Source organism: Pelobates fuscus, chromosome 4 (assembly GCF_036172605.1).
Source record: "Pelobates fuscus isolate aPelFus1 chromosome 4, aPelFus1.pri, whole genome shotgun sequence".
Lineage (NCBI taxonomy): Eukaryota > Metazoa > Chordata > Amphibia > Anura > Pelobatidae > Pelobates > Pelobates fuscus.
In genome coordinates, this window is record NC_086320.1 from 13457670 (window position 1) to 13529758 (window position 72089).

At 41.7% G+C, this 72089-nt stretch overlaps 3 protein-coding genes across 3 annotated transcripts in view; all 3 read left to right on the plus strand.

Annotated features, from left to right (window-relative positions):
• The first annotated feature begins 11256 nt into the window (after nucleotides 1-11256).
• On the plus strand, nucleotides 11257-17183 carry LOC134609292 (ly6/PLAUR domain-containing protein 2-like). The gene is made up of 4 exons (XM_063452972.1): nucleotides 11257-11344; nucleotides 12870-13023; nucleotides 13353-13384; nucleotides 16909-17183. Exons 1-4 carry the CDS (start codon nucleotides 11293-11295, stop codon nucleotides 17115-17117), a joined length of 447 nt encoding a protein of 148 aa, XP_063309042.1. The 5' UTR covers nucleotides 11257-11292; the 3' UTR covers nucleotides 17118-17183.
• A 2597-nt stretch (nucleotides 17184-19780) lies between these two features.
• On the plus strand, nucleotides 19781-35037 carry LOC134607692 (lymphocyte antigen 6E-like). The gene is made up of 3 exons (XM_063450234.1): nucleotides 19781-19877; nucleotides 33962-34084; nucleotides 34766-35037. Exons 1-3 carry the CDS (start codon nucleotides 19826-19828, stop codon nucleotides 34969-34971), a joined length of 381 nt encoding a protein of 126 aa, XP_063306304.1. The 5' UTR covers nucleotides 19781-19825; the 3' UTR covers nucleotides 34972-35037.
• A 33216-nt stretch (nucleotides 35038-68253) lies between these two features.
• Nucleotides 68254-72089, plus strand: part of LOC134609295 (ly6/PLAUR domain-containing protein 2-like) — a 45481-nt gene continuing 41645 nt past the window's right edge. Inside the window, exon 1 of the mRNA XM_063452973.1 lies at nucleotides 68254-68449. Coding sequence (XP_063309043.1) covers nucleotides 68398-68449 — 52 coding nt within the window. The 5' untranslated portion in view covers nucleotides 68254-68397. The remainder of the gene's footprint in view (nucleotides 68450-72089) is intronic.

The window sequence follows — 72089 nt, forward strand, 5'->3', positions numbered from 1 at the left end:
GAGGAGACCTAATGCGCATGCGCGGCAATGCCACACATGCGCATTAGCGCTCCCCATAGGAAGGCATTGAAAAAGATTTGTGTTTTTTACAGTTTTTGCAATAATAATGTGTGCACAATTAGTGCAGGTTAAAGAAAGTAATTAAAAATAACTTAATTTAGTTGTTCTTTAGTTTAAGTTTTTTTTGGTAGTTACAGGTCACAAAGCACAAGGTGTAAAATAAACTTTTAATATGGAGCGATTTTAGAATTTGGTATGTTTGTCTTGTAAGCTTAATAGCCATAAAAGAAAACAAAATTGCCACACAAAAGTATATATTTATATAAAGTAGACACCACAGGCTATTTACCTAAGGTTGTTTTGACACTTCTACATAGCCATTTCACCGCCATTCCCTGCTAAATATTGGAGTAAAATTGTGTGTGTGTTTTTTTGGCACACAAACTATGTGTGATGGGTGTGAGAGTGCTGTGTGTGATGGGTGTGAGAGTGCTGTGTGTTAGAGTGCTGTGTGTGATGGGTGTGAGAGTGCTTAGTGTGATGGGTGTGAGAGTGATGTGTGTGATGTGTGTGAGATTGCTGTGTGTGATGGGTGTGAGAGTGCTGTGTGTGATGGGTGTGAGAGTGCTATGTGTGATGGGTGTGAGAGTGCTGTGTGTGATGGGTGTGAGAGTGCTGTGTGTGATGGGTGTGAGAGTGCTTAGTGTGATGGGTGTGAGAGTGCTGTGTGTGATGGGTGTGAGAGTGCTATGTGTGATGGGTGTGAGAGTGCTGTGTGACCGGCATGGTGGTACCAAGGAGAGGCGGGGGGGGGGGGGGGGAACCGGCACTCGCAGTTGCACACTATCCCTGGTGGTCCAGTGGTGAGTGAACTCTAGCCTGCGGACTAGAGTTCACTCTCGCGAGATCCGGTCGTTGCCATGGCAATGCGCCGGATTTCGCGAGAGGAACCCGGCGGAGCTGCAAGATAGAGCTCCGCCGGGTCCTCTCCCTCCCCAGCCGCATGTGCCGCATGTCTGTCCAAGGGGGCCGGTGAGGGAGAGTTTTGATCTCCCCACCGGCCCCCCATGGCAAACAGGGGGGCCGGCGCTCGGATAGTGCCGGCCCTACATAGACCGGCAGGGGAGATCCTGGGACCTCCCCTGCCGGCCTAGGCCCATGGCCACCGTGGCCCACCGGGCATTTGCCCGGTGTGCCCGATGGCCAGTCCGGGCCTGCTTTCTACATAACCATTTCACCGCCAATCCCTGCTAAATATTGGAGTAAAATTGTGTTGTTGTTTTGGGTTTTTGGCACACAAACTTATAACAAAGAACTTCTCATGTGTATTTTGTAAAGTTGGTGTGTGCCATTCCTGTACAAAGTTTTATTTTGTGTTCATTTACATCTGCTGAGTAAAATGACACCCCCATTGTATGTCTTTGGCACTATTTCGTGAAGCTACAGTGCCATATAGGAGACCTGTCCTTTTCTGTACTCACAGTAGAATTTTGAGAGACGGATTTAATGAGCCTATGCTTCCATTTGGGGTATTATAACAGTTTAACTGTTCAAAAAAAAAAAAAAAACACAAAGGCCTACCATTTGTAAAAGTAGAATCTCCAGGGTATCTCATAAGGTGCATATTGTGCCTTAATATGCCCCCATTTTTTCACCAATATATGCCAAAATATGTGGTAAAAAATTATTTTGTGCGTTTTTTACATATGGATTGCATTTTTGCTGGGTATTTTGTATATTTCACATGTGCCACTAAGTTCAAACCCCCAAATTATGCTCAGCTAAGTCTTCTGAGTAAAAGGACACCCCCATTGTATGTCTTTGGCACTATTTTGTGAAGCTACAGTGCCATATAGGAGACCAAGCCATATCAGTTTTTACCGAACTTTGAATTTTGACGCTGGGCCTATGTGCAATTTCCAAGCATCTTAGCAGGTTTTAAATTCAAACCAACCCACAAAGGCCTATCATTTCTTAAAGTAGACACCCCAGGGTATATCAAAAGGTATATTTTGAACCTTAGTGTGGGATAATTTTTCCGCTAGCTTGTACCAAGTGTAGTGGTAATAAGCGTTTTTTCTGCCTTTATGACACACAAAGTGAGTTTGCACAGTATATTTTGCAAACCTTATGTGTGCTACGAATGTATAATACTTCAGATGTTGCTCAGCTATGTCGGCTGAGTGCAGCAATACCCCCGTATGTACCTTTGCCAGGTATATGTGGACATCGGAGGGGCACATTTGGGACACAGCCATTCCAGTTCTTTTCAAACTTAAAATTTTTACGCTGTGCACATGTCCCATTTTAGAGTATTTTACCAGGCTATATAATCCAAATACCCCATAAAGCCATACCATTTCTTAAAGAATACATCCAAGGGTATTTCAAAAGGCATATTTTGAACCTTAGCATGGGATCATTTTTCCGCTAGCTTATACCAAGTGTAGTGGTAATAAGCGTTTTTTCTGCCTTTTTGACACACAAAGTGAGTTTGCACAGTATATATTGCAAACCTTATGTGTGCTACGAATGTATAATACTTCAGATGTTGCTCAGCTATGTTGTCTGAGTACAGCAATACCCCCGTATGTACCTTTGCCAGGTATATGTGGATGTTGAAGGGGCACATTTGAGACGCAGCCATTCAGTTTTTTTCTTTGACGTTTTACGCTGTGTCCATGTTCCAATTTGGAGTAGTTTAGACAGTTGGTTATTGAAACTTCCCCACAAACACATACTATTTATTAAAGAATACACCCTGGGGTAATTCAAAAGGCATATTTTGAACCTTAGCGTGGGATCATTTTTTCTCTAGTTTGTTCCAGCTGTAGTGGTAATTTTACTTTTTAAAACTTTTTTAACTTTTTAAAACTAGTTTTTAAACTTTTGTTTTGCTTATTAATTTTTTTTTAACTTTCCTAATCTTTCTTAAAACTTTTTTTTACAGATTTAACATTTTTCTAAGCTTTTTTGTACCATTAACCCCTAACTAGCAGTAAGCAGCACTAACAGTAAATTCCCCATTTTCCCATAACTTCCACCCAGCTAGCAAAATATATCATTATAACATATTTAAATTAATTAATTAAATAAATTGAACCCCTGAGGGTTAAAAAATAAATAAAAGTTAATCCTCAAGCCTGTCAGAGCGAGCACCGAGGCAGACTGGAGCACCATTAACCCCGCGATCGCCGCGATGTGTGGTTATTTTACCGCGTGACGGATCTGGTCCGTCACTCGTCGTTAAGGGTCTCTCTCTGTGACGGACCAGATCCGTCACTCGTCGTTAAGGGGTTAATTAATTTGTCATTTATTTATAAATATAACTATTAATTAGAAGTATAAGCAGAATATAACATTGCTGAATACAGGTTGAAACGTTGCAGATCCATTAAAACAGCTTTAAACATATATACACTCAGTGTCAGATACACACATTGACTGACAGACACACATACACTAGCTGACAGACACACACTGACAGACATACATATTCACTGACTGACACACATTCTCAGTGACAGGCACGGATATACACACTGACACATGCAGAAAAACAAGCATACATACACTGACAGACACGCATTCACACACTGACACATGCATACACACAATGACAGACACACTCTCTCAGTGACAGATACACACACACTGACACACACACTCACTAACACACACACACACACACTCTAACATACACACACCAACTCTCACTAACATTCACTATCACACATACACACACTAACACTCACTAATAGACAGAGAAACACTCACTAACAGACTACATACTAACACTCACTAACAGACACACACACACACACTCTCTCACTAACAGACACACTAACACTCACTAACAGACACACACTAACACACATACTAACAGACCCACTAACAGACTTAAAAAAAAGAAATAAATATAAATTAAAGTTCAATCCACCCAGCCTCCCTTTTGGTCCAGTGCTGTTGCTGGCTGGGCTGGCAGGCACGGGCGTGGGCCGGTGGTCGGACAGACAGGCTCATATTGGAGGTGGTGAGGAAGCTCTGATCCTCCTGCTCAGCTCCCTCGCATGCCTCTCAGTGATGATGGGGCCGGAATTACTTCATATTCTGGCTCCAGGCATCACTGCGGGGCACGTGAGGGAGGTGAGCAGGGAGAGCTCCCTCGCCACCCACCTCCTACATTAGGAGATGCCAGCCTCGGGGGGCCCGGACAATTGGGGCGGCTTTTTTGCCTCCCCCCTGAAAGTGCCGCCCAAGGCAAATGCGTTGTCAGCCACGCGCTAAATACAGCGCTGGATACAGTTGATGTTACTGGCCTGGTCTGTACATGTGTAACACTGTAATGCAAAGCCTAGAAATAAACCATAAGCAGAGGTTATTTATTTTATTAAACAGGCCTTGTATATCCAGAGGAGTTAGTCTTACATTAAATGCTTTATCCTATTACCAATAACTCTCCAATGTATCAATGTATCATCCATGATCAGAGCCATCTCAGACAGGGTTGGAATAGAGAGTAGGGGGCAGCTTGTTTTAAACATTTAAATGGTTATGGTGCTTGGAGTATTCCTTTAAGTAGTGAGACTGAATGAATATTTGTTTTAATTATTATTGTATTATTTCTATAGTATCAACATATTCCGTAGCGCTGTAAAATGGTATGGCCGTGTGATAGGTTAGACTATGGTTGTATAAAATGTAAATAAAATAAAAACAAATATCCAGAAAGAGGTTACAGGATTGAGAAAGAGAAATTATTTGTCACAGAGAGAGTGGAATATAATTATTAAAATAAAACAGTAATGTGTCCTTTAGATAGGGATTGAATGGTCCCTCCACTTTTAGAGAGATTAAAGGGACCAAAACAACTTTTACTTTAATATTTATACAGCTCTAGTCACACCTCCCTGCATGTAACTTGCTCAGTCTTCCTAAACACTTCCTGTAAAGCATCATCTAATGTTTACACTTTCTTTATTGCAAGTTCTTTTTAATTTAGTATTTTTATTTTTGGTTTTATCTCTCCTGTTAATAGCTTGCTAGACCCTGTATGAACCTTCTGTGTGTGATTAAAGTTCAGGAGATAAAAACTTTTAAAGTAAGTTACATCTGATTGAAAATGAAACCATGTTTCCATTCAAGCTGTGTGAGTCACGGCCGGGGAGGTGTGGCAAGGGCTGTGTAAACAGACGCAAAAGTAATTTGCAGTTTATGATCTATACACAAAAACATTTTCATTAGGCTAAAGTTGTTTTGGTGACTATGATGTCCCTTTAAATTATCTCCTGACATCCAGTAATGGGTGATGTAGAGAGAGAAACAGGGGCTTTATACGAAATTTAAACATTTGGTTTAATCTCAATAAAAACAAGTCTGATTAATTGTCAGCCCGTGTTGGGTGAACGAGTGGACACCATGAAAGCCATAAGCTTTTTCTGTAGAGGTGTCAGTGTTTGGGACAGTTGGTTTCTACCAACACAATGGGATTCCCACCCAGAAACATGTCTCCTTTTCAGGAAAACCCGGCCTGCAGCTTCCTACCTGCCTATTCAGGTTGTCAAGATGTAATTGTATAGAGACAAGACCATCATCTTCCCTGGAGACAGAACAAGCATTGACTTCTCTTTGATCCCTGGGATAGAGACTTGATAGGGAGTGGGACATTAGATAACAATTCCTGCCGTGCAGTCGGGGCTTATCAACTAAACAATGCTCATCTGTCACAAAAAAGCAAGTTCAACCAAAATGTCAATTAAAAGGTGACAGGTAGCAAAAACTATGTATATGTAAATGAAATAAATTAAAAAAACGCTCAGGATTTGTTAGGTACATTTCAATATTAAAAAAAACACCTATTTAAAAAAACAATAAAAACAAAACAAACCAAGTTAAAGTCTAGATGTTGGCTGCCTTAAACTGGACCAATATGATCTCAGTAAATAATCCATAGAATAGTAACAATAGCCAAGTTATATAATGTATCATAAAATAACAATAATGTGAAGTAACAAAACAGGAACAGTTACAAAACCTATGAAGATGTTAAATAAATCAGCAACTTGATACTAAGCTGGTAATGTACCACATAGCTAATCCAGGGTATCTATCCAGGACACATGTCATATGTACTTTGGGGGTTTAATTAAGCATAGCCCCATAGCCCTCGAGTAGGCTGAAATTCTTCTGGAGTTTGCCCGCAATTGCCCGCCCTTATCCCCTGCTTACATGATTCTGTTCTGAAAAGCCAGAAACACATAAGGAATTTTTGTTAATTTTGCTTTTCCTTTGACCTTTCATTATATTTATATTTTAAAGAACAGAATAAAATGTGGACGTGGTGATAATGATAGTAAAGTGGTGGATCTTTCGACTTGAACTAACGTTTATCAAATAATGGCAAGATCAAATCCTTTTCACTCCTCCTGTTGATATTTGAGTCCCTATGTGAGACTTTTTACAAGGTTCTTATATTATCATAGTGTCCATTTAATAAATAGTGAAGGACAGCGCAGAGCAACATTAAAATACAGAGAGAGAGAGAGAGCACACGTCCCGCAACATATATAAACACAGACTTTCAATTCAATGTTATAAAAGCAGACTCTAAATATAACATTTTTAGAGTTTAACCCCTTAAGGACAGAGCTTCAGAAGCTTGTCTTTCACTTAAAGGAAAACCCCAGTGCCAGGAAAACAATCCCCGGTTGCTGAAGGGGTAAAAAACCCATCAGTTACTTACCTGAGGCATCAACGATGTCCCTCGTCGCTGCCCCCTCCTCCGCGCCGCTCCTCCTTCTGATTCCGTCGGCCGGTGGGCGAGACTGATCCCGTCCACCAGCCGAGGAGACCTAATGCGCAACAAAGAACTTCTCATGTGTATTTTGTAAAGTTGGTGTGTGCTATTCCTGTACAAAGTTTTATGGTGTGTTCAGTTACTTCTGCTGAGTTTTTTTCTGCCTTTTTGACACACAAAGTGAGTTTGCACAGTATATATTGCAAACCTTATGTGTGCTACGAATGTATAATACTTCAGATGTTGCTCAGCTATGTTGTCTGAGTACAGCAATACCCCCGTATGTACCTTTGCCAGGTATATGTGGATGTTGTAGGGGCACATTTGAGACGCAGCCATTCAGTTTTTTTCTTTGACGTTTTACGCTGTGTCCATGTTCCAATTTGGAGTAGTTTAGACAGTTGGTTATTGAAACTTCCCCACAAACACATACTATTTATTAAAGAATACACCCTGGGGTAATTCAAAAGGCATATTTTGAACCTTAGCGTGGGATCATTTTTTCTCTAGTTTGTTCCAGGTGTAGTGATAATGAGCCTTTTTAAATGTATTTTTTTACTTTTTAAAACTTTTTTTACTTTTTAAAACTAGTTTTTAAACTTTTGTTTTGCTTATTAATTTTTTTTTAAACTTTCCTAAACTTTCTTAAAACTTTTTTTTTACAGATTTAACATTTTTCTAAGCTTTTTTTTTTTTTTTAGCATTAACCCCCAACTAGCAGTAAGCAGCACTAACAGTAAATTCCCCATTTTCCCATAACTCCCACCCAGCTAGCAAAATATATCATTATAAAATATTTAAATTAAGTAATCAAATAAATTGAACCCCTGAGGGTTAAAAAATAAATAAAAGTTAATCTTCAAGCCTGTCAGAGCGAGCACCGGTGCTGGGACAGCCCGATCGGGTGCTCCCGGTCTGCCTCTAATACAGAGGCAGACTGGAGCACCAATAACCCCGCGATCGCCGCGATCGCCGCGATGTAGGGTTAATTTTACCGCGTGACGGATCTGGTCCATCACTCATCGTTAAGGGTCTCTCTCTGTGACGGACCAGATCCGTCACTCGTCGTTGAGGGTCTCTCTCTGTGACGGACCAGATCCGTCACTTGTCGTTAAGGGGTTAAATTTATAAATATAACTATTAATTAGAAGTATAAGCAGAATATTACATTGCTGCAGAGAGATTTAGATAGATTGGTGGACTGCGCACTTAAATGGCAGATGAAATATAGTGTACATAATGTGAAGTTATGCACTTCGGGATCAAGAATGCACAAGCAACTTACACCCTAAATGGTAGTGAATTAGAGATAACCACACACGAGAAGGATTTGGGAATTGTAATAGACAACAAATTAGGCAGCAATATGCAATGTCAATCTGCAGTTGCTAAGGCCAGTAAGGTTTTGTCATGTATAAATAGGGGCATAAATTCTCGCGATGAAAATATAATATTCCCTCTTTATAAATCGCTGATAAGACCACATATTGAATATGCTGTGCAATTTTGGGCACCTGTTCTGGAAAAATGGTGCCAGTACAAACCTTTTATGTGGAAAACATTTAGATTTTTTTCATAGTGAGAGCAGTAAGGATATGGAATTCTCCATAGAGGTGGTTTTATCAGAGTCTGTATAAATGTTTAAACAGCAATTTGATGAATACTTGCAAAAACATAACATACAGGGATATAATTTTTAATTAGTCGGGTAATTGCGAGAATAGTGAAGAGATCTGACTGCCATTCTGCGTCAAGAAGGATTTTTTCCTTAGTTTGATTGCAAATGTGAAGCACTTCAAACTGGGGTTTTTTGTTTTTTTTTGCCTTAATTTGGAACAACTGCAAATCCAGATGTGAGAAAGGCTGAACTTAATGGACGTACGTCTCTTCTCAGCCGATGGAACTACGTAACTATGTAAATCATTACAAATAGCAAACATAATACATCAAGGTCCATACTGATAGCTTATCAGAAGTTCAGTGTATTCCGTTTATTTAAGATAAAATGTAAGATATTGTTGACAGACATTTTATGTAAAGTAAACACATGGCAATACCACAAACTGTGAATATTCTGTACATCTCAGAGCTTTTGGTTAATAAAGTGTTCGTATTATAAAGAACAGTTCGGGTTCTAGTGTTTAACAATACTTCTCGCTCAAATCACACTTCCAGAAATGTAACAGCAGATTCACGGTATACAATGTACGGGTTATATTTCTTGTTAGTTTTCCATCAGTTTATATTTATTTTTTCCCCTCCCCTCTCTCTATCTCTTTTGTCTCCATTTGTTCATTCTAGTTTTTGACTGTATTTTTCTCTTTTTTTATATATATATATTTTAACGGTGCTGGCTAGCAAGCACTGGCCAGTGACCACATAATTAACTGCCATAGGACTCTTAGCTGTCCGTCCACTGGCTGCAAATAGTACATTATCCTTCGCTTACAAAAAGCATGTGGATAATAATAAATTGTAATGCACTGCAGAATACGTTGGCGCTATATAAAGGTCAATAATTATAATAATAATAACAATAATGTGCAACTGCTGGATGCGATCGGTCCTGAATTTTTTTAAATCAGTGTTTTATTAATATTCTGAATCCTTTACTTTATAGGGTTCAGATGCATCCGGCTGATTGGTGCAGATGTGATCAGGTTCCGATCAGATTTGGCTTTAGTTTGGCTGCCAGTCTCTCCAGCCGCCCAATCCGCCTCCTTTTTCATTAGAAAGCTTGCTGATGTCTTACTAATTTCTCAGGCTGTCTGATGCTTCTCATAGAGAGGCAATGTGGACAAAAAGGACATGTGCGGCATTTGCTGCTCTCTGCTAATCAAATACTTCTTACAGAAAACCATTGAATTGAAGGCTTCTCTGACAAACATTGGAAGCAACATAATAGGATGCAATGCGTGATGACACTGAACGCCATCACAAAGTCTGACTGTGTCCTTACTGTGAAAGCACCATCTAGTGGCTCTCAGTGTAACTACCACTAGTGTGTGATTATCCCACAACTAATGTGGGAGCCAGTGGCGGATCCAGAGCCTGATCTCGGGAGGGGCACTTGTAGATTATTTAATGAAAAAATCCAGGCACAATAACCACTACAGCTCAGTGTAGTAGTTATGGTGCCAGTAGTGCCAGGATCCCATCCCAGAGTAAGTAGTCAAACCGTTTAAGAACAGTTTGACAACTTACCTGTGGTCTGCTGGGATATAGGGCATAGAAGCAGTGGTATGTGTTAGGGGTGAAGTGTGTGTTAAAGGTGCAGTGTGTGTGTGTGAGGGTGGCAGTGTATGTCAGGGTTGCAGTGTGTGTGTTAGGAGGCAGTGTATGTGTGTGGCAGTGTGTGTGTGAGAGAGCTGCAGTGTGTGTGTGTGTGTCAGGGTGGCAGTGTGTGTGAGAGTTGCAGTGTGTGTGTGTTTGGGGCAGTGTGTATATGGGGGGCAGTGTTTGTAGGGCAGTGTGTGTAGTATGTGTAAGGGGGGCAGTGTTTGTAGTGTGTGTATGGGGGCAGTGTGTGTATGGGTGTGCAGTGTGTGTATGGGGGGCAGTGTGTGTAGTGTGTGTATGGGGGCAGTGTGTGTATGGGTGTGCAGTGTGTGTATGGGGGCAGTGTGTGTAGTGTGTGCATGGGGTGCAGTGTTTGTGGGGCAGTGTGTGTAGTGTGTGTATGGGGGGCCGTGTTTGTGGGGCAGTGTGTGTATGGGTGTGCAGTGTTTGTATGGGGGGCAGTGTGTGTATGGGTGTGCAGTGTGTGTATGGGGGCAGTGTTTGTGGGGCAGTGTCTGTAGTGTGTGTATAGGGGCAGTGTTTGTGGGGCAGTGTTTGTGGGGCAGTGTCTGTAGTGTGTGTAGGGGGGGCAGTGTTTGAGGTGTAGTGTGTGTAGTGTGCCCTTGTCCGCTTAGCTGCGCTATTTCCCCAGGGCCTGACTCGCTCCTACCATGGCGGATATCACATAAAGCTTCCTCCACTGGCTGACAATAATGATGGGTTTGTTTTTTCTATTTTCTCTACTGAATAGTTTTTATCTTATTTTTTTTTATTTTATTTTTTTAGCAAATTTTGCTTTTTATTTCTCTATTAGCAAGTAGAAAAATATATGATAATTAAAGATATCTTGAATATTCTAGAACATAAGCTGCGTCGGTGCGTGGCGTTGTTTATTGTAGTTTTTGTTACTGGAAGCCCATGATGTACCAAGTGCATGTAACGTGACAATCCCATAACTTAGGAAAAAAACTTGTTCTTCCAGAAAAAAATTGCCCCAAGACATAGGTGAACAATGGGGTTTGAAAATTACACCTGAAGTTTGGTGGACAGCTTCTGTGACAATGAGTGTTTAGAATAGAGAACGTGTTGAAATTCAATATGTTCCTTCTAACAACACTAATCAGCCGTCTTCATAGAAACCAGACTTCCCAAACACAGAATCCCTTAAATACGGAGCAGCCTGACTGCATGGTACCACTTGTTCCTTCGAAGCGATCATGGATACCATTAAGATTATCGTGGTGCTCACCACACTCTGCATTGGGACAGGTAAAAAGGCACGGGGGACTCAGGGGAAGATTTCTCACTTCATTGACTGCCATGAGTTGTTTATGTAGATATTGCGTCAGTGAAGTTGAACGTGTCTTTGCATTATTGATTTGTGACTGAGTTCTAGGATGACGATTTGGTGGGTTAATTAGTGGATTAATAATGATAGGATTGATTAACATGTCTATTCTGTAACCAGCCCTTTTTTCGCTATTTCCCTGGCCGCCGGTTAAAGTGGCACTGTCATGGTTTTTATTTATTTCCGTTTTTAATCCTCACCCACTTTATATCTCAATGATGGCATTCCCTTCTTTGTTAATTGCTTTTATCATATTTATTATATTTATTATTTTTATTATTTTTTCTTCCTTGTGCTGGATCTGAATATCTGGGCATCTCCATTAAATTCTCCTCTCTATAGGAATTCTCTTCTGTGCCATTTTACAGGATATTTTTGACAGATGGATTGTTGTGGGTAAATTACGAAAATAATAATAATAATAAATTAGTTTAGCAGCTGAAATGGAACTTTGATTGTGTACCGTCTAATGTCACATATTGACAAAGATCTCGCTCCCTCCGAGAAAAAATAGTCCCCACTTTTTCTTCTGTATAACTAAATACTAAGGAAAAAAACAAAAACTAGGAGAAATAGAGGGACAAATATTTATTGCAACGTAGTTTTAAAGCAAAACCTATAAAGTAACAGAACCAATTTATTACACAGTGACACAGGAACCATAGGTAGCTGAAGGCCCTGCTCAAACGAGCTTGTAGTCTAACAATACAGGTTTTAGACCACCCAGGTGCAGTGCGTAAAGATAAAATAAAATAAAAGGATAATTACTTCCTTTTTAGACAGGTATAGGTATAGCAAAAGGATTCTGCTCAATCCTCAATACAACTTTAGACAAAACAGGATATACCCAAACCTATAAAATAAAAGAAAATACGCTCATAGGGGATTAACGTAAAAACACAAATTGCCCCTTGTTAATATGTTGCACAAAATTGAAGTGATTTTCAGGCTCATCAAATAAGTGGTTTCTCACGACTTCTTCACGATTGGAGTGATGAATATTACATGAAAAAGATAAAAAATTGGCATAGTATAGCACTGTAGTAAAGTATAAATCAGCTTTTAATGGTTGCACTTACAGTGTAAAAGGTATAAAAAGGCCCATCAGTACAAATCTGTTTGTCCCATCGCTGTAGAATATGGTAATCCTCATATAAATGTCCAGCAGGAGAAACAGGTATAAAATACAAATACAAATACAAATAAATAGCTCACTTGAGTTTGGCGGTTTATCGGATCACATAACATGCTATCCGTGCTCCTGCTTTGGCTGTTTTGACTGCTGCCATCAATGTTTTCACTGGGTTTTTCTTTGGTTGAGTTTGTCATTCAGTGTCCGACACTGTAAACGGTAAAGTCACACGGGCAAGAGATTTATTTTGTTTTCACCAGAGTGACACAATTTACTTTAAACATTTAATGACATCACTTCTCCTCTGTTCACAGCTATGTCTTTACAATGCTATACGTGTACGGGCCAGACCTCAAATGCCAACTGTATTACCACAACCACTAACTGCACCACTGGTCAGACGTACTGCATGACAACGTCCGCCTCAGCTGGAGTTGGTAAGATCCTAAACACCTATCTTTACAGAAAGCCTTCTTCAACATGATACAGTAACTAGCTAACGAATGATTTAGAAAACATGCATAAATAAACTTTAATAAAATAAAGGGTAGAGGAGAGTATTGTGGGAAATACACGTTATAATACCGCTGGAGAAAATGATAGCAGTTTAAATGCCGGTTCACTCATGATTTATTTCGATCATTAATGGAGCTATAATCGGGACCAAGTATACGTGCTGTTCAACCACTGTCTCCTTCATGGAAATCTATGAAGGCCCCTGTCAGAAGAGGTGGGGACTTGCAGAGCTTATCCTAAAAATGTGTTTGTTGAACATTGCACTTTAAATTTACCAACAGAGCTTGCACTCCATTTCAAATCCTGCCGTTTTGTAACTAGGTTGAGATAATTCATACAGGTGGTCAATGCACAGACAATGATGTTTTTATTTAGGCTGATTATAAGGAATGACCCTGCAGGCGGTTTAGATACAGGGGCTGCCAATTCGCTAATTACAGATAATTAGAGTAAGGTTTATATGGCCTGTTTTATCTGTTAAAAAAAACATCAGAATGGTAGTTGGAGTCTGAGAGCCCTGTATGTATACAGTAACATTGAAAAAGTCACAGCACGTTCCCTCATCACGGCAGGTTCCCTCATCAAAGCACGTTCCCTTATCACAGCATGTTCCCTTATCACAGCACGTTCCCTCATCACGGCACGTTCCCTTATCACAGCACGTTCCCTTATCACAGCACGTTCCCTCATCACAGCACGTTCCCTCATCGCAGCACGTTCCCTCATCGCAGCACGTTCCCTCATCACGGCACATTCCCTTATCAAAGCATGTTCCCTTATTACAGCACGTTCCCCCATCACCGCACGTTCCCTTATTACAGCACGTTCCCTTATCACGCAAGGTTCCCTCATCGCAGCACGTTCCCTTATTACAGAACGTTCCCCCATCACAGCACGTTCTCTCATCACAGCACGTTCCCTTATTACAGCATGTTCCCTTATTACAGCACGTTCCCTTATTACAGCACGTTCCCTCATCACAGCACATTCCCTTATTACAGCACGTTCCCTCATCACAGCACGTTCCCCCATCACAGCACGTTCCCTTATTACAGCATGTTCCCTCATCACAGCACGTTCCCTCATCACAGCACGTTCCCTCATCCCTTCACGTTCCCTCATCACAGCACGTTCCCTCATCCCTTCACGTTCCCTCATCACAGCACGTTCCCCCATCACAGCACGTTCCCTCATCACAGCACGTTCCCTCATCACAGCACGTTCCCTTATTACAGCACGTTCCCACATCCCTTCACGTTCCCTCATCACAGCATGTTCCCTTATTAGAGAACGTTTCCCCATCGCAGCACGTTCCCTCATCAGAGCACATTCCCTTATTACAGCACGTTCCCTTATTACAGCACTTTCCCTCATCACAGCACGTTCCCTCATTACAGCACGTTCCCTTATCACAGCACGTTCCCTTATTACAGCACGTTCCCTTATCACAGCACGCTCCCTCATCACAGCACGTTCCCTTATCACAGCACGTTCCCTTATTACAGCATGTTCCCTCATCACAGCACGTTCCCTTATTACAGCACGTTCCCTTATCACAGCACGTTCCCTTATTACAGCACGTTCCCTTATTACAGCACGTTCCCTCATCAGAGCACATTCCCTTATCACAGCACGTTCCCTTATTACAGCATGTTCCCTCATCACAGCACGCTCCCTCATCACAGCACGTTCCCTTATCACAGCACGTTCCCTTATTACAGCACGTTCCCTTATCACAGCACGTTCCCTTATTACAGCACGTTCCCTCATCAGAGCACATTCCCTTATTACAGCACTTTCCCTCATCACAGCACGTTCCCTCATTACAGCACGTTCCCTTATCACAGCACGTTCCTTATTACAGCACGTTCCCTCATCACAGCACGTTCCCTTATCACAGCACGCTCCCTCATCACAGCACGTTCCCTTATCACAGCACGTTCCCTTATTACAGCATGTTCCCTCATCACAGCATGTTCCCTTATTACAGCACGTTCCCTTATCACAGCACGTTCCCTTATTACAGCACGCTCCCTCATCACAGCACGTTCCCTTATTACAGCACGTTCCCTCATCACAGCACGTTCCCTCATCACAGCACGTTCCCTCATCACAGCACGTTCCCTCATCCCTTCACGTTCCCTCATCACAGCATGTTCCCTTATTACAGAACGTTTCCCCATCGCAGCACGTTCCCTCATCAGAGCACATTCCCTTATTACAGCACGTTCCCTTATTACAGCACGTTCCCTCATCACAGCACGTTCCCTCATTACAGCACGTTCCCTTATCACAGCACGTTCCCTTATTACAGCACGTTCCCTCATCCCAGCACGTTCCCTTATCACAGCACGCTCCCTCATCACAGCACGTTCCCTTATCACAGCACGTTCCCTCATCGCAGCACGTTCCCTCATCGCAGCACGTTCCCTCATCACGGCACATTCCCTTATCAAAGCATGTTCCCTTATTACAGCATGTTCCCTTATTACAGCATGTTCCCTCATCACAGCACGTTCCCTTATCACAGCACGTTCCCTTATCACAGCACGTTCCCTTATTACAGCACGTTCCCTCATCACAGCACGTTCCCTTATTACAGCACGTTCCCTCATCACAGCACGTTCCCTTATTACAGCACGTTCCCTTATCACAGCACACTCCCTCATCACAGCACGTTCCCTTATTACAGCACGTTCCCTCATCACAGCACGTTCCCTCATCACGGCTCGTTCCCTCATCCCTTCACGTTCCCTCATCACAGCACGTTCCCTCATCCCTTCACGTTCCCTCATCACAGCACGTTCCCCCATCACAGCACGTTCCCTCATCACAGCACGTTCCCTCATCACAGCACGTTCCCTTATTACAGCACGTTCCCACATCCCTTCACGTTCCCTCATCACAGCATGTTCCCTTATTACTGAACGTTTCCCCATCGCAGCACGTTCCCTCATGAGAGCACATTCCCTTATTACAGCACGTTCCCTTATTACAGCACGTTCCCTCATCACAGCACGTTCCCTCATTACAGCACGTTCCCTTATCACAGCACGTTCCCTTATTACAGCACGTTCCCTCATCACAGCACGTTCCCTTATCACAGCACGCTCCCTCATCACAGCACGTTCCCTTATCACAGCACGTTCCCTTATTACAGCATGTTCCCTCATCACAGCATGTTCCCTTATTACAGCACGTTCCCTTATGACAGCACGTTCCCTTATTACAGCACGTTCCCTCATCACAGCACGTTCCCTTATTACAGCACGTTCCCTTATCACAGCACGCTCCCTCATCACAGCACGTTCCCTTATTACAGCACGTTCCCTTATCACAGCACGCTCCCTCATCACAGCACGTTCCCTTATCACAGCACGTTCCCTTATTACAGCACGTTCCCTCATCACAGCACGTTCCCTCATCACAGCACGTTCCCTTATTACAGCACGTTCCCTTATTACAGCACGTTCCCTCATCACAGCACGTTCCCTCATCACAGCACGTTCCCTTATTACAGCACGTTCCCTCATCACAGCACGTTCCCTCATGACAGCACGTTCCCTTATTACAACACGTTCCCTTATTACAGCACGTTCCCTCATTACAGCACGTTCCCTTATCACAACACGCTCCCTCATCACAGCACGTTCCCTTATTACAGCACGTTCCCTCATCACAGCACATTCCCTTATTACAGCACATTCCCTTATTACAGCACGTTCCCTTATTACAGCACGTTCCCTCATGACAGCACGTTCCCTCATCACAGCACGTTCCTTTGTCAGTCTTGTAGTAAGTAATTGCCAATAAAATGTCTTTCTCTCTGTACTGCAGGTGGCATATCATTTGCTTCAATCACTAAGACGTGTGCGGCGGGCTGTACGGCTGTGAGTGCTGGGTCCTCCTCCTTGGTCTCCGGTTCTGTTTCTTGCTGCAACACTGACCTGTGCAACACAAGTGGCGCCACCAGCATTAAATCTGGAGTCACCATCCTGGCTGTGACCGCCGGACTAATCTTAGCCCTGCTGAAGAATTCTCTGTGAATGTTAAATGGTTCATAAACTGTAACCAAACATGTGAAACTTCATTAAACAAATTGTAACATAAAACATCACTTTGTATGTGAATTTATCAATAAATCTGGAAACATTGTGATCTAAAGGAAAACTATAGCATTAGAAATACAAGTTATGGGTTCCCTGTGAGCGTTACAGAAAGAGTTAAACTTACCTTATTTCTCCTGGTGCGCTGGGTTCTGCTGCTTCACCTGCTCGGCTGAGATTATCAATACTGACAATTTCAACCAATTCAAAGCTTCCCCCTAAGGAAGTATTGGGCGGGCTGTGTGCATGCTCAACATATCACCATGCCTCACCAATCAGCATCTTCTGATAGAGATACTTTGAGTCAATCTTTGCAGGACCGAACCCAGGAAGTCCTAGTGACAGCCTGGATCGCCATCATGATGGTTGTCATGTGCCCAGCGGTCCTGGGCCCCACATTCCCGATCTGTAGCTGCGGAACTGCCACCATTGCAATTGCACAATCCAAACACACTGGCTGCAGGCATTACAATGAAGCAAATTCCACTATAAATGGCATGTTTTCTACACTTTAAATTCTGCTGGCATTGTGCTCTAACTGTACCATCTGTGGCTGATGCCACCACAATGACAAGGCAGCCTTACTGACAGACAGCTACTAGGCCAGCGATATCCAGTTATGGCCCACGAGGCAGAGCGTCAGTTATGGCCCATGAGGCAGAGCGTCAGTTATGGCCACGAGGCAGAGGGCCAGTTGTGGTCCATAAAGGCAGAAGGTCAGTTGTGGCCTATGAGGCAGAGTGTTAGTTATGGCCCATGAGACAATGGGTTAGTTATGGTTTATGAGGCAGAGGTCCTGTATGATGTCGATAAGGGGTGCCCAAAAGGTAGATCTCCATATGTTGTAAAACTACAACTCCTTTGATGCTTTGCAAGGTTTTAGCATGTCTTTAGAATGACAACGCCTCATGAAAGCTGTAGTTTTAAAACATTATTTATTTATTCATTTATAAAATATTTTACCAGGAAAGATACATTGAGATTTCTCTAGTTTCAAGTAAAATACAAAAGCAATATTAATACACAATATATACAAAATGTAACTTAGAACAGGTAGGAAATACATAATCAACCATGACAGGTGCATTCTGTTTTGAGAAATGGAGAAAGGGATCTCTTAAACAAGGGGTTCCCAACCCAGTCCTCAAGTACCCCCTACCAGTACACAATTTAGGGATTACCCAGTTGTGTCGCAAGTGTTTTTTTTCTTTCTAAAAACACCTCAGACACAACAGGGTAATCCCTAAATCCTGGACTGTTAATGGGTACTTGAGGACTGGGTTGGGAACCACAGTCTTAAAGAACTTTAGACCCGGGGAAGATTTGAAAGTGTGCGTCAGTTCTGGGGATCTACCTATGGTTCACCCCCTAATGTAGATGGATTGTCATTGCTGTAGAGGCGTGTCAAATTATAGTTCCTGTTCCTGTGACATTTTGCAATTGCCTCATTTATTGCTAAAATCCCCCCTTTATAATACTGTGATGCGCTGCGGAATGAGTTGGCGCTATAAATGCCAATAATAATAATAATTGAATTGCAGCGCACACTCTGTACTGGCCTTAATGACATTTCATACGATTTAACATGCAATTAAATGGTAACCCATCCTTTCATTAGGTGCAGTGACAGCCCCAATCCACTCCTCCATTATTTATTTTTAGGTTGTGATGGTGAAAACTCTTTGCACTGGCTTTTTCTAGGTGATTGTGTTGCCATTTGTGTTTTTCTTTTGTTTTGTATTATTTTATTACCGTATAATATGGTTTGTTAATATTTTCTTAAAATCTTTCCTGTCACCTATGGTTAAAGCAGGCGGGACACCCCACCCAGGACTGTGATTTCATTACAGGTTAATACATCCCAGAGGAAGGGATTAGTTCCTTAAAAATGTCTATAAAATGTATCTAAAAATTTATATAGAAATATAGACTTGTGGTGCCCCTAGCAGACTAGCGCCTACCATGGTGGATGTCAAATCGCTTTCTCCACTGCCGGACAATAATGTTTTTGATTTTTTCTATTTTCTCTATTGAATGTTTTTTATTTTTATTTTTATTTTATAAGCACATTTCCTTTTTATTTCCCTATTAGCAGATTAATAAATATCTAATAATAAAAGTAATTTTGCATGTTCTAGGACATTAGCTATGGTGGTCAAGGTGCTCGGAGCGTGGCTTTGTTTGAAGGCGAGTTGTTTATTGTAGTTTTTGTTACTGGACGTTTTGTGTTTATTGTAGTTTTTGTTACTTGACGTTTTGTGTTTATTGCTGGTGTTTTTGTTACTGGAAGCCTGTGATGTATCAAGTGCACACAACGTGACTGTGACAGGAGAAAATATTTGTTCTTCCTGAAGAAAAAAGGCCCAGGCCATAGGTTAACAAGGTGGTTTGAGAATTTCACCTGAAGTGCGGTGGACAGCTTCTACAACAATTATAGCTGCCTAGCAGCCACGCCTCGGTGCCAATAGCAGAGCTTGTCAATCTTTTCAGCAATGTGTGTTTAGAATAGAGAACGTGTTGAAATTCAATATGTTCCTTCTAACAACACTAATCAGCCGTCTTCATAGAAACCAGACTTCCCAAACACAGAATCCCTTAAATACGGAGCAGCCTGACTGCATGGTACCACTTGTTCCTTCGAAGCGATCATGGATACCATTAAGATCATCGTGGTGCTCACCACACTCTGCATTGGGACAGGTAAAAAGGCACGGGGGACTGAGGGGAAGATTTCTCACTTCATTGACTGCCATGAGTTGTTTATGTAGATATTGCGTCAGTGAAGTTGAACGTGTCTTTGCATTATTGATTTGTGACTGAGTTCTAGGATGACGATTTGGTGGGTTAATTAGTGGATTAATAATGATAGGATTGATTAACATGTCTATTCTGTAACCAGCCCTTTTTTCGCTATTTAAAGAAACAACAGTATGTATATATATGATACCTCAATAGTAATACAATGGTATCTAGATATACTTATCTGATATAGTCAAAACAGCCTCTCAAGGTCGTGGCCCAGTTCCTGACCTTTTACAACATATATATAGACACAAAGGAAAATGAGATACGGCTGTACATGATCTAAAACAGGAACAGAAAAAGATACATAGTGTGATACAGCAAACTAAATGGCAGTGCGCTGATATAATAATGCACTCACGAGATCAAAATGAATAATGCGCCAGAAAGGTGCCTGCCCTGATGAACTTGGGCGGCTGAATGTCTCCACTCTCCACTGGAACTCCAAGTGGACCAAAGTTGGAATGAGACTCCAATATAGGTAGGGCAAAATAAATATGTACATTTATTGTAGAAAAGAGCCACATTATAGATTAGCCACATTAAATGAAATAAAACAAAAAGAGGTCCTTTCGTTCCTATAAAAAGGAACTTCCTCAGGGACCAAAAGTAAATAATATGACAGTTAAAAACAATCAATACAAAAATACATACAATAACCCCCCCCAATGAGTCTCTATAAATAGGGCTGGGCCTTTAGTTCATAGGTGGATCCGGTGGGAGTTACCCTTGATTCCTTGATCCCATCCAGTTGTGGGGTATCCAGCGATCCTGTTCAGGTGTGGAGTAGGTGTTCTGGCGTTCAATCTTGGACCTCTTTTATTCCTTTTTTCGCTATTTACCTGGCCACCGGTTAAAGTGGCACTGTCATGGTTTTTATTTATTTCAGTTTTTAATCCTCACCCACTTTATATCTCAATGATGGCATTCCCTTCTTTGTCACTTGCTTTTATTATATTTATTATATTTATTATTTTTATTATTTTTTCTGCCTTGTGCTGGATCTGAATATCTGGGCATCTACATTATATTCTCCTCTCTATAGGAATTCTCTTCTTTGCCATTTTATGGGACACGTTTGACTGATGGATTGTGGGTAAATTAGTTTAGCAGCTGAAATGGAACTTTGATTGTGTTCCGCCTGATGTCACATATTGCCAAAGATCACGCTCCCTCCGAGAAAAAATAGTGCCCGCTTTTTCTTCTGTATAACTAAATACGAAGGAAAAAAACAAAAACTAAGAGAGATAGAGGGACAAATATTTATTGAAACATAGTTTAAAAGCAAAACCTATAAAGTAACAGAACCAATTTATTACTTTAACGCCACGCATCTACAACATTGTTATTTTACAATATATTGTGCTTTAAATTTCTATTGTCTATAGATTGCCAGACACCATATCTGTATATAATATTCCAACGACAGATAGACAGAACAAACTAGTTATAATTGGTTGCTGTTATTTTAGGAGACGCACACAGGGTATTAGACGTGGCTGAAATAAAATATATTTGTGGTCGGCTAATATCGTATAGTGAGATACCTTGTGATTGGAATCAAGTCGGTGTGGTGTGCCGGAACCGACGTAGAGGGTAGGCCTGAAAAAGAGGGCCTCCCTGAATGAATTGTATAAGAGGGAGAGGTGGGTGGGGTGAACAGCGTGCGTACGGCAAGGTAGGAAGGGGGGAGTGGCGTTCATATAGGAACGTTTAACTCCTCCCACAAATACAGGCCTTACGGCCTTAAACTTGTGGTCGGCTGATATCGTATAGTGAGATACCTTGTGATTGGAATCAAGTCGGTGTGGTGTGCCGGAACCGACGTAGAGGGTAGGCCTGAAAAAGAGGGCAAAAGGAAATGCCATAAAAACACACTTATATCACTATAATTATCGATCCGTCTTACTACTTATGCGTGGGAATGTTCCTGAATAATGTGCTGATTCCTTGTGCCTCTAATTGTCGGTACCGGTGTACTGCTACTGGATGTCGTGCTTATAGAAAGGACGTGAGGAATAGGAGCCAGTGGACCTATCTACTCTAATGACAAGAGTGCGAATGAGGAATGGTATTTGGAAGTAGTTAGAGAATGATTAGTGGAACCAGTATCTTGATTGTCTGGTTTGAATGTTGGCGTGACACGATGAAGTGTTTGTACCTTCTTAATTCCTTGGGGAGACATGATTTACTTAGTCTGATTAGTTGTGATCGTGGAGTTGTAGGGTTCCAGAACCCTTGCATGGTTGCAGGCACATAGATTTAAGACCTGGTTGTGTGCAGTTTAGGGAGACTGATACTGCCCAGTATTCCCGTCTGTATACGAACGTACTGTGAAGTGAGACCAACTATTTAACTTGATACCTTATGTTAATATGGGGTATGGTTTGAAAGGCTTGTCGAAAACTTGTATGACAGTTCGGTATAGTGTGATCGTGTGCGTATGAAGGTTTGAATAAAGGTGGCAAAAGAAGAAAAATACTACTGGGTGAACAGTATGCCTGTGGATGTCATGGTCCACTGAGTCTCGTAAGAATGTCACAACACTGTATTAAGTGTCTTAGAGCAACGAACAACATTCTAGATGATAACTCGTGTCGAGCCCCAATAGCCGGGTGACCGGAAGGGGATGCTGAATTGCAGATAATGCGTGAATGTTGTGACTAGGGAGAAGTAAGAGACTGAGTGACTCTTGGCTAGTAGACCCTAATAGATAGGAAATGCTGCAACCCTCGTCCTCTGTAGCCTTCTTAGAATTCCTGAAAAAGAACATGACAACAACAATGAGCACAAACAACAACAATATGGTTAAGTAATGTAGAACTGGCTAGCTAACTAGTGCCGAAGCGAAAAGCTCACTACCCCGTGACAAGTGAGGCCCTGCTAGTTGCCAAGCGGCTGGAGAGAGGCTCTACCTATGATTTGGGCGTGGGGCTCGAGCCACAAGCGTGGTGGCGGGGTGGCGGCCTCTCGGTGACAGTAAAAGATCCAAAAACGTGTGGCCGTGACAGGTGAGGCCCTAACTACAACCCGATAGGTGGGTGAATGCGAGGCTCTAACTATGATTTGGGTCGAGGGACGAAAATCTCCGTGTTGAGATTGGGGAGTTGGCCTCGCGGGTCCAGTTACGTTGTACAACTAAGGCCAGCACCTAACCCTAGAATAGCCGGTTCTCTGACCCTAGACGGGGGCTTGATAAGAGGGTAACGTAACGTGCTTGGTAACCCAAGTTGTGGTTGAGGAAAGGTACCCGGAGATCCCCAGACAGAGACAGAGGAAAAGAAGGGAGTGAAAGGAGGAAGAAAGAAGAGGGAAGGAACTGAAGTTGAGGGAAGGAAAATGATGAGCAGATTAGTGAAGTACTATGGAGATATAGCCGATAGTACAGTATCGAGAGACCCAGAGGGAGCCAAGGAGTCTCGTGATGGCTACTATAGAACCTGAAAGGAGATATATGAAGGCGTTGTGCACAGAAACTTTGTAGTAGCTGATGGAGAGAGGAGAGTGAACATAGCAAGGTAGCGAGTAACAATACGATTGTTACGTGTAGCGAGTACGAAAGAGTTGAGTGCAGCCGTGGCCTGACGAGGCAAGGCAGGAATCAAGCCCCCGTACCCCAATACCTGATCGAGTAACAACGTGGCCTAGCAGAGGCAGTTGTTTGGAAAGCGTAGAAAAACGAAAGTAAATCTGATAGAAACAGGTTACAATTGATTGGCTAATGGCTAATTGCGTAACAATTGTCGGGAACGTGACCGACAACACATTGATACGTGATAGAAACAGGCGACTACAGTGAACCAGTAATCGTCTACTAACAGCAGATGACAATATGAAATAACAAATGTAATTGTGAAACTAACAAAACATTACCTGAAATTCTAGCCTGTATTATATAACCTACAGAGACGATGCCACAACAAGGGTATTACATCTTATTACCTTAGCCAAAGTAGAAAGTGACAAGACAAGCAGCCCGATAACAGTGAGAGAATGAATATCACATGGTGAAGTGGCTGAATAATAGATAACCACGGTTAAAACAGTAACATTTGCGGAACTAATGTAATCGCAATTGAGACAGGCAATTATACTGTCAACTGAACAGTCTGAGTCAACCGTGATTTAATCACTAACGGCATTACCCACCATGTAGGACCACAAAAAATGAAACCAAGTTATTAATGTGTCACACCCGTGTTCGGTAGCAGCCCAAAACAGCGAAACTGACAGTTACAGAAAATTGCAACATTGCTAAGGAAACCACCGAAATCCCAAATATACTGACTGTAGAAAGGTGGCAATGTAATAGGTGCCAATGTGAAACTATGGAAGTGGAACCTGCAACGAACATATTCCGCATAAATATACAGACATAAATGACATGATTACCAAAATCAAATAGTTTGTCGAAATGTAACCTAATTGCCAGACTCACACGAATCGTATTGTTTGAGAGTTTCAAGCGTACAGTTAGATCGTTCGTGAGTTTGAGCGTATGAAAAACAGGTCATAACATGCACTGGCGTTGTATGGCGGGAATAGCCCGAATGAGGCCATTCCCACCGATTACCTGAATGTTCGTTAGATGTCGGTTTGATACCCCATCGTGTAACAACGTGGCCTTAGTCCGGGCAGTTGTTTGAAATGCGGACGAACTTAATGGTACCTGAAAGAAATGGTGATAACAGCGAAGCAGTGATTGTCCAAAGAAAACAAATGACAGTATGCAACATTAATCGTAATTAGCGGGGAATGTGCCATGGCGGTAACGCCTGAACCCGAGGTAATTCGATACATGTATAACAGGAGTTGCTAAAACGTCCGTGGTAGCAAGCAATGCAGACAGGAAGTGTCCCCAGGAATCATACTTGGATGTTTAGTTAATTTGTAAACCTATGGTTTATAAGTGGACATGCTCTAAACACTGAAACCCACAATATCTGCATAATTTACCTAAGATTCAAACCTATTTACCACTTACAGCTGGTAGCCATTAAGCGAACGACATGGCTATATCCCATAGGCTGCACCTCAGCAGAACAAAACATGGAAATAGGAAAAAAAATAATTAATAGAAGATAATGATTAAGGTATAAATTACTTGCTTTCTCTTAATAGGAGTTTGTGCTTACTAAGCCAATATTATAGTCACGGTGAGAGACTCCCAGCATGCAATAGGGGGGTAGCTGGGGGAGCAGATGGCTCTCAGCATAAGCAGAGACCTGTCATGTGGAGTCCGGAATCTTAATCAGGTAATATGTGCATTTTCCATCCCTGCCGGCTTGCCTGTCACAACCTGTCCTAAAGCAGACTCACAAAACAAGATGTACCAGGATATAAGACCACAGCCATAACAAATCACCTTCATAGAACTGGATCTGGTGTAACTCACACCTGAATCCACACACATGACACCCTCCATGTCATCGTCTCACTGTAGATCGTGAATACGCTGCCTCTGATACTCCAGCTGAGGACTATGACTCTTATGATGCACAGCCAGACAACCCTAAATACCATGTACTAATGAACTAATACTGAGGCAGGGAGTCCACGGATCTTAAAACACATGAAACATATTGTCACAAACTGACTGCCTACTAAAAGAACTGCATCCTCAGGCACAGCAGATTATATGGACTGCCACTCTCACAATGCATACAGTTTAATTGTCGACCAGCAAATAGCCCTAGCGCGGCTATTTGCTGGTTACCTTAGCGTTCGTTTGTTCGTTGCCCGAGGTGGAGCGGGGGAACTGAGAGAACGCCGGACCGGAAGAGGTGAGGACCGGAAGAGACCAGGACCGGAAGAGGCGAGGACCGGAGGAGCGTGAGCGAGGACCGGAAGTTCGGCTGTCACTGAGAGTGAACAGCGTGCGTACGGCAAGGTAGGAAGGGGGGAGTGGCGTTCATATAGGAACGTTTAACTCCTCCCACAAATACAGGCCTTACGGCCTTAAACATATATATCAGGGTTCTGTAATCGTGGGGGAAAGAGTGAGAAAATATGGGGAGAAATGAATGGGGGGAGTTATAAAAGTCAAAGTTAGCAGACAGTAAGAGAAAATAATAACTGAAGAAGAAGAGTGTTGTTTAACAGTAATTATTATTGGTTATTATTATTATTGGTATTTATATAGTGGCAACTAATTCCGCAGCGCTTTACAATATTACGAAAGGGGGAAGAATTTACAATAAATGAGACAATTACACATTGACAAAGGAACAATAGGTAGACGAGGGCCTTGCTCAAATGAGCTTACAGTTTAGAGGTGGGGTACAAATACACAACAGGACAGCAAGTATGACAGCCACCAAACAAGGTGGAAAAGTATCAGAGCTTGAGGTTAGAGTGGAGTGTGGCTTTTAGGAGAGCGCAAGATTTGGATAAGTATAGATAAGTTACTCTGGGAGTCCATAAGCATTTCCGACCAGATGTGTTTTGAGGGACTTCTTAAATAATTGAAGACTAGGGGAGAGTCTGATGGGGTTGACAGGCTGTTGCCCGCGAGAAGTCCTGCAAGCGCGAGTTAGCAGTAAGGGTGCGAGCAGCGGACAGGAGAAGGTCACCGGCAGAGCAGAAAGACCGAGAAGGGGCATATCTATGGATACAGGAAGAAATGTAAGAGGGGCTAGAGTTGATTAGAGCTTTATAGGTAAGGTTTAGTATTTTGAATTGACACCTATGTGATACAGGAAGCCAATGTAAGAATTGACAGAAAGGGTGATGTATGGGAGGAGCGACGGGTGAGGAAGATCAGCCTGGCGGCAGCATTCATTGCCGATTGTAGCGGGGCAGTTCAGCTTTTGGGGAGACCAACTACGAGAAAGTTACAGTAGTCCATGCGAGACATTACCAGAGCATGAACAAGCTCCTTGGCAGCATCTTGCGTGAGAAATGAACCCCAACGTGCGTTTCGCCGGTATGCGCGTTTCGCCTGAAGAGCCGCAGACCAGCGAAATGCACATCGGGGCTCATTTCATCATACTGACCATTCCCACCACTGACAAATGGAGCATTATCTCCAGTTTCCAGCACTAGGGATCTGCTGCACCTCACTTAAACTAACAGGAAACCGGTGATTAGGGTCATTTTTTGGACAGCACGTTCTCTTTTTTGAGGCAGACAGGTAGTTAGATACTGACCTACAGATAGGTGCCCTCGAAGGCACAGTCAGCCTGAATACCCTCACCTAACATTACAGGGGATTTCAGACCAATGCAGTTAGCTAGCTAAATTTTCTCATGCTAGACAGGTGCCCTCGAAAGCACAGCTAGATTTTCTCCTCCTCAGAACCTATTCACTACTGATACATTGTATCACCAGGCAGTTTATTAGGAAACATAGGCAGTTTATTTCACTTATTATATCATCTTGATTCTACCAGCTTTATTGATTCTGCCGTGATATTAACTTCTGGTGTTTATTTTGGGGTAACATTTAACTGGTCCTGCATTATATTTGAGACCAAGCCAAGTTTATGCGTATTGCTGAGACAGCATAACACAGTGGTTACTCACCACTTATGTTCTTTTGCAATTCTATATCCTATGTTTCACTATCCTCTCTTCTCTTAATGAGATACGATGTTGTGATGGACATTAGATCAATTGTATCTTTTGCAAGAGGATAGTGCTTCACTTCGCTTCACCCTTATTGGCTTCCTACACTATATCTATATCTGTTGTATTAGTGGCAATTCTCCAGGGCATTTTTTTTACCTCTGGACCTACCTTTTATCCTATATACATATATGTCATATATTTAATTATAGTATCATTTATTTCTATATTGTACTAAGGGTTACCCCCTTATCTGTCCCGTGCTGATTATATCCAGATGATCATTGGCTTCACCTTCTCTAGCTCTGCTTAAGGCTGTTTCTGCAGGGATTGGTGATGTGCGTCCAGTGATTATTATTCATTATCAGTAGTTACTATTGATAATCAGTAGTAATTATTGGTTATCAGCAGTTATTATTGGTGATCAGTAGTTTTTATTGGTTACCAGTAGTTACTATTGGTAATCAGTATGTATTATTGGTTATCAGTAGTAATTATTGGTAATCAGTAGTTCTTATTGGTAATCAGTAGTTATTATTGGTTATCAGTAGTTACTATTGGTAATCAGTAGGTATTATTGGTAATCAGTAGTAATTATTGATTATCAGTAGTTATTATTGGTAATCAGTAGTTATTATTGGTAATCAGTAGTAATTATTGCTAATCAGTAGTGATTATTGATTATCAGTACTTATTATTGGTAATCAGTTGTTATTATTGATTATCAGTAGTTATTATTGGTAATCAGTTGTTATTATTGATTATCAGTAGTTATTATTGCTAATCAGTAGTGATTATTGATTATCAGTAGTTATTATTGGTTATCAGTAGTTATTATTGATTATCATTAGGTATTATTGGTAATCAGTAGTTATTATTGATAATCAGTAGTAATTGTTGCTAATCAGTAGTTATTATTGATTATCATTATGTATTATTGGTTATCAGTAGTTATTATTTGGTTATCAGTAGTTATTATTGATTATCATTATGTATTATTGGTTATCAGTAGTTATTATTGGTAATCAGTAGTTATTATTGGTTACCAGTAGTTACTATTGGTAATCAGTAGGTATTATTGGTTATTATTATTATTATTATTATTATTATTATTGCAATTTATATAGCGCCAACAGATTCCGTAGCGCTTTACAATATTATGAGAAGGGATTTAACTATAAATAGGACAGTTATCAGTAGTTATTATTGGTAATCAGTAGTAATTATTGATTACCATTAGGTATTATTGGTAATCAGTAGTTATTATTGATTATCATTAGGTATTATTGGTAATCAGTAGTTATTATTGATTATCATTAGGTAGTATTGGTAATCAGTAGTTATTATTGGTAATCGGTAATAATTATTGGTAATCAGTAGTGATGATTGATTATCAGTAGTTATTATTGGTAATCAGTAGTTATTATTGATTATCATTAGGTATTATTGGTAATCAGTAGTTATTATTGGTTATCAGTAGTTATTATTGGTAATCAGTAGTTATTATTGATTATCAGTAGTTATTATTGGTTATCAGTAGTGATTATTGATTATCAGTAGTTATTATTGGTTATCAGTAGTTATTATTGGTAATCAGCAGTGATTATTGATTATCAGTAGTTATTATTGGTTATCAGTAGTTATTATTGGTAATCAGTAGTTCTTATTGGTTATCAGTAGTTATTATTGGTTATCAGTAGTTATTAGTGGTTATCAGTAGTTATTATTGGTAATCAGTATTGATTATTGATTATCAGTAGTTATTATTGGTAATCAGTAGTGATTATTGATTATCAGCAGTTATTATTGGTTATCAGTAGTGATTATTGATTATCAGTAGTTATTATTGGTTATCAGTAGTTATTATTGGTAATCAGTAGTTCTTATTGGTTATCAGTAGTGATTATTGGTTATCAGTAGTTATTAGTGGTTATCAGTAGTTATTATTGGTAATCAGTATTGATTTTTGGTAATCAGTAGTTCTTATTGGTTATCAGTGGTTAGTATTGGTAATCAGTAGTTATTATTGGTTATCAGTAGTGATTATTGATTATCAGTAGTTATTATTGGTTATCAGTAGTGATTATTGATTATCAGTAGTTATTGGTTATCAGTAGTGATTATTAATTATCAGTAGTTATTATTGGTTATCAGTAGTTATTATCAGCTTTCGGTAGTTATCATCGGCTTTAAGTAGTTATCGGTTATCAGTAATTATAATTGATTATTAGTAGTTATTATCAGTAAACATTCAGTAATTGTTATTGATTATCAGTAGTCACTATTGATAATCATTAGTTCTTATTGATAATAATACTCCTACACTTTCACTGATTTCCTGGATAGTTCTGCGTGATCCTGCGAGTGAGAGAGTTTATGTGGCTGTATATTGGTTACCATGGTTACATTATACAGTGTGATAGATGATAGCATAGGCCGCGCATTGAGAGGGTTCATCTGCAAGTCTATAGCTTTAATATTAGCAATGCATCTTGGGAGTTGTGGTTCTGTGGTCACTATAGCTATTATACTATTCATTTTATAGTGTTTTACTTAACAACATTGTGCCATCAGAAGCACTGTCTGAGGACACCTTGATAGGGAATTTCTCTGCTCACATAACATGCTATCAGTGCTCCTGTTTGGGAATTTCTCTGCTCACATAACATGCTATCAGTGCTCCTGTTTGGGAATTTCTCTGCTCACATAACCTGCTATCAGTGCTCCTGTTTGGGGCATTTCTCTGCTCACATAACCTGCTATCAGTGCTCCTGTTTGGGCATTTCTCTGCTCACATAACCTGCTATCAGTGCTCCTGTTTGGGGCATTTCTCTGCTCACATAACCTGCTATCAGTGCTCCTGTTTGGGCATTTCTCTGCTCACATAACATGCTATCAGTGCTCCTGTTTGGGGCATTTCTCTGCTCACATAACATGCTATCAGTGCTCCTGTTTGGGGCATTTCTCTGCTCACATAACCTGCTATCAGTGCTCCTGTTTGGGGCATTTCTCTGCTCACATAACATGCTATCAGTGCTCCTGTTTGGGCATTTCTCTGCTCACATAACATGCTATCAGTGCTCCTGTTTGGGGCATTTCTCTGCTCACATAACATGCTATCAGTGCTCCTGTTTGGGCATTTCTCTGCTCACATAACCTGCTATCAGTGCTCCTGTTTGGACATTTCTCTGCTCACATAACCTGCTATCAGTGCTCCTGTTTGGGCATTTCTCTGCTCACATAACCTGCTATCAGTGCTCCTGTTTGGGCATTTCTCTGCTCACATAACATGCTATCAGTGCTCCTGTTTGGGAATTTCTCTGCTCACATAACATGCTATCAGTGCTCCTGTTTGGACATTTCTCTGCTCACATAACCTGCTATCAGTGCTCCTGTTTGGGGCATTTCTCTGCTCACATAACCTGCTATCAGTGCTCCTGTTTGGGCATTTCTCTGCTCACATAACCTGCTATCAGTGCTCCTGTTTGGGCATTTCTCTGCTCACATAACATGCTATCAGTGCTCCTGTTTGGGGCATTTCTCTGCTCACATAACCTGCTATCAGTGCTCCTGTTTGGGCATTTCTCTGCTCACATAACATGCTATCAGTGCTCCTGTTTGGACATTTCTCTGCTCACATAACCTGCTATCAGTGCTCCTGTTTGGGCATTTCTCTGCTCACATAACCTGCTATCAGTGCTCCTGTTTGGGCATTTCTCTGCTCACATAACATGCTATCAGTGCTCCTGTTTGGGCATTTCTCTGCTCACATAACATGCTATCAGTGCTCCTGTTTGGACATTTCTCTGCTCACATAACCTGCTATCAGTGCTCCTGTTTGGGCATTTCTCTGCTCACATAACCTGCTATCAGTGCTCCTGTTTGGGCATTTCTCTGCTCACATAACATGCTATCAGTGCTCCTGTTTGGACATTTCTCTGCTCACATAACCTGCTATCAGTGCTCCTGTTTGGGCATTTCTCTGCTCACATAACCTGCTATCAGTGCTCCTGTTTGGGCATTTCTCTGCTCACATAACATGCTATCAGTGCTCCTGTTTGGGGCATTTCTCTGCTCACATAACCTGCTATCAGTGCTCCTGTTTGGGCATTTCTCTGCTCACATAACCTGCTATCAGTGCTCCTGTTTGGACATTTCTCTGCTCACATAACCTGCTATCAGTGCTCCTGTTTGGGCATTTCTCTGCTCACATAACCTGCTATCAGTGCTCCTGTTTGGACATTTCTCTGCTCACATAACCTGCTATCAGTGCTCCTGTTTGGGGCATTTCTCTGCTCACATAACCTGCTATCAGTGCTCCTGTTTGGACATTTCTCTGCTCACATAACCTGCTATCAGTGCTCCTGTTTGGGCATTTCTCTGCTCACATAACATGCTATCAGTGCTCCTGTTTGGGCATTTCTCTGCTCACATAACATGCTATCAGTGCTCCTGTTTGGACATTTCTCTGCTCACATAACATGCTATCAGTGCTCCTGTTTGGGGCATTTCTCTGCTCACATAACCTGCTATCAGTGCTCCTGTTTGGGGCATTTCTCTGCTCACATAACATGCTATCAGTGCTCCTGTTTGGGCATTTCTCTGCTCACATAACATGCTATCAGTGCTCCTGTTTGGGCATTTCTCTGCTCACATAACATGCTATCAGTGCTCCTGTTTGGGCATTTCTCTGCTCACATAACATGCTATCAGTGCTCCTGTTTGGACATTTCTCTGCTCACATAACATGCTATCAGTGCTCCTGTTTGGGGCATTTCTCTGCTCACATAACCTGCTATCAGTGCTCCTGTTTGGGGCATTTCTCTGCTCACATAACATGCTATCAGTGCTCCTGTTTGGGCATTTCTCTGCTCACATAACATGCTATCAGTGCTCCTGTTTGGGCATTTCTCTGCTCACATAACATGCTATCAGTGCTCCTGTTTGGGGCATTTCTCTGCTCACATAACCTGCTATCAGTGCTCCTGTTTGGGACATTTCTCTGCTCACATAACATGCTATCAGTGCTCCTGTTTGGGGCATTTCTCTGCTCACATAACCTGCTATCAGTGCTCCTGTTTGGACATTTCTCTGCTCACATAACCTGCTATCAGTGCTCCTGTTTGGGGCATTTCTCTGCTCACATAACATGCTATCAGTGCTCCTGTTTGGGGCATTTCTCTGCTCACATAACCTGCTATCAGTGCTCCTGTTTGGGCATTTCTCTGCTCACATAACCTGCTATCAGTGCTCCTGTTTGGGGCATTTCTCTGCTCACATAACCTGCTATCAGTGCTCCTGTTTGGACATTTCTCTGCTCACATAACATGCTATCAGTGCTCCTGTTTGGGCATTTCTCTGCTCACATAACATGCTATCAGTGCTCCTGTTTGGGAATTTCTCTGCTCACATAACCTGCTATCAGTGCTCCTGTTTGGGCATTTCTCTGCTCACATAACCTGCTATCAGTGCTCCTGTTTGGGCATTTCTCTGCTCACATAACATGCTATCAGTGCTCCTGTTTGGGAATTTCTCTGCTCACATAACCTGCTATCAGTGCTCCTGTTTGGGGCATTTCTCTGCTCACATAACATGCTATCAGTGCTCCTGTTTGGGGCATTTCTCTGCTCACATAACATGCTATCAGTGCTCCTGTTTGGGCATTTCTCTGCTCACATAACCTGCTATCAGTGCTCCTGTTTGGGCATTTCTCTGCTCACATAACCTGCTATCAGTGCTCCTGTTTGGGGCATTTCTCTGCTCACATAACCTGCTATCAGTGCTCCTGTTTGGGGCATTTCTCTGCTCACATAACATGCTATCAGTGCTCCTGTTTGGACATTTCTCTGCTCACATAACATGCTATCAGTGCTCCTGTTTGGGGCATTTCTCTGCTCACATAACCTGCTATCAGTGCTCCTGTTTGGGGCATTTCTCTGCTCACATAACCTGCTATCAGTGCTCCTGTTTGGGCATTTCTCTGCTCACATAACCTGCTATCAGTGCTCCTGTTTGGGGCATTTCTCTGCTCACATAACCTGCTATCAGTGCTCCTGTTTGGGGCATTTTTGTTGGTTTGACAGCTTGGTTCCCCTGATTTTCTAAATGTCCCAAAATTGCACACAGAAGCTGAGCCCCATTAAAATCACAGATTTGCCGGCAATCCCAATATATCACGGTAAAAAAACACACAAACACAAACAATGCAACTGATGACAGACAAGGGACAGACAAAATTAGCAAAACTCGAAAGCATGTAGAAGCCAATTGACCCCTGCCATCAATGTTTTCACTGGGTTTTTCTTTGGTTGAGTTTGTCATTCAGTGTCCGACGGGCAAGAGATTTATTTTGTTTTTTTTCAGAGTGCCACAATTTACTTTAAACATTTAATGACATCACTTCTCCTCTGTTCACAGCTATGTCTTTACAATGCTATACGTGTACGAGCCAGACCTCAAATGCCAACTGTATTACCACAACCACTAACTGCACCACTGGTCAGACGTACTGCATGACCTCGTCCACATCAGCTGGAGTTGGTAAGATCCTAAACACCTATCTTTACAGAAATCCTTCAACATGATACAGTAACTAGCTAACGAATGATTTAGAAAACTACACACTAAAATACACATTCGCGATGGAACGCTGGTACTCCGTCACTTGGGCACGTTCCCTTATCACAGCACGTTCCCTTATTACAGCACGTTCCCCCATCACAGCATGTTCCCTTATTACAGCACGTTCCCTTATCACAGCACGTTCCCTTATTACAGCACGTTCCCTTATCACAGCATGTTCCCTTATCACAGCACGTTTCCCCATCACAGCACGTTCCCTCATCACAGCACGTTCCCCCATCACAGCACGTTCCCTTATTACAGCACGTTCCCTTATGACAGCACGTTCCCCCATCACAGCACATTACCCCATCACAGCACGTTCCCTCATCACAGCACGTTCCCCCATCACAGCACGTTCCCTCATCACAGCACGTTCCCTCATCACAGCACGTTCCCTCATCACATTATGTTCCCTCATCACAGCACGTTCCCTCATCACAGCACGTTCCCTCATCACAGCACGTTCCCTCATCACATTATGTTCCCTCATCACAGCACGTTCCCCTTATAACAGCATGTTCCCCCATCACAGCACGTTCCTTTGTCAGTATTATAATAACTAATTGCCAGTAAAATGTATTTCTCTTTGTACTGCAGCTGGTGTATCATTTGCTTCAATCACTAAGACGTGTGCGGCGGCCTGTACGGCTGTGAGTGCTGGAATCTCCTTGGCCTCCAGTTCCGTGTCTTGCTGCACCACTGACCTGTGCAACACAAGCGGCGCCACCAGCATTAAATCTGGAGTCACCATCCTGGCTGTGACTGCCGGACTAATCTTAGCCCTGCTGAAGAATTCTCTGTGAATGTTAAATGGTTCATAAACTGTAACCAAACATGTGAAACTTCATTAAACAAATTGTAACATAAAACATCACTTTGTACGTGAATTTATCAATAAATCTGGAAACATTGTGATCTAAAGGAAAACTATAGCATTAGAAATACAAGTTATGGGTTCCCTGTGAGCATTACACACAGAATTTAACTTACCTTATTTCTCCTGGTGCGCTTGGTGCTGCTACCCCACCTACTCAGCTGAGATTATCAATACCGACAATTTCAACCAATTCAATGCTTTCCCCTAAGGAAGTTTTGGGCGGCTTGTGTGCATGCTCAACATATCACCATGCTGCACCAATTAGCATCTCCTTATAGAGATACTTTGAGTCAATCGTTGCAGGACCGAACTCAGGAAGTCCTAGTGACAGCCTGGACCACCATCATGAAGTGACAACCATGACGGTTGTCATGTGCCCAGCGGTCCTGGGCCCCACATTCCCAATCTGCAACAGTGGAACTACCACCAGTGCAGCTGCACTGGGGCCCAGTGGGTGACTCATGCACCTGGGGCCACTTAATGGGCATATGTTTTCAGGGACCCGGTTGTGGCCCTTTAATACCGCAACCAGGCCCCTTTAACAATGACAGCTGGGAGGAGAGGTCAGCCAGTCACTTCCTCCCAGCTTACTCTGTGCTGGAGGGTGGAGGCAGAGCAGATGGAGTGAGGAGGGGAGAGCCCCAGCTGTCAAAAGTCCCAGCCACCCTTCTGCACCAAAAAGGTAAGAAACAGGAGGGTGGCTAAAAAATCACGAGGTATAGGGTTAGTTATGGCCCACGAGGAAAAGGGTTAGTTATGGCCCATGAGTTATAGGGTTAGTTATGGCCCATTTACGGCTCAGGAGGCAGTGGGTTAGTTATGGCCCACAAAGCAATGGGTTTGTTATGGCCCACGAGGTAAAGGGTTAGTTATGGCCCATGAGGTATAGGGTTAGTTATGGCCCACGCGGTAGAGGGTTAGTTACCCCCCCGCACGAGGTATACAGTTAGTTATGGCCCACAAGGCAGAGGGTTAGTTATTGTTGCGGTTGCCGGCTCGCCACGTGGCAAAGCTGTGCCCGACCGGCCCAGTCTAGCCGACGGCAAAAGCTTACCTGCTCACCGGCGAGCCGACAGCCGCTTCTCCGCATCCTCCGACCGTCTCGACCGGATCCAAAATGGCGCTGATCGCGTGGTCGCGCCTAAACTAAGCTCCGCCCCCCAAGTTTATACTGACGTGCGCGTGACGTCACGACGTCAACGCGCACGCACGTTCTGGGGTCAGAGGTCGCCCTCTGACCAATCAGACCTTTGAGAGGGATATTTAACTCCCTAGCTCACTCCAGTACCTTGCCCTGTCGTGGTTTCCTGTTCCTGGTTTCCTGAGAGTGCTTTATATTTGTGAATCTGATGTCCTGGTATCCTGATCTTGGCTTTTCCCTGGTTATTCTGAATTCTGGTTTCCCTGACTTGGCTTGTGTAAACGGTATTGTGTATTTTCTGGCTTCCTTGACCTCGGCTTTCCCTTTGTCCATTCTCTGTCTCTAGCGTATCAGTCCGGCCATTCTAAGGTCTGGTTTACGCTCTGTCCTTTTTTTTCCTTTTCTTGTCTATGTATATGTTTACATAGTTTCTGCGTGCTGGACCACACTAGTAGTCGTGACAGTTATGGCCCACAAGGTATAGGATTGGTTATGGCTTACGAGGTAGAGGGTTAGTTATGGCCCACGAGGTAGAGGGCTAGTTATGGCACACAAGTTAGAGGTTAGTTATGGACCACGAGGTATAGGGTTAGTTATGGACCACGAGGTATAGGGCTAGTTATGACCAACGAGGCAGAGAGTTAGTTATCGCCCACAAGATATAGGTTTGGTTATGGCTCACAAGGTATAGGTTAGGTTAGGACTCACGAGGTATAGGTTTGGTTATGGCCCACGAGGTGGGGATTAGTTATGGGCCACAAGGTAGAGAGTTATTTATGACCCACAAGTCAGAGGGTTAGTTATGGCCATTGGCCAACAAGGTATAGGGTTAGTTAAGGCCCACGAGGTAGAGGGTTAGTTATGGCCCACAAGGTATAAGGTAAGTTATGGCCCACGAGGTATAGGGTTAGTTATGGCCCACGTGGTAGAGGGTTAGTTATGGCCCATGAGGCAGAGGGTTAGTTATGGCCCCGATGTAAAGGGTTAGGTTTGGCCCATGAATTATAGGGTTATTTGTGGACCATCAGGCAGAAGGTTAGTTGTGGCTCACGAGGTAGAGGGTTAGTTATGGCCCACAAGGTATAGGGTTAGTTAGGGCCCAGGTGGTAGAGGGTTAGTTATTGCCCATGAGGCAGAGGGTTAGTTATGGCTCAGATGTAAAGGGTTAGGTTTGGCCCATGAAGTATAGGGTTAGTTAAGGCTCACGAGGTAGAGGGTTAGTTATGACCCACAAGGTAGAGGGTTAGTTATGGCCTACGTGGTAGAGGGTTAGTTATGGCCCATGAGGCAGAGGGTTAGTTATGGCCCATGAGGTAGAGGGTTAATTATGGCCTATAAGGCAGAGGGTTAGTTATGGCCCCTGATGTAAAGGGTTAGTTATGACCCACTAGGTATAGGGTTAGTTATGGCCCACAAGGTAGAAGATTAGTTATGGCCCACGAGGTAAAGGGTTAGTTATGGCCCTTGCGGTATAGGGTTATTTATGGCCTTCGAGGTTGAGGGTTAGTTATGGCCCACGAGGCAGAGGGTTCGTTTTGGTCCACGATCCAGAGGGTTAGATATGGCACACAAGGCAGAGGGTTAGATATGGCACACGAGGCAGAGGGTTAGATATGGCACACGAGGCAGAGGGTTAGTTATGGCCCATGAGGTAGATTATTCAGTATGACGTAGATGGAATGTCTTGTCAAGTCATATTTGTTTTTATCAACCTATTGTTCCTGTGACATTTTGTAATTGTCTCATTTACTGGTAAAATACCCCCTTTATAATACTGTGATGCGCTGCGGAATGAGTTGGCCCTATGTAAATGCCAATAATAATAATAATTTCATTGCAGCGCACACTGTACTGGGCTTAATGCCATTTAATGGGATTTAACATGTAATTAAATGGTAATGATAAATTCATTAGGCAAAGTGACAGCCCCAAACCGGGCTCACTCTTTAATGTCACATTAAACATTTATAAAACTTTTTACATTGACTGATGTCGGGTCAGGCTGAAGTTGTGCACTGACGGCAAAGTACCAGCACTCAGGGTGTGGGGGCTGTGCTTGTTATTTATTGTTACTTTGTATATTGGAATATTCACAAACAGTTTGAGATGTAATGTTAAAGAATAGGAATTTAGGACACAGTATGCCGATCTGTAGATTTTTGGTAAACTTTCAATAATGAAAGGTATCTATCTATTTAACTATATCTATCTAAATGCAAATATATTTTCTATTTCCATCTGCTTTGGTGTCTGTAATTTCTCAAAGCAATTATCTGTCTTATTACTAATCCTCAAAAAATATCTTTTTTTTTCACACTGGTTTTAAGATGTATCACAATCCGAATTTAAAAAAAAATAACCTAAATTTTACTCCAAATCTCAACTGCACTTTATTCAAACCTTTAAAAAACAGTTACACCCATTCAGGGCCGGCCTTCGGCCTTTAGACGACTTGTGCAAAAAAATCATACCCCTTCATTCATGAATAGTGTGTGTAAAGGGGTGTAGTGTTTAGGGATAGGGGATTTAGTGTGAGAGGCGTGATGGCTGTATGCGATATGTAAGCTATGTGCTGGTTGTGTGTGATATTTTTAATGGTTGTATTGACTGTGTGTGAGATATATGTGCTTATATTTGACTGGCAGTATTATTTTATTTATATAATATTTTACCAGGAAAGATACATTGAGATTTCTCTCGTTTTTCAAGTATGTCCTGGGTCCACAAATCATTGCATTGTTACAGTTAGTGTACAATAAAATACAAAAACAATATTAATATACAATAAATACAAAATTTAACATAGAACAGTTAGGAAATATATAATCAACCATGACAGGTGCATTCTGTTTTGAGGTATGTAGAGAGGGATCTCTTAAAGGACTCTAGGCTTGGGGAAGATTTTAATTTGTGCGGGAGGTCGTTCCAAAATTGCGGCGCTCTGTAGGAGAAGGAGGATCAGGCTGCTTTCTTTTTGTATTGAGGTAGACTAAATAAAGTGCTGGTACTGGATTGGAGGTTATAGGAGGTGGGAACAGCCGAGGAGAGCATTCTGCTCAAATAAGGTGGAAGTTTCCCAGAAAAGCTCTTAAACACAAGGCTGGAAAGATGAAGGGTGCGTCGGGATTCTAGTGACAACCAGTTTAGTTATTTTAGCATGTCACAATGGTGGGTCATGTAATTACATTGTAGCACAAATCAGAAGAACGAGTTATATAATGCATTGAGTTTATTAATGTGGGATTGCATATGCATATACTACATCCGCATAATCAATGATTGGCATCAGCATTTGCTGTACAATCTTTTCCTTTACTGTAGGGCTTAGACAGGGTCTAACAACATACCCAAGTATTTGAAATAGTGGACTGCGGTCAGTGTGCTATTTGAATTAGTTTTGATGGATAGGTGGGAATTGTGTAATTTGTGTAACTGTTCCAAAGATCATTGTGACAGTTTTGTCAGTGTTTAGGAATAGTTTGTTTTTTGCAATCCACTTTTCTACCTCTGTAAACTGGTCTTGGAGCACAGCCTCAAGCTGTGGTAGATCGGAATTGCTCGCATAGATTACTGTGTTGTCTGCGTACATTACTGGCCTGGTCTGTACATGTGTAACACTGTAATGCAAAGCCTAGAAATAAACCATAAGCAGAGGTTATTTATTTTATTAAACAGGCCTTGTATATCCAGAGGAGTTAGTCTTACATTAAATGCTTTATCCCATTACCAATAACTCTCCAATGTATCAATGTATCACCCATGAACAGAGCCATCTCAGACAGGGTTGGAATAGAGAGTAGGGGGCAGCTTGTTTTAAACATTTAAATGGTTATGGTGCTTGGAGTATTCCTTTAAGCAGTGAGACTGACTGATTTTTTTTTTTAATTATTATTTTATTATTTCTATAGTATCAACATATTCCGTAGCGCTGTAAAATGGTATGGCCGTGTGATAGGTTAGACTATGGTTGTATAAAATGTAAATAAAATAAAAACAAATATCCAGAAAGAGGTTACAGGATTGAGAAAGAGAAATTATTTGTCACAGAGAGAGTGGAATATAATTATTAAAATAAAACAGTAATGTGTCCTTTAGATAGGGATTGAATGGTCCCTCCACTTTTAGAGAGATTAAAGGGACCAAAACAACTTTAACTTTAATTTTCATACAGCCCTAGTCACACCTCCCTGCATGTAACTTGCTCAGTCTTCCTAAACACTTCCTGTAAAGCATCATCTAATGTTTACACTTTCTTTATTGCAAGTTCTTTTTAATTTAGTATTTTTTTATTTTTTTTTATCTCTCCTGTTAATAGCTTGCTAGACCCTGTATGAACCTTCTGTGTGTGATTAAAGTTCAGGAGTTAAAACTTTTAAAGTAAGTTACATCTGATTGAAAATGAAACCATGTTTCTATTCAAGCTGTGTCAGTCACGGCCGGGGAGGTGTGGCAAGGGCTGTGTAAACAGAAGCAAAAGTAATCTGCAGTTTATGATCTATACACAAAAACATTTTCATTAGGCTAAAGTTGTTTTGGTGGCTATGATGCCCCTTTAAATTATCTCCTGACATCCAGTAATGGGTGATGTAGAGAGAGAAACAGGGGCTTTATAAGAAATTTAAACGTTTGGTTTAATCTCTATAAAAACAAGTCTGATTAATTGTCAGCCCGTGTTGGGTGAACGAGTGGACACCATGATAGCCATAAGCTTTTTCTGTAGAGGTGTCAGTGTTTGGGACAGTTGGTTTCTACCAACACAATGGGATTCCCACCCAGAAACATGTCTCCTTTTCAGGAAAACCCGGCCTGCAGCTTCCTACCTGCCTAGGTCAGGTTGTCAAGATGTAATTGTATAGAGACAAGACCATCATCTTCCCTGGAGACAGAACAAGCATTGACTTCTCTTTGATCCCTGGGATAGAGACTTGATAGGGAGTGGGACATTAGATAACAATTCCTGCCATGCAGTCTGGGCTTATCAACTAAACAATGCTCATCTGTCACAAAAAAGCAAGTTCAACGAAAATGTCATTTAAACGGTGACAGGTAGCAAAAACTATGTATATGTAAATGAAAATAAATTAAAAACGCTCAGGATTTGTTAGGTACATTTCAATATTAAAAAAACAATAAAAACAAAACAAACCAAGTTAAAGTCTAGATGTTGGCTGCCTTAAACTGGACCAATATGATCTCAGTAAAATAATCCATAGAAGAGTAACAATAGCCAAGTTATATAATGTATCATAAAATAACAATAATGTGAAGTAACAAAACAGGAACAGTTACAAAACCTATGAAGATGTTAAATAAATCAGCGACATCAATTAGCAACTTGATACTAAGCTGGTAATGTACCACATAGCTAATCCAGGGTACGTATATATCCAGGACACATGTGGTATGTACTTTGGGGGTTTAATTAAGCATAGCCCCATAGCCCTCGAGTAGGCTGAAATTCTTCTGGAGTTTGTCCGCAATTGCCCGCCCTTATCCCCTGCTTACATGATTCTGTTCTGAAAAGCCAGAAACACATAAGGAATTTTTGTTAATTTTCCTTTGACCTTTCATTATATTTATATTTTAAAGAACAGAATAAAATGTGGACGTGGTGATAATGATAGTAAAGTGGTGGATCTTTCGACTTGAACTAACGTTTATCAAATAATGGCAAGATCAAATCCTTTTCACTCCTCCTGTTGATATTTGAGTCCCTATGTGAGACTTTTTACAAGGTTCTTATATTATCATAGTGTCCATTTAATAAATAGTGAAGGACAGCGCAGAGCTACATTAAAATACAGAGAGAGAGAGAGAGCACACGTCCCGCAACATATATAAACACAGACTTTCAATTCAATGTTATAAAAGCAGACTCTAAATATAACATTTTTAGAGTTTAACCCCTTAAGGACAGAGCTTCAGAAGCTTGTCTTTCACTTAAAGGAAAACCCCAGTGCCAGGAAAACAATCCCCGGTTGCTGAAGGGGTAAAAACCCCTTCAGTTACTTACCTGAGGCATCAACGATGTCCCTCGTCGCTGCCCCCTCCTCCGCGCCGCTCCTCCTTCTGATTCCGTCGCCCGGTGGGCGAGACTGATCCCGTCCACCAGCCGAGGAGACCTAATGCGCAACAAAGAACTTCTCATGTGTATTTTGTAAAGTTGGTGTGTGCTATTCCTGTACAAAGTTTTATGGTGTGTTCATTTACATCTGCTGAGTTTTTTCTGCCTTTTTGACACACAAAGTGAGTTTGCACAGTATATTTTGCAAACCTTATGTGTGCTACGAATGTATAATACTTCAGATGTTGCTCAGCTATGTTGTCTGAGTACAGCAATACCCCCGTATGTACCTTTGCCAGGTATATGTGGATGTTGAAGGGGCACATTTGAGACGCAGCCATTCAGTTTTTTTCTTTGACGTTTTACGCTGTGTCCATGTTCCAATTTGGAGTAGTTTAGACGGTTGGTTATTGAAACTTCCCCACAAACACATACTATTTATTAAAGAATACACCCTGGGGTAATTCAAAAGGCATATTTTGAACCTTAGCGTGGGATCATTTTTTCTCTAGTTTGTTCCAGGTGTAGTGGTAATAAGCCTTTTTTTTTTTTTTTTTAATTCTTTATTTTGGTCGTGCAGTGATGAAAATTACAAACAAGCTTTTTATAAGTCACAGCATCATGGACAAGCTTCAGTACAATATGTTTAACACGTGAAGTGACATTTGAGGATCATGCACATTTTTTTATATATATATAACAGATTTTAACCATTTAGTTGCAACTGAAGAGTTCCGCTAGGCCTAAAATAAGGATGGGTAACATAAAATGTTAACATGGAGCTCCGTTAGATGATAGGTACAATATAGTAGCTTATACTATGCGGTTGTATACAGTAGGCTTGCTAAACATTGCTGTGGGCATCAGGAGGGAGACTGCCTGGTAAGTAATAAAGTGGGACACACTAAGAGCAAGGTATATCGAGTAGCCAGTGATGGCAGACATTTTGCCCATTCAAGAAGCTAAAGATATGCATGACTTTGGGTGTTCTATGAGTAGGCTAGTTGGTGACACAGTTGGCAGGTGTATTAGTATCTGGTTTGTGGTAGCCAGATCAACTGCTTATGTGTCTTATGCGTGTAGAAAAAAGATATGCTGGTGCAGTGTGCCCGGTAATAAGCCTTTTTAAAAGTATTTTTTTACTTTTTAAAACTTTTTTTACTCTTTAAAACTAGTTTTTAAACTTTTGTTTTGCTTATTAATTTTTTTTAAAACTTTCCTAAACTTTCTTAAAACTTTTTTTTTTACAGATTTAACATTTTTCTAAGCTTTTTTTTTTTTACCATTAACCCCCAACTAGCAGTAAGCAGCACTAACAGTAAATTCCCCATTTTCCCATAACTCCCACCCAGCTAGCAAAATATATCATTATAACATATTTAAATTAAGTAATCAAATAAATTGAACCCCTGAGGGTTAAAAAATAAATAAAAGTTAATCTTCAAGCCTGTCAGAGCGAGCACCGGTGCTGGGACAGCCCGATCGGGTGCTCCTGGTCTGCCTCTAATACAGAGGCAGACTGGAGCACCAATAACCCCGCGATCGCCGCGATGTAGGGTTTATTTTACCGCGTGACGGATCTGGTCCATCACTCATCGTTAAGGGTCTCTCTCTGTGACGGACCAGATCCGTCACTCGTCGTTAAGGGTCTCTCTCTGTGACGGACCAGATCCGTCACTCGTCGTTAAGGGGTTAAATTTATAAATATAACTATTAATTAGAAGTATAAGCAGAATATTACATTGCTGCAGAGAGATTTAGATAGATTGGTGGACTGCGCACTTAAATGGCAGATGAAATATAGTGTACATAATGTGAAGTTATGCACTTCGGGATCAAGAATGCACAAGCAACTTACACCCTAAATGGTAGTGAATTAGGGATAACCACACACGAGAAGGATTTGGGAATTGTTATAGACAACAAATTAGGCAGCAATATGCAATGTCAATCTGCAGTTGCTAAGGCCAGTAAGGTTTTGTCATGTATATATAGGGGTATAAATTCTCGCGATGAAAATATAATATTTCCTCTTTATAAATCACTGGTAAGACCACACCTTGAATATGCTTTGCAATTTTGGGCACCTGTTCTGGAAAAATGGTGCCTCAGAGGGGATATGATAACTTTATACAAATATATTCGGGGCCAATACAAACCTTTTATGTGGAAATCTATTCATAAACAGGGCTATACATAGGACACAAGGCCACACATTTAGATTTTTTTTATAGTGAGAGCAATAAGGATATGGAATTCTCCATAGAGGTGGTTTTATCACAGTCTGTATAAATGTTTAAACAGCAATTTGATGAATACTTGCAAAAACATAACATACAGGGATATCATTTTTAATTAGTCGGGTAATTGCGAGAATAGTGAAGAGATCTGATTGCCATTCTGTGTCAAGAAGGATTTTTTCCTTAGTTTGATTGCAAATGTGAAGCACTTCAAACTGGGGTTTTTTGTTTTTTTTTGCCTTAATTTGGAACAACTGCAAATCCAGATGTGAGAAAGGCTGAACTTAATGGACGTACGTCTCTTCTCAGCCGATGGAACTACGTAACTATGTAAATCATTACAAATAGCAAACATAATACATCAAGGTCCATACTGATAGCTTATCAGAAATTCAGTGTATTCAGTTTATTTAAGATAAAATGTAAGATATTGTTGACAGACATTTTATGTAAAGTAAACACATGGCAATACCACAAACTGTGAATATTCTGTACATCACAGAGCTGATGGGTTAATAAAGTGTTCGTATTATAAAGAACAGTTCGGGTTCTAGTGTTTAACAATACTTCTCGCTCAAATCACACTTCCAGAAATGTAACAGCAGATTCACGGTATACAATGTACGGGTTATATTTCTTGTTAGTTTTCCATCAGTTTATATTTATTTTTTCCCCTCCCCTCTCTCTATCTCTTTTGTCTCCATTTGTTCATTCTAGTTTTTGACTGTATTTTTCTCTTTTTTTATATATATATTTTTAACGGTGCTGGCTAGCAAGCACTGGCCAGTGACCACATAATTAACTGCCATAGGACTCTTAGCTGTCCGTCCACTGGCTGCAAATAGTACTTCACATTATCCTTCGCTTACAAAAAGCATGTGGATAATAATATATTGTAATGCACTGCAGAATACGTTGGCGCTATATAAAGGTCAATAATTATAATAATAATAACAATAATGTGCAACTGCTGGATGCGATCGGTCCTGAATTTTTTTAAATCAGTGTTTTATGAATATTCTGAATCCTTTACTTTATAGGGTTCAGATGCATCCGGCTGATTGGTGCAGATGTGATCAGGTTCCGATCAGATTTGGCTTTAGTTTGGCTGCCAGTCTCTCCAGCCGCCCAATCCGCCTCCTTTTTCATTAGAAAGCTTGCTGATGTCTTACTAATTTCTCAGGCTGTCTGATGCTTCTCATAGAGAGGCAATGTGGACAAAAAGGACATGTGCGGCATTTGCTGCTCTCTGCTAATCAAATACTTCTTACAGAAAACCATTGAATTGAAGGCTTCTCTGACAAACATTGGAAGCAACATAATAGGATGCAATGCGTGATGACACTGAACGCCATCACAAAGTCTGACTGTGTCCTTACTGTGAAAGCACCATCTAGTGGCTCTCAGTGTAACTACCACTAGTGTGTGATTATCCCACAACTAATGTGGGAGCCAGTGGCGGATCCAGAGCCTGATCTCGGGAGGGGCACTTGTAGATTATTTAATGAAAAAATCCAGGCACAATAACCACTACAGCTCAGTGTAGTAGTTATGGTGCCAGTAGTGCCAGGATCCCATCCCAGAGTAAGTAGTCAAACCGTTTAAGAACAGTTTGACAACTTACCTGTGGTCTGCTGGGATATAGGGCATAGAAGCAGTGGTATGTGTTAGGGGTGAAGTGTGTGTTAAAGGTGCAGTGTGTGTGTGTGTGTGAGGGTGGCAGTGTATGTCAGGGTTGCAGTGTGTGTGTTAGGGGGCAGTGTATGTGTGTGGCAGTGTGTGTGTGAGAGAGCTGCAGTGTGTGTGTGTGTGTGAGGGTGGCAGTGTGTGTGAGAGTTGCAGTGTGTGTGTGTGTTTGGGGCAGTGTGTATATGGGGGGCAGTGTTTGTAGGGCAGTGTGTGTAGTATGTGTAAGGGGGGCAGTGTTTGTAGTGTGTGTATGGGGGCAGTGTGTGTATGGGTGTGCAGTGTGTGTATGGGGGGCAGTGTGTGTAGTGTGTGTATGGGGGCAGTGTGTGTATGGGTGTGCAGTGTGTGTATGGGGGCAGTGTGTGTAGTGTGTGCATGGGGTGCAGTGTTTGTGGGGCAGTGTGTGTAGTGTGTGTATGGGGGGCCGTGTTTGTGGGGCAGTGTGTGTATGGGTGTGCAGTGTTTGTATGGGGGGCAGTGTGTGTATGGGTGTGCAGTGTGTGTATGGGGGCAGTGTTTGTGGGGCAGTGTCTGTAGTGTGTGTATAGGGGCAGTGTTTGTGGGGCAGTGTTTGTGGGGCAGTGTCTGTAGTGTGTGTAGGGGGGGCAGTGTTTGAGGTGTAGTGTGTGTAGTGTGCCCTTGTCCGCTTAGCTGCGCTATTTCCCCAGGGCCTGACTAGCTCCTACCATGGCGGATATCACATAAAGCTTCCTCCACTGGCTGACAATAATGATGGGTTTGTTTTTTCTATTTTCTCTACTGAATAGTTTTTATCTTATTTTTTTTATTTTATTTTTTAGCAAATTTTGCTTTTTATTTCTCTATTAGCAAGTAGAAAAATATATGATAATTAAAGATATCTTGAATATTCTAGAACATAAGCTGCAGAGGTCATGGTGCTCGGTGCGTGGCTTTGTTTGAAGGCAAGTTGTTTATTGTAGTTTTTGTTACTGGAAGCCCATGATGTACCAAGTGCATGTAACGTGACAATCCCATAACTTAGGAAAAAAACTTGTTCTTCCAGAAAAAAATTGCCCAAGACATAGGTGAACAATGGGGTTTGAAAATTACACCTGAAGTTTGGTGGACAGCTTCTGTGACAATGTGTGTTTAGAATAGAGAACGTGTTGAAATTCAATATGTTCCTTCTAACAACACTAATCAGCCGTCTTCATAGAAACCAGACTTCCCAAACAAAGAATCCCTTAAATACGGAGCAGCCTGACTGCATGGTACCACTTGTTCCTTCGAAGCGATCATGGATACCATTAAGATCATCGTGGTGCTCACCACACTCTGCATTGGGACAGGTAAAAAGGCACGGGGGACTCAGGGGAAGATTTCTCACTTCATTGACTGCCATTAGTTGTTTATGTAGATATTGCGTCAGTGAAGTTGAACGTGTCTTTGCATTATTGATTTGTGACTGAGTTCTAGGATGACGATTTGGTGGGTTAATTAGTGGATTAACCCCTTAAGGACCAAACTTCTGGAATAAAAGGGAATCATGACATGTCACACATGTCATGTGTCCTTAAGGGGTTAATAATGATAGGATTGATTAACATGTCTATTCTGTAACCAGCCCTTTTTTCGCTATTTACCTGGCCGCCGGTTAAAGTGGCACTGTCATGGTTTTTATTTATTTCCGTTTTTAATCCTCACCCACTTTATATCTCAATGATGGCATTCCCTTCTTTGTCAATTGCTTTTATCATATTTATTATATTTATTATTTTTATTATTTTTTCTTCCTTGTGCTGGATCTGAATATCTGGGCATCTCCATTATATTCTGCTCTCTTTGGGAATTCTCTTCTGTGCCATTTTACAGGATATTTTTGACAGATGGATTGTTGTGGGTAAATTACGAAAATAATAATAATAATAATAATAATAATAATAATAATAATAATAAATTAGTTTAGCAGCTGAAATGGAACTTTGATTGTGTACCGTCTAATATCACATATTGACAAAGATCTCGCTCCCTCCGAGAAAATAGTCCCCACTTTTTCTTCTGTATAACTAAATACGAAGGAAAAAAACAAAAACTAGGAGAAATAGAGGGACAAATATTTATTGCAACGTAGTTTTAAAGCAAAACCTATAAAGTGACAGAACCAATTTATTACACAGTGACACAGGAACCATAGGTAGCTGAAGGCCCTGCTCAAACGAGCTTGTAGTCTAACAATACAGGTTTTAGACCACCCAGGTGCAGTGCGTAAAAATAAAATAAAATAAAAGGATAATTACTTCCTTTTTAGACAGGTATAGGTATAGCAAAAGGATTCTGCTCAATCCTCAATACAACTTTAGACAAAACAGGATATACCCAAACCTATAAAATAAAAGAAAATACGCTCATAGGGGATTAACGTAAAAACACAAATTGCCCCTTGTTAATATGTTGCACAAAATTGAAGTGATTTTCAGGCTCATCAAATAAGTGGTTTCTCACGACTTCTTCACGATTGGAGTGATGAATATTACATGAAAAAGATAAAAAAATTGGCATAGTATAGCACTGTAGTAAAGTATAAATCAGCTTTTAATGGTTGCACTTACAGTGTAAAAGGTATAAAAAGGCCCATCAGTACAAATCTGTTTGTCCCATCGCTGTAGAATATGGTAATCCTCATATAAATGTCCAGCAGGAGAAACAGGTATAAAATAAAATACAAATACAAATAAATAGCTCACTTGAGTTTGGCGGTTTATCGGATCACATAACATGCTATCCGTGCTCCTGCTTTGGCTGTTTTGACTGCTGCCATCAATGTTTTCACTGGGTTTTTCTTTGGTTGAGTTTGTCATTCAGATTCAGTGTCCGACACTGTAAACGGTAAAGTCACACGGGCAAGAGATTTATTTTGTTTTCACCAGAGTGACACAATTTACTTTAAACATTTAATGACATCACTTCTCCTCTGTTCACAGCTATGTCTTTACAATGCTATACGTGTACGGGCCAGACCTCAAATGCCAACTGTATTACCACAACCACTAACTGCACCACTGGTCAGACGTACTGCATGACAACGTCGGCCTCAGCTGGAGTTGGTAAGATCCTAAACACCTATCTTTACAGAAAGCCTTCTTCAACATGATACAGTAACTAGATAACGAATGATTTAGAAAACATGCATAAATAAACTTTAATAAAAGGTGGGATGTGCTCAAGGAAGGAGGAACTTGCCGATGAGGGAGGGGCGATGACGTGACGACGCACGCCGGTCACGTACCGCGGGAGGTGAGGGGAAAAGCCGCGAAAAAGATAAGGAAGCTGCGAGGTACCTGAGGCTGAGGGTCTATGGCGGCGGTTGGCGGTAGTTGGAGGTAGCTGGCGACGGATGAGCGTACATGCGGTGGCAGTGTCCAGATAGCGCAGGAGAGATCTCGGTGGCATGGTGATACAGGACAGGGAAGCCTGAGGCTGGTGTTAACGCAGTGAAGGGGAGCGAGCGAGCAGACACACGTGGTGGACGGACAGACGAGCAGATCGGAACATCCAGTACGGCAGCAAGCCAAAAAAAGACGACATAAATAATAAGCAGAAGACAATATAACTGCAAGTATACAAAAGGCATATTAATAAGCTGAATAATGTCTGCATAATCAACAGAAAACCATTTCATAGGTACATTTGAACATAGACTTGATAAACTCCACCTTACTGAAAACTCCACCAATAGGATGATATATAATGTTGAAATATACTGATATATACTGATATATAGATCTAAGGAAAGTCCACAAATAGGAGCGTGGAAAAAGGCTCCAAATTAATCTCAGTTGCGAGACTAGTTCCCACTGAAGATAGGTGTTTAACCTATTTTTATTATTGAAAACTCCGTTAACAGGAGTGGGTAAAGGAGGTTCCAAATGATTTTTGTTGAGAGAGCCTCTCGGATGGAAAAGCGAGTTTAACTTAACCGTCACCCAAAAAATAGTTAAGACGGGAAAAAAAAAAAAAAATGGAATAACACAGAATATACGGAACGTTAAGTTTCATATACTTGTTTAAAATAGACACTCGAGAGGAAAAATCACTATTTTGTAAATCGCCTGTAGCTATCTGGAGAGCTGAGGGATAATTGGATAAAATTGGATAAAATTATATATTTCCCTCTATAAACGCTCTAAAATCTCTAAAAGCTCACCTGATGAATGTAAAGTTGTTAAGAACGAAAGTTAAGACAACTGGAGCCTAAGAAAAAAACGCAATAAAACGCCAGAGAACGCCAGAGAACAATTGACAATTGACAATTGAAAGCCGTGGAACGCCGTGAGACCCTAGTTCCTGAAATCAAGATACCGGACACAATCAAGCGAAAGAAAGACGGAATAATCAAATAAAAGAAAAAAAAAAAAAAAAAAAAAATTTTTTTTTTTTTTCTGTTTTCTTTTTTTTTTTTTTTTGTATATACTTTTTGATACATATTATCCTGCTCTTATTAACCCCATACAAGTAAGTGCTATAATGGCAAACAAAAAAAGTGAACTTAAGCTGGGAAATAAAAGAGAAAAAAGAATCGACCAAAGAAATGAAAAAAGACTCTCAAATTATTTTTCACCTCAAGATAAAGAGAAGGCAGAAAGAAGAAACAGTATAAATGGAGCAGCCCAACCCATAATGCAAGCTATAATGCAAACAAACCCTGAGCAGGAGATGTCGGACTCTTTGAGTAAAGATGCTGGCCTGATTGGAAAAGATCTCTTGAACGAATGCTTACAAGTACAACTAGAAAATATAAAGAAAGAAATACATCTAATGATGGGGGATTTTAAAACAGAGATAGCTAAAATAATGGGCAGAATAAATCTAATGGAAGATAAAATGGACCATATAAAACTACAACAAGGTTTAAATGAAGACAGAATCATACAGATGGAAAAAAAATGGCGTTAATGGAAGCCAAGATCTTGGATAACGAAGATAGAGCAAGGAGAAACAATATCAGAATAAGAGGAATCCAAGAAGAAGTGACTTCAGGAGGACTGGACGAATTCCTAAAAGAGTTTTGTAAATTTTTGGGGGTCCAGCAGAACTTTAGCCAATTCTGTACGGAAAGAATACATAGAATCCCAAACCCAAGTAACATTCCAGCCCAGCAGCCAAGAGACGTCATTGCAGCTTTAAATTCATATAGACTTAAACAAGAAATTATGAGGGCAATGAGATCCAAGTCCCTACAAGACTCTAAATATGAATCTATCAAAATATTCAACGACCTATCTAGAAGTACCAGAATGGCTAGGAAAAATTTTACATCTTGTACTGTCAAATTGAGAGAAATGGGAATCAAGTATATTTGGTTGTTCCCAGTTGGATTAAGATTCACGTATGGAGAAAAAGTGGAAATGTATAGAGAAGTTCAGAGTCTCCAAAAATGGATTCAGGAAACTTTTAAATAATAAATGTACGGGTTTACATTAGACTTCCCCCTCCCCCTCCCCACGAATAGGGGTCGGGAAGAGGTAACTCTAAGTAGCCTTTATTTTATTTATATTTTTTTTTTTTTTTTTTTTGCCTTTTCCCCCTCGGTTGCCTTCTCATGAAGAGAGAGAATGATAGGTAACATTGATAAGCACTTTACACAAAGACGTGTTTTAAAACAAAGAAAAATAAAATTAGGATAGTAGGGTAGCTAATATAATTTCCTTTATAGAAATTAACATGAGGTGAACTGAACTGAGATAAAACACAATTAGAGAAACAGAAAATCACATGGTTAAATAATTCACACAAATATTAAAGAATATATAAAAAGAAAGGAAATAGAGAGGAAGTGGGGCAGTAAGACAAAGAGGGAAAGAAAGAAAGAAAAACTAAGATACTTTTGAATATCACACAAATAAATGATAGTAGTGGGGAGCACTTAAGCATTGAAAAATAGATATTATTAGTATAACCAGTAGCGAGAAGGAAAGAGAAAATAAATAAATAATAAATGGAAAGAGAGTATTACACTTTAAGTAAACAATATAGGATATGAGCACTAAAGATAAATAATACAGGGGAAAAGATAGAGAAGAGAGAAGGAATTTTGGTAAAGAATGTAAAGCAAAAATTTTTTTTTTTTTTTTTTTTTTTTTTTATACTATCTCCGCTTGAATTCTGGGTAACTTGCGGATTGCTTTCTTACATGTTTGATATAATTGTTGGTATATCCCATCACCAAACCATATAAGGTGGTTAAATTGTAAATTTCTTCCCTCCTGATATACAGGGGGAAGGAACGCAGGGAGATCTATGGCTCCTATGGGAAAGGAACCATTTATTTTAATGTTAAGTGTAGGGGTGCAATGTCCTGTATGTTATGTTTTTCGGTTGTCCAGACTGAGGGGAAAGGGGTCAGATAGAGTTAAGGTATGTTTAGAATAGCATCTCTCAATGTAAGGGGGTTAAATACACCGCAGAAAAGAGTAATCCTCACCGACTTTATTAGGAAAGAGTCAATACATATATGTGGAATACAAGAGTCACACTGGCTAAAAAATGACAAAGATAGATTTAGCTCAAAAGAGTTCCCACATATTTTCAGATCCTCTATGCCCAAGAACAAGAAAAGAGGAGTAGCAATTATAATTTCTGCAAAGATAGACTTTAAGTTAATTCATCAAGTTACAGATGATGAAGGAAGGACTCTCATAATAATCGGAGAGATAAACAATCAGAGATATACAATTGTAAATCTATATGCTCCCAATAAGGCTCCCATAAGGTTTTTAAATAAACTGGTGAACAAAGTTGAAAAAATTAAACAAGGGAAAATAATATATATGGGAGACTTCAACTGTATACTAGACCCTGATATGGACAGAAATAAATTAAAAACAAATGAGAACAAAAGACAGTTAGAACAGTCCTCCCAAAAATTTAATGAGGTAATTAAAAAGGCAGGTCTTATGGATACTTGGCGCATTTGGCATCCTATGGAAAGGGACTATACTTGTTTTTCCTTCCCGCATCAGGTATATTCAAGAATAGATTATATATTGACAGAAATAAATATCGTTAGAAGGGTCAAGAAAATTTTGATCACTAATATCCCATGGTCAGATCACAATGCTCTAATTCTGGAAATTAAAGAAGAATTTCCCAAAACTAGATCTAACTGGAGATTGAATGAAAATTTGTTAAAAAAAAAACAAAATGTGGACATAATACAAAAGGCTATAGAAGAATATTTCAGAGAAAATAATAATTCTGAGATCTCCTTATCTACGCTCTGGTGTGCGTTTAAATGTACAATCAGGGGAAGCTTTATAAAAATGGGCACAGAGGAAAAAAAAAGAAATTCACAAAACTTGGCACAACTTTATATGGATCATGATAGATTGGAAAAACAGAATAAAAAAAAAATATCGTTTGAAATAAGTAAAGAATTAAAAAAAATAAAGGAAAATATTAATAACATATTGATAAACAAATCTAACCTTGCGTTAGAACGTTTAAGAAGAAACTGGTATTATAAAGGGAATAAAGCGGATAAACTACTAACAAATAGATTAAAAAAAGAAAAAATTAAAAAAATTATTTCTAAAATAAAAATAAACGGTGAAGAAGTAGTCCTGTCGCCAGAAAAGATCGGTGAAGCATTTCAAAAATATTATGCAGAGCTATATAATCTACCCGGGGGAAATAGCACTGATGACATTTCTAAATTCTTTACAGAACTCAAACTCCCGCATATAACAGAGGCTCAATTGGAAGTATTAAATAAACCTGTCTCACAAAATGAAGTTGAATCTGCAATTAAAAAATTAAAATCAAAAAAAGCACCAGGACCGGATGGGTTTAGTAACTGCTTTTATAGAACTTTTAGGGATAATATAATAGAACCTCTTACCAAACTATTTAATGACTTTATGTCATACGGAAATATTCCCAGTGAATTGTTAAAAGCCCATATAGTTCCAATCCCAAAGCCTGGGAAAAACTTGGAATTAGTAATAAATTATAGACCTATTTCATTACTTAACAGCGATATTAAAATCTACTCCTCTGTTTTAGCAGACAGGTTATCTAACGTAATAACTAGTATTATTCATCAAGATCAGGTGGGGTTCATATCCAGCAGAGCCCCAACTTCTAATATTAGGAGATTGATAGACGCGGCAGATATGGCAACCAGACACAAGATCCCCCTCCTTGCCCTGTCATTAGATGCCGAAAAGGCCTTTGACAGGGTAAGGTGGGAATTTCTGGAGAAAGCCCTATCCAGCTTCGGATTTCAAGGTAATATCACTAGGGCTATCATGGCTCTATATACTACTCCAACGGCTAGGGTAGTGGGAAGCGGATTTTCCTCCGAATGGTTTAAGCTAACAAATGGAACTAGACAGGGTTGTCCCCTGTCCCCAATATTATACCTGATTAGTCTCGAACCACTAGCACACAGAATCAGAGCGGATGATTCTATAAAAGGAATAGAATTAGAGAAGGAATCATTAAAGCTTACAATGTATGCAGATGATGTGGTACTCACTCTGAGAAATCCCGTGAAATCCATGGAAAAGGTCATGGATTCCATAGAGGAATATTCACTCTATTCAGGATATAAATTAAACTTAAACAAGTCTACAGCACTTTCATTCAATCTTACGTCGAATATTAAACAAAAGTTATTTGACAAATTCGGTTTTAATTGTGAAAAAAAAACCATGGAAGTTTTGGGCATAGAAATTACTAATGAACCGAATAGTATTATGGAACAAAATTTTTTAAGGCTAATGAAAAATACAGCAAAAACCCTGAATAATTGGAAGGGAATTGAAGTATCATGGTGGGGGAGAATAAATATTATAAAATTCTATATATACCCAAAGTGGGTGTATCTCTTCCGCATGCTACCCCTCTATTGTTCAGAAAGTTGGTTATCCCTAGCACAATCAATTATTAACAAATTTATTTGGGGTCAAAAACGTCCTAGATTGAGTAGAAACCATTCAAAATTAAAGATAAAATCGGGTGGACTGGGAATCCCACAATTAAATCATACTTGGAGAGCTTGTAACATAGCACATGTAATAATAACCCAATCCGATGTAGCAAAAGAACAAATTTGGTTTAAAATGGAACAGAGTCTACTAAACGACGAAATAAAGGAGGATATATACTCTCTCTTCTGGAAGACAGACCATAAAAAAAACCTTAGACAAGGTAAATATGATAAGGGCTTAATCCTAAATAATTTAATCCCCATATGGTACAAATTAAGAAAAGACCTAGACCTACAAGGTAAACTGCTTCCTAGCATTGAGTTTAGACAGTTGCAAAAAAATATAAGGGATTTAAACATTCAGAGCTGGATCAACGCAGGGGTCAATAAAATCAATAATATAATAGAGAATGGTAAGATAAAAGACTTTAATACTTTAACAGACGAATATAAGCTACAAGCCAAAGAGATATTTACCTATATAAGAATAAAGGGGTATCTTAATGAGCACTTAATAAAAAATTATTCAGCGAAACATTTAATACTTGAACAATTATTAAAAGACCATACTATTATTAAAAAGTTAGTCTCAAAGTGTCTTAATTTAATAGAAACTGACCCAGAAGAAATCATTGGCTTAGTGATATCAAAATGGGAGAAGGAAATAGATAATAACATAAGTTATGATGACTGGATGATAGCACTGAATTTGACCATAAAAAATGTACACTGTCTGAACTTAGTGGAACTCCAATATAAAATCATGAACAGATGGTATTTAACGCCAGATAAACTTGCTAAAATATACCCGGATGCATCGGATAAATGCTGGCGCTGCGGGGATCATAAGGCAGGAATGCTACATATATGGTGGGAATGTGGTGAGATAAAAAGATTTTGGGATATGGTAACTATAAATATTGAATCATGGACAGGAATTAAGGTTGACAAGAAACCACAGTTATTTCTGTTACAACTACACATGTCTCAGAATTTGGACCAATATGCTGTCCTGATAATCCATACACTATTAGCAGTCAAAATATCAATTGCTAGGAAATGGAAAGCCAGAGAAATCCCAATATGGGAGGAAGTAAAATCACAACTAATTTATCAGCTGAAAATGGAGATAGGGATAGTTAAAGAACCAAGTACTTTGAAAAACTGGCTAGGTATTATACAGGAAAATTAGTTTATAGTTAAACCCTGCTTACATATGTTACAGAGATAGCTAGTTATTATAATAGGAATGTAAAACTGCTTAACTAAAATCTAATCTGACTCAAGAAAGCCCCCAGTCTGGACCCTTTGTGTATTTTTGTTAATGTATAGTCATTGTTTTGTATGTTTGATATGTATACACTTGAATTTTTTGTTATCATTGCAATTTGAGAAAACGGTAATGCATATAATGATGTATATGTTCTATATAACAAGAAAAAGAATAAAATATTAAATAAGTAAAAAAAAAAAATAAACTTTAATAAAATAAAGGGTAGAGGAGAGTATTGTGGGAAATACACGTTATAATACCGCTGGAGGAAATGATAGCAGTTTAAATGTCGGTTCACTCATGATTTATTTCGATCATTAATGGAGCTATAATCGGGACCAAGTATACGTGCTGTTCAACCACTGTCTCCTTCATGGAAATCTATGAAGGCCTCTGTCAGAAGAGGTGGGGACTTGCAGAGCTTATCCTAAAAATGTGTTTGTTGAACATTGCACTTTAAATTTACCAACAGAGCTTGCACTCCATTTCAAATCCTGCCGTTTTGTAACTAGGTTGAGATAATTCATACAGGTGGTCAATGCACAGACAATGATGTTTTTATTTAGGCTGATTATAAGGAATGACCCTGCAGGCGGTTTAGATACAGGGGCTGCCAATTCGCTAATTACAGATAATTAGAGTAAGGTTTATATGGCCTGTTTTATCTGTTAAAAAAACCATCAGAATGGTAGTTGGAGTCTGAGAGCCCTGTATGTATACAGTAACATTGAAAAAGTCACAGCACGTTCCCTCATCACGGCACGTTCCCTTATCACGGCAGGTTCCCTCATCACAGCATGTTCCCTTATCACAGCACGTTCCCTTATCACGGCAGGTTCCCTCATCAAAGCACGTTCCCTCATTGCAGCACGTTCCCTCATCGCAGCACGTTCCCTCATCGCAGCACGTTCCCTCATCACGGCACGTTCCCTTATCACAGCACGTTCCCTCATCACGGCACGTTCCCTTATCACGGCAGGTTCCCTCATCGCAGCACGTTCCCTCATCGCAGCACGTTCCCTCATCACGGCACGTTCCCTTATCACAGCACGTTCCCTTATCAAAGCATGTTCCCTTATTACAGCACGTTCCCCCATCACAGCACGTTCCCTTATTACAGCACGTTCCCTTATCACGGCAGGTTCCCTCATCGCAGCACGTTCCCTTATTGCAGAACGCTCCCCCATCACAGCACGTTCTCTCATCACAGCACGTTCCCTTATTACAGCATGTTCCCTTATTACAGCACGTTCCCTTATTACAGCACGTTCCCTCATCACAGCACGTTCCCTTATTACAGCACGTTCCCTCATCACAGCACGTTCCCCCATCACAGCACGTTCCCTTATTACAGCACGTTCCCTCATCACAGCACGTTCCCTCATCACAGCACGTTCCCTCATCCCTTCACGTTCCCTCATCACAGCACGTTCCCTCATCCCTTCACGTTCCCTCATCACAGCACGTTCCCCCATCACAGCACGTTCCCTCATCACAGCACGTTCCCTCATCACAGCACGTTCCCTTATTACAGCACGTTCCCACATCCCTTCACGTTCCCTCATCACAGCATGTTCCCTTATTACAGAACGTTTCCCCATCGCAGCACGTTCCCTCATCAGAGCACATTCCCTTATTACAGCACGTTCCCTTATTACAGCACTTTCCCTCATCACAGCACGTTCCCTCATTACAGCACGTTCCCTTATCACAGCACGTTCCCTTATTACAGCACGTTCCCTTACACAGCACGCTCCCTCATCACAACACGTTCCCTTATCACAGCACGTTCCCTTATTACAGCATGTTCCCTCATCACAGCATGTTCCCTTATTACAGCACGTTCCCTTATCACAGCACGTTCCCTTATTACAGCATGTTCCCTCATCACAGCACGTTCCCTTATTAGAGCACGTTCCCTCATCACAGCACGTTCCCTCATCACAGCACGTTCCCTTATTACAGCACGTTCCCACATCCCTTCACGTTCCCTCATCACAGCATGTTCCCTTATTACAGAACGTTTCCCCATCGCAGCACGTTCCCTCATCAGAGCACATTCCCTTATTACAGCACGTTCCCTTATTACAGCACTTTCCCTCATCACAGCACGTTCCCTCATTACAGCACGTTCCCTTATCACAGCACGTTCCCTTATTACAGCACGTTCCCTTACACAGCACGCTCCCTCATCACAACACGTTCCCTTATCACAGCACGTTCCCTTATTACAGCATGTTCCCTCATCACAGCATGTTCCCTTATTACAGCACGTTCCCTTATCACAGCACGTTCCCTTATTACAGCATGTTCCCTCATCACAGCACGTTCCCTTATTAGAGCACGTTCCCTCATCACAGCACGTTCCCTCATCACAGCACGTTCCCTCATCCCTTCACGTTCCCTCATCACAGCATGTTCCCTTATTACAGCACGTTCCCTTATTAGAGCACGTTCCCTCATCAGAGCACGTTCCCTCATCACAGCACGTTCCCTCATCCCTTCACGTTCCCTCATCACAGCACGTTCCCTCATCCCTTCATGTTCCCTCATCACAGCATGTTCCCTTATTACAGAACGTTTCCCCATCGCAGCACGTTCCCTCATCAGAGCACGTTCCCTCATCACAGCACGTTCCCCCATCACAGCACGTTCCCTTATTACAGCACGTTCCCTCATCACAGCACGTTCCCTCATCACAGCACGTTCCCTCATCCCTTCACGTTCCCTCATCCCTTCACGTTTCCTCATCACAGCACGTTCCCTCATCACAGCACGTTCCCTCATCACAGCACGTTCCCTTATTACAGCACGTTCCCACATCCCTTCACGTTCCCTCATCACAGCATGTTCCCTTATTACAGAACGTTTCCCCATCGCAGCACGTTCCCTCAACAGAGCACATTCAATATATTACAGCACGTTCCCTTATTACAGCACTTTCCCTCATCACAGCACGTTCCCTCATTACAGCACGTTCCCTTATCACAGCACGTTCCCTTATCACAGCACGCTCCCTCATCACAGCACGTTCCCTTATCACAGCACGTTCCCTTATTACAGCATGTTCCCTCATCACAGCATGTTCCCTTATTACAGCACGTTCCCTTATCACAGCACGTTCCCTTATTACAGCACGTTCCCTCATCACAGCACGTTCCCTTATTACAGCACGTTCCCTTATAACAGCACGCTCCCTCATCACAGCACGTTCCCTTATTACAGCACGTTCCCTCATCACAGCACGTTCCCTCATCACAGCACGTTCCCTCATCCCTTCACGTTCCCTCATCACAGCACGTTCCCTCATCCCTTCACGTTCCCTCATCACAGCATGTTCCCTTATTACAGAACGTTTCCCCATCGCAGCACGTTCCCTCATCAGAGCACATTCCCTTATTACAGCACGTTCCCTTATTACAGCACATTCCCTCATCACAGCACGTTCCCTCATCACAGCACGTTCCCTTATTACAGCACGTTCCCTCATCACAGCACGCTCCCTCATCACAGCACGCTCCCTTATCACAGCACGTTCCCTTATTACAGCATGTTCCCTCATCACAGCATGTTCCCTTATTACAGCATGTTCCCTTATTACAGCATGTTCCCTTATTACAGCATGTTCCCTCATCACAGCACGTTCCCTTATCACAGCACGTTCCCTTATTACAGCATGTTCCCTCATCACAGCATGTTCCCTTATTACAGCACGTTCCCTTATCACAGCACGTTCCCTTATTACAGCACGTCCCCTTATCACAGCATGTTCCCTTATTACAGCACGTTCCCTTATCACAGCACGTTCCCTTATCACAGCATGTTCCCTTATTACAGCACATTCCCTCATCACAGCACGTTCCCTTATCACAGCACGTTCCCTTATTACAGCATGTTCCCTCATCACAGCACATTCCCTCATCACAGCACGTTCCCTTATTACAGCACGTTCCCTTATCACAGCACGCTCCCTCATCACAGCACGTTCCCTTATTACAGCACGTTCCCTCATCACAGCACGTTCCCTCATCACAGCACGTTCCCTCATCCCTTCACGTTCCCTCATCACAGCACGTTCCCTCATCCCTTCACGTTCCCTCATCACAGCACGTTCCCCCATCACAGCACGTTCCCTCATCACAGCATGTTCCCTCATCACAGCACGTTCCCTTATTACAGCATGTTCCCACATCCCTTCACGTTCCCTCATCACAGCATGTTCCCTTATTACAGAACGTTTCCCCATCGCAGCACGTTCCCTCATCAGAGCACATTCCCTTATTACAGCACGTTCCCTTATTACAGCACATTCCCTCATCACAGCACGTTCCCTCATCACAGCACGTTCCCTTATTACAGCACGTTCCCTCATCACAGCACGCTCCCTCATCACAGCACGTTCCCTTATCACAGCACGTTCCCTTATTACAGCACGTTCCCTTATTACAGCATGTTCCCTTATTACAGCATGTTCCCTCATCACAGCACGTTCCCTTATCACAGCACGTTCCCTTATTACAGCATGTTCCCTCATCACAGCATGTTCCCTTATTACAGCACGTTCCCTTATCACAGCACGTTCCCTTATTACAGCACGTCCCCTTATCACAGCATGTTCCCTTATTACAGCACGTTCCCTTATCACAGCACGTTACCTTATCGCAGCATGTTCCCTTATTACAGCACGTTCCCTCATCACAGCACGTTCCCTTATCACAGCACGTTCCCTTATTACAGCACGTTCCCTTATTACAGCACGTTCCCTTATCACAGCACGTTCCCTCATCACAGCACGTTCCCTCATCACAGCACGTTCCCTCATCACAGCACGTTCCCTTATTACAGCACGTTCCCTTATCACAGCACGCTCCCTCATCACAGCACGTTCCCTTATTACAGCACGTTCCCTCATCACAGCACGTTCCCTCATCACAGCACGTTCCCTCATCCCTTCACGTTCCCTCATCACAGCACGTTCCCTCATCCCTTCACGTTCCCTCATCACAGCACGTTCCCCCATCACAGCACGTTCCCTCATCACAGCACGTTCCCTCATCACAGCACGTTCCCTTATTACAGCATGTTCCCTCATCACAGCATGTTCCCTTATTACAGCATGTTCCCTTATTACAGCATGTTCCCTTATTACAGCATGTTCCCTCATCACAGCACGTTCCCTTATCACAGCACGTTCCCTTATTACAGCATGTTCCCTCATCACAGCATGTTCCCTTATTACAGCACGTTCCCTTATAACAGCACGTTCCCTTATTACAGCACGTCCCCTTATCACAGCATGTTCCCTTATTACAGCACGTTCCCTTATCACAGCACGTTCCCTTATCACAGCATGTTTCCTTATTACAGCACATTCCCTCATCACAGCACGTTCCCTTATCACAGCACGTTCCCTTATTACAGCATGTTCCCTCATCACAGCACGTTCCCTCATCACAGCACGTTCCCTTATTACAGCACGTTCCCTTATCACAGCACGCTCCCTCATCACAGCACGTTCCCTTATTACAGCACGTTCCCTCATCACAGCACGTTCCCTCATCACAGCACGTTCCCTCATCCCTTCACGTTCCCTCATCACAGCACGTTCCCTCATCCCTTCACGTTCCCTCATCACAGCACGTTCCCCCATCACAGCACGTTCCCTCATCACAGCATGTTCCCTCATCACAGCACGTTCCCTTATTACAGCATGTTCCCACATCCCTTCACGTTCCCTCATCACAGCATGTTCCCTTATTACAGAACGTTTCCCCATCGCAGCACGTTCCCTCATCAGAGCACATTCCCTTATTACAGCACGTTCCCTTATTACAGCACATTCCCTCATCACAGCACGTTCCCTCATCACAGCACGTTCCCTTATTACAGCACGTTCCCTCATCACAGCACGCTCCCTCATCACAGCACGTTCCCTTATCACAGCACGTTCCCTTATTACAGCACGTTCCCTTATTACAGCATGTTCCCTTATTACAGCATGTTCCCTCATCACAGCACGTTCCCTTATCACAGCACGTTTCCTTATTACAGCATGTTCCCTTATTACAGCACGTTCCCTTATCACAGCACGTTCCCTTATTACAGCACGTCCCCTTATCACAGCATGTTCCCTTATTACAGCACGTTCCCTTATCACAGCACGTTCCCTTATCACAGCATGTTCCCTTATTACAGCACGTTCCCTCATCACAGCACGTTCCCTTATCACAGCACGTTCCCTTATCACAGCACGTTCCCTTATTACAGCACGTTCCCTTATTACAGCACGTTCCCTTATCACAGCACGTTCCCTCATCACAGCACGTTCCCTCATCACAGCACGTTCCCTTATTACAGCACGTTCCCTTATCACAGCACGCTCCCTCATCACAGCACATTCCCTTATTACAGCACGTTCCCTCATCACAGCACGTTCCCTCATCACAGCACGTTCCCTCATCCCTTCACGTTCCCTCATCACAGCACGTTCCCTCATCCCTTCACGTTCCCTCATCACAGCACGTTCCCCCATCACAGCACGTTCCCTCATCACAGCACGTTCCCTCATCACAGCACGTTCCCTTATTACAGCATGTTCCCTCATCACAGCATGTTCCCTTATTACAGCATGTTCCCTTATTACAGCATGTTCCCTTATTACAGCATGTTCCCTCATCACAGCACGTTCCCTTATCACAGCACGTTCCCTTATTACAGCATGTTCCCTCATCACAGCATGTTCCCTTATTACAGCACGTTCCCTTATCACAGCACGTTCCCTTATTACAGCACGTCCCCTTATCACAGCATGTTCCCTTATTACAGCACGTTCCCTTATCACAGCACGTTCCCTTATCACAGCATGTTCCCTTATTACAGCACATTCCCTCATCACAGCACGTTCCCTTATCACAGCACGTTCCCTTATTACAGCATGTTCCCTCATCACAGCACGTTCCCTCATCACAGCACGTTCCCTTATTACAGCACGTTCCCTTATCACAGCACGCTCCCTCATCACAGCACGTTCCCTTATTACAGCACGTTCCCTCATCACAGCACGTTCCCTCATCACAGCACGTTCCCTCATCCCTTCACGTTCCCTCATCACAGCACGTTCCCTCATCCCTTCACGTTCCCTCATCACAGCACGTTCCCCCATCACAGCACGTTCCCTCATCACAGCATGTTCCCTCATCACAGCACGTTCCCTTATTACAGCATGTTCCCACATCCCTTCACGTTCCCTCATCACAGCATGTTCCCTTATTACAGAACGTTTCCCCATCGCAGCACGTTCCCTCATCAGAGCACATTCCCTTATTACAGCACGTTCCCTTATTACAGCACATTCCCTCATCACAGCACGTTCCCTCATCACAGCACGTTCCCTTATTACAGCACGTTCCCTCATCACAGCACGCTCCCTCATCACAGCACGTTCCCTTATCACAGCACGTTCCCTTATTACAGCACGTTCCCTTATTACAGCATGTTCCCTTATTACAGCATGTTCCCTCATCACAGCACGTTCCCTTATCACAGCACGTTCCCTTATTACAGCATGTTCCCTCATCACAGCATGTTCCCTTATTACAGCACGTTCCCTTATCACAGCACGTTCCCTTATTACAGCACGTCCCCTTATCACAGCATGTTCCCTTATTACAGCACGTTCCCTTATCACAGCACGTTCCCTTATCACAGCATGTTCCCTTATTACAGCACGTTCCCTTATTACAGCACGTTCCCTTATCACAGCACGTTCCCTCATCACAGCACGTTCCCTCATCACAGCACGTTCCCTCATCACAGCACGTTCCCTTATTACAGCACGTTCCCTTATCACAGCACGCTCCCTCATCACAGCACGTTCCCTTATTACAGCACGTTCCCTCATCACAGCACGTTCCCTCATCACAGCACGTTCCCTCATCCCTTCACGTTCCCTCATCACAGCACGTTCCCTCATCCCTTCACGTTCCCTCATCACAGCACGTTCCCCCATCACAGCACGTTCCCTCATCACAGCACGTTCCCTCATCACAGCACGTTCCCTCATCACAGCACGTTCCCTCATCATAGCACGTTCCCTTATTACAGCACGTTCCCACATCCCTTCAGGTTCCCTCATCACAGCATGTTCCCTTATTACAGAACGTTTCCCCATCGCAGCACGTTCCCTCATCAGAGCACATTCCCTTATTACAGCACGTTCCCTTATTACAGCACGTTCCCTCATCACAGCACGTTCCCTCATTACAGCACGTTCCCTTATCACAGCACGTTCCCTTATTACAGCACGTTCCCTCATCACAGCAGGTTCCCTTATCACAGCACGCTCCCTCATCACAGCATGTTCCCTTATCACAGCACGTTCCCTTATTACAGCATGTTCCCTCATCACAGCATGTTCCCTTATTACAGCACGTTCCCTTATCACAGCACGTTCCCTTATTACAGCACGTTCCCTCATCACAGCACGTTCCCTTATTACAGCACGTTCCCTTATCACAGCACGCTCCCTCATCACAGCACGTTCCCTTATCACAGCACGTTCCCTTATTACAGCATGTTCCCTCATCACAGCACGTTCCCTTATCACAGCACGTTCCCTCATCACAGCACGTTCCCTCATCACAGCACGTTCCCTTATTACAGCACGTTCCCTCATCACAGCACGTTCCCTCATCACAGCACGTTCCCTCATGACAGCACGTTCCCTTATTACAGCACGTTCCCTTATTACAGCACGTTCCCTTATTACAGCACGTTCCCTCATCACAGCACGTTCCCTCATTACAGCACTTTCCCTTATCACAGCACGCTCCCTCATCACAGCACGTTCCCTTATTACAGCACGTTCCCTCATCACAGCACATTCCCTTATTACAGCACGTTCCCTTATTACAGCACGTTTCCTTATTACAGCACGTTCCCTCATGACAGCACGTTCCCTCATCACAGCACGTTCCTTTGTCAGTCTTGTAGTAAGTAATTGCCAATAAAATGTCTTTCTCTCTGTACTGCAGGTGGTGTATCATTTGCTTCAATCACTAAGACGTGTGCGGCGGGCTGTACGGCTGTGAGTGCTGGGTCCTCCTCCTTGGTCTCCGGTTCTGTTTCTTGCTGCAACACTGACCTGTGCAACACAAGTGGCGCCACCAGCATTAAATCTGGAGTCACCATCCTGGCTGTGACCGCCGGACTAATCTTAGCCCTGCTGAAGAATTCTCTGTGAATGTTAAATGGTTCATAAACTGTAACCAAACATGTGAAACTTCATTAAACAAATTGTAACATAAAACATCACTTTGTACGTGAATTTATCAATAAATCTGGAAACATTGTGATCTAAAGGAAAACTATAGCATTAGAAATACAAGTTATGGGTTCCCTGTGAGCGTTACAGAAAGAGTTAAACTTACCTTATTTCTCCTGGTGCGCTGGGTTCTGCTGCTTCACCTGCTCGGCTCAGATTATCAATACTGACAATTTCAACCAATTCAAAGCTTCCCCCTAAGGAAGTATTGGGCGGGCTGTGTGCATGCTCAACATATCACCATGCTGCACCAATCAGCATCTTCTGATAGAGATACTTTGAGTCAATCTTTGCAGGACCGAACCCAGGAAGTCCTAGTGACAGCCTGGATCGCCATCATGATGGTTGTCATGTGCCCAGCGGTCCTGGGCCCCACATTCCCGATCTGTAGCTGCGGAACTGCCACCATTGCAATTGCACAATCCAAACACACTGGCTGCAGGCATTACAATGAAGCAAATTCCACTATAAATGGCATGTTTTCTACACTTTAAATTCTGCTGGCATTGTGCTCTAACTGTACCATCTGTGGCTGATGCCACCACAATGACAAGGCAGCCTTACTAACAGACAGCTACTAGGCCAGCGATATCCAGTTATGGCCCACGAGGCAGAGCGTCAGTTATGGCCCATGAGGCAGAGCGTCAGTTATGGCCCATGAGGCAGAGCGTCAGTTATGGCCACGAGGCAGAGGGCCAGTTGTGGTCCATAAAGGCAGAAGGTCAGTTGTGGCCTATGAGGCAGAGTGTTAGTTATGGCCCATGAGACAATGGGTTAGTTATGGTTTATGAGGCAGAGGTCCTGTATGATGTCGATAAGGGGTGCCCAAAAGGTAGATCTCCATATGTTGTAAAACTACAACTCCTTTGATGCTTTGCAAGGTTTTAGCATGTCTTTAGAATGACAACGCCTCATGAAAGCTGTAGTTTTAAAACATTATTTATTTATTCATTTATAAAATATTTTACCAGGAAAGATACATTGAGATTTCTCTAGTTTCAAGTAAAATACAAAAGCAATATGAATACACAATATATACAAAATGTAACTTAGAACAGGTAGGAAATACATAATCAACCATGACAGGTGCATTCTGTTTTGAGAAATGGAGAAAGGGATCTCTTAAACAAGGGGTTCCCAACCCAGTCCTCAAGTACCCCCTACCAGTACACAATTTAGGGATTACCCAGTTGTGTCGCAAGTGTTTTTTTTCTTTCTAAAAACACCTCAGACACAACAGGGTAATCCCTAAATCCTGGACTGTTAATGGTTACTTGAGGACTGGGTTGGGAACCACAGTCTTAAAGGACTTTAGGCCCGGGGAAGATTTGAAAGTGTGCGGCAGTTGTGGGGATCTACCTATGGTTCACCCCTAATGTAGATGGAATGTCATTGCTGTAGAGGCGTGTCAAATTATAGTTCCTGTTCCTGTGACATTTTGCAATTGCCTCATTTATTGCTAAAATCCCCCCTTTATAATACTGTGATGCGCTGCGGAATGAGTTGGCGCTATAAATGCCAATAATAATAATTTAATTGCAGCGCACACTCTGTACTTGCCTTAATGACATTTCATAGGATTTAACATGCAATTAAATGGTAATTATAAATGAGTGAGCAAAGATAACCCATCCTTTCATTAGGTGCAGTGACAGCCCCAATCCACTCCTCCATTATTTATTTTTAGGTTGTGATGGTGAAAACTCTTTGCACTGGCTTTTTCTAGGTGATTGTGTTGCCATTTGTGTTTTTCTTTTGTTTTGTATTATTTTATTACCGTATAATATGGTTTGTTAATATTTTCTTAAAACCTTTACTGTCACCTACGGTTACAGCAGGCGGGACACCCCACCCAGGACTGTGATTTCATTACAGGTTAATACATCCCAGAGGAAGGGATTAGTTCCTTAAAAATGTCTATAAAATGTATCTAAAAATTTATATAGAAATATAGATTTGTGGTGCCCCTAGCAGACTAGCGCCTACCATGGTGGATGTCAAATCGCTTTCTCCACTGCCTGTCAATAATGTTTTTGATTTTTTCTATTTTCTCTATTGAATGTTTTTTATTTTTATTTTTATTTTATAAGCACATTTCCTTTTTATTTCCCTATTAGCAGATTAATAAATATCTAATAATAAAAGTAATTTTGCATGTTCTAGGACATTAGCTATGGTGGTCAAGGTGCTCGGAGCGTGGCTTTGTTTGAAGGCGAGTTGTTTATTGTAGTTTTTGTTACTGGACGTTTTGTGTTTATTGTAGTTTTTGTTACTGGACGTTTTGTGTTTATTGCTGGTGTTTTTGTTACTGGAAGCCTGTGATGTATCAAGTGCACACAACGTGACTGTGACAGGAGAAAATATTTGTTCTCCCTGAAGAAAAAAGGCCCAGGCCATAGGTTAACAAGGTGGTTTGAGAATTTCACCTGAAGTGCGGTGGACAGCTTCTACAACAATTATAGCTGCCTAGCAGCCACGCCTCGGTGCCAATAGCAGAGCTTGTCAATCTTTTCAGCAATGTGTGTTTAGAATAGAGAACGTGTTGAAATTCAATATGTTCCTTCTAATAACACTAATCAGCCGTCTTCATAGAAACCAGACTTCCCAAACACAGAATCCCTTAAATACGGAGCAGCCTGACTGCATGGTACCACTTGTTCCTTCGAAGCGATCATGGATACCATTAAGATCATCGTGGTGCTCACCACACTCTGCATTGGGACAGGTAAAAAGGCACGGGGGACTCAGGGGAAGATTTCTCACTTCATTGACTGCCATTAGTTGTTTATGTAGATATTGCGTCAGTGAAGTTGAACGTGTCTTTGCATTATTGATTTGTGACTGAGTTCTAGGATGACGATTTGGTGGGTTAATTAGTGGATTAATAATGATAGGATTGATTAGCATGTCTATTCTGTAACCAGCCCTTTTTTCGCTATTTACCTGGCCGCCGGTTAAAGTGGCACTGTCATGGTTTTTATTTATTTCAGTTTTTAATCCTCACCCACTTTATATCTCAATGATGGCATTCCCTTCTTTGTCACTTGCTTTTATTACATTTATTATATTTATTATTTTTATTATTTTTTCTGCCTTGTGCTGGATCTGAATATCTGGGCATCTCCATTATATTCTCCTCTCTATAGGAATTCTCTTCTTTGCCATTTTATGGGACACGTTTGACTGATGGATTGTGGGTAAATTAGTTTAGCAGCTGAAATGGAACTTTGATTGTGTTCCGCCTGATGTCACATATTGCCAAAGATCACGCTCCCTCCGAGAAAAAATAGTGCCCGCTTTTTCTTCTGTATAACTAAATACGAAGGAAAAAAAACAAAAACTAGGAGAGATAGAGGGACAAATATTTATTGAAACATAGTTTAAAAGCAAAACCTATAAAGTGACAGAACCAATTTATTACTTTAACGCCACGCATCTACAACATTGTTATTTTACAATATATTGTGCTTTAAATTTCTATTGTCTATAGATTGCCAGACACCATATCTGTATATAATATTCCAACGACAGATAGACAGAACAAACTAGTTATAATTGGTTGCTGTTATTTTAGGAGACGCACACAGGGTATTAGACGTGGCTGAAATAAAATATATTTGTGTACGGGATTATGAAAAGAGGCGTACGTTCCCAATAGGTTTAGTTTTAACAAATAATAGTCGGTTGAGGTGTGCCGAAACCGATGAGAGGCTAGGCCTGCAAAAAAGAGGGCCCGCCTGGTTGTAGTGAGCTGATAAGAGGGTGTGGTGGGAGGGGAACTTCCGGATTGACGAAGACAGGTAAGTGGGGGTTTGTTAGGCTTATATAGGGCTTTAAATCCCTCCCACAATTTCAGGCATATGCCTTCTATTTGTGTACGGGATTATGAAAAGGGGCATACGTTCCCAATAGGTTTAGTTTTAACAAATAATAGTCGGTTGAGGTGTGCCGAAACCGACGAGAGGCTAGGCCTGCAAAAAAGAGGCCAAAAAGTATGTAACGATTATGTCTTTATTAACATCACAATGATAACATTATTTAGTCATTCTGTGGAAAGCGAGTCTGATCTCTTCCTCTGGGTTTGGAATGTACCGGTTATACACAGCGGATTTCCAGCGTCCCATTCTTTTAATTATATGTGACGGGACATGGCTACTTGAAGCCGTGGTGGCTGCTCCGATCCGAAAAGAATGTCCTGAGAAGGAATTAGGATTGAGGCCAAGTCTAAGTAGTAATGAACGTATGTATAGCATAAAGTGTTTTGTAGTGAGTGGTTTTCCTCGTAGAGACAAAAGCGGCAGTTCTGGATTCCTAGTCTGCTGACTTAACAATTTATCCAGCACCTGAACTGGGCAAAACTTAGAACCCGTGGGGAAATACTTAACCTCCACAGGGGGGCCTGTTTGATTCGTTTTTGTACGGGGAATTGCTAATATATAATGATCATTTATTTTGTTCAAGTTTCTCTGTTTAAGGCAAGTGTCTGTGTCAGTTATCTTTTCTACTGAAAACTCCTTGGGCCGTAGGAACCCGAAGAAGGCCAAGTAAGCTGCGGATTTAATTATCAGATTAGTAGAATTTTCAAAAGGATTTTTATCTAACAGCTTAGAGATTCTTTCGAAGATGTTACTATCTATTGGGAGTCTTACAAGGGTTTTATGGTTATCCAGTCTCTGGATACCCTTAAGAATGTTTTTAATTGGGTATGTGGACAAGAAAGGGGTCTTGTCTGGATAGAGAGTAAGCATAAAGTGTTGTATGCCTGTTAAGTATAGTTTGATGGTATTGTATGCGAGTTTCAATGAGATGTGGCAAAAAGTTGAAAATGCCACCATAGTTTCAATAGAAAATCGATTTATTATGTTAAAGTTGCGTACAAAGTTATTAAACATATCGAACACCCTTTTTTGTGTTAGCGGATAACCCGGCCTGAGCTAGAATTCTACTGTGGGCCAATAATTGATTTAAAGCATGACTAGATCTCTGAACTGTGGGGGAGTTTTGGGTTGTCTGTTCGCTGAAGGGTGAAGTCGGAAAAATTCCTGCAAATTGAAACGTGACAAAGCGTCAGCTGCGTTGTTGAACATACCTGGAACATGCATACAACAAATGAAAAACTGCAATTTTGCTGCCAACCAAGTGAGCTTTCTCACCAAGTTCATTATAGACAGGGACTGAGATCGGCCTTTGTTAATTATATTGCAGGCTGCTAAGTTATCCGAATAACACCTAACCGCTTTACCCCTCCAGACCTCGCCCCAAATGTGTGCTGCTGCCACTATGGGAAAGATTTCGAACAACGCTGAGGTTTTGTCGAAGTTATCTAGTGAACTAGTCTCAGTTGGCCAACTATCATATACCCATTCGTCCCCAAATATTGCTGCATACCCAACTGAAGCAGCAGCGTCTGTCCAAATAACTGGAGAATCGTCGGAGATGGGAGGAATGAATAACGACCTGCCGTTCCACGACGATAAGAACAGTTCCCACATCGCTAGGTCAGCCCTTGCTGAACGGTCTAAATTGACCTTAGTGTCATCGTCAGGGAGGCCGTGGAGTAGCGAGAGCAACCTGGAGATGAAAGATCTGCCTTGCGGGATAATACTCATGGCAAAGTTAAGAGAGCCCAAGAGAGACTGCAACTCTTTCCTGGTGCACGACCCGAGGTTGGTGCAGGTGTGAATGCAATCTAGAATCCTATCTACTTTGACTTGAGGGAGGCTGGCTTGCATGGTTACCGAATTGATCGTGATACCCAAGAAGGTGATTTCGGTTTTAGGACCTTCTGTCTTATTAGAGGCCACCGGTACACCTAGTTCCTTAAATAAGGAGAGCGCCTTCTGCAGGCTGAGTGGTGTGCAGTAGTGAGGTTCGACATACAGAAAATCGTCGAGGTAGTGGATTACTACTGGGCACCTGCACTCGTTGAGTAATAGCCAATTCAGGGTCTCTGCGAACATGTCGAAAAGTTTTGGGCTACTTTTGGAGCCAAAGGTCAGCCTGGTTGCAAAATAGTATTCGTCTTGCCACTTAACTCCGTGTAGGTACCAGAGCGATTGCTTAATAGGTAGCAATTTAAAAGCATTCGAGATGTCCGTCTTGCTTAACCAGGCCGCCTTACCGAGGTTGATGACGGCCTGAATGGCATCGTCTATCCTAGCGTAATGAAGAGAGAATTCTTCTGATGGAATAAGGGAATTTAAACATGGGGAGGTGGAAGAGTGCGGTGCTGAGAAGTCAATTATTAACCTCTTTTTGCCGTTAAATTTACCCGTGGCTATACCTAAAGGACTCGTTCTCCAGGACGTGAAAGGAGGGGTGGTAAAAGGACCTATCATGAAACCGCTTTCCACCTCTTTATCGAG

What these genes read in the sequence shown, in the direction of transcription:
- LOC134609292 (XM_063452972.1), top strand. Translation starts at nt 11,293, where the DNA reads ATGGATACCATTAAGATTATCGTGGTGCTCACCACACTCTGCATTGGG. An exon ending in CACACTCTGCATTGGGACAG is followed by an intron (nt 11,345 to 12,869) that starts GTAAAAAGGCAC and finishes CTCTGTTCACAG; the next exon opens with CTATGTCTTTACAATGCTAT. An exon ending in ATTTCAAATCCTGCCGTTTT is followed by an intron (nt 13,385 to 16,908) that starts GTAACTAGGTTG and finishes TCTGTACTGCAG; the next exon opens with GTGGCATATCATTTGCTTCA.
- LOC134607692 (XM_063450234.1), top strand. Translation starts at nt 19,826, where the DNA reads ATGGATACCATTAAGATCATCGTGGTGCTCACCACACTCTGCATTGGG. An exon ending in CACACTCTGCATTGGGACAG is followed by an intron (nt 19,878 to 33,961) that starts GTAAAAAGGCAC and finishes CTCTGTTCACAG; the next exon opens with CTATGTCTTTACAATGCTAT. An exon ending in GTCCACATCAGCTGGAGTTG is followed by an intron (nt 34,085 to 34,765) that starts GTAAGATCCTAA and finishes TTTGTACTGCAG; the next exon opens with CTGGTGTATCATTTGCTTCA.